Here is a 72,089-nt window from a genome sequence, read left to right on the forward strand (position 1 = left end):
AAATTATAATATTTCAAGCTTCCCAACTATTTATTAATTGAAAAACATTTTGAAATTATTGTACTATCAATATTTTTTTACTTGTTTATAATCTATTAGTCTTTTTATACATTTTTTTATTTAATATTACAGGAAGGCAGAGTGGCAATTAAGCAAGTTGCTAATATCTTATTGTGCTTATATGCAAATCGTTCTGTAGAATTTGGTTTACTCAAAGAAAAAATTACAGCCTTATCTACATATTTGGATGGTCCTCTCAGACAAATTGCTGCATCATAATATGTATATTTCTATAATTCATCGTTTATAGAATTTATGCTTTTATATAAACTATTGTTCTATGTTTTATAATAAATAATAAATAAAAATATAAATTTAATATAATATATTTTATTCTTAGAAAATTAATTTAAATAATTCTTATTTTTTCACAACTTGTATAACATCTTCATCATGCATAATATGCTGTAAACCCACTCTTTGAGGAGAATATTTTGTACTAGTACCCTAAAAAATTTTATATTCCATTATTTTTATGAAACATTTTTGATGTGAATACAAATACATACCCAAACCAAAGCATATTTAAATTGTTCTGTTAAAGTGCGATGAATTGAATGGCAAACATGTTCTACAGAAACACCTTTCCTTAAAATTAAACAATCATCAAAATCTGGAGGTTGTCCTGGTTTCTTAGTGTACACTCGGATCAATGATAAATATTGCCATAATACTTCCAATAAATAGTCAAGATTTAATTTCATATTACAACTAAAATAAAAATACACATTTGTTATCAGTATATTATAATATAATATAATCGGAAATCACTTTCAATACCTCACTACAACACTATTGGGCTGCCTAGCAATTCGATCTACCTCTTCAATAGATATTTGATCAATTTTGTTGTAAACATACATACATGGTAAGTAAACACGATTTGCAGATATAACATCAATAAGTTCATCAGGTGTACAATCTTCTCGAAATAGTACTTCTGCATTGAATATTTTGTATTCATGTAAAATTACTTGAACAAGTTTTTCATCAATTCTAGATAAAGGGCATGTAGCGTTGAATGCCAATCCGCCACCTTTTTTAATCTATGTAAAAAATAACAGATCTATAAGATATTAACAACTAAACATTATATAGATCTTACCTTGAAGTAAATATTCGGCTTTCGTTTGTTTAAACGAATTCCTACACTTTCAAGTTCTTTTTCTAATAATTGACGTTGAATGTCTTGCTTTGTAGCATCCAACATCATCAATACTAAATCTGCAGTCCTAGCAACTGCAATAACCTATGATAACAGATTAAGTTTATTTTCAAATTAAAAAATTAATATAAGTTTTTTTTTGCTTTAGTTAAAAACATTACAGCAAAGCAATTAAATAAACAAAAATAAAAGTAATAAAAAAATTTATAGAAGAAATTAAAATTAATTATATTAAGTAACCAGCAAAATAAATTAAATTAATAATGGAATGGAGCAAGAGTTATACCGGAACAGTGGTATCATTTCAGTTTTGATAGGGGAACAAAATTTTTGACCAGCCCATACTAGCGGAGGAAATTTGGAGTTCACTCACACGTTTTTATATATTATATTATTATACAGCTTAAATTTTTGCAAAATATAATTTTGTATTTTATAAACATTACCTAAACAAGGTTAACTTAACCTAACGTAATCCTAAATTAATCTAAGCTGTAAGCGGATACCTTCTATTTTTCATTTTTAAAAATATATCTACTGCATCATCTAAACTGATTTTTGCAGCAATATCACTTTTTAACCAACAAATCATTTCCCATTACTAAACGTATATAGGTTTTAATTAATTTAAGGGAAAAAAAATATTCATTGGAAGCAGTTGTTACAGGCAAAGTTAAAAAAATATTTATAATTTGATCAGTTTCAATAAAAGCTTCAGGAAGTTCATTTAAAATTTTAGAAATAGAAAAAAGATTATGTATTCCATCATCTCGTTCTTTATTAGAATAATTTAAGTTAATTATGTTAATTAATTTAAGTGTTCTGCAGATAAGGATTCAGTTTGAAGTATTATACTATCAATTTTAAAATTACTATAATGATTAAAGAAAAACAATAGATAGGGACTTTTGAAATTAAAATAATCAGGATTAGAAGATAAGAAGATATTACAAGTAAAAATGATTTCGTTATTGGAATTATTGAAATGATAGTTAAGTTCATTCAAAAATCTAATATTCTTGTAAAAAGCTCATGTGTCTATTTATAGTTTATACCAAATTGGCAATAAATAATTATCTAGTACGCAGTATTTTCAAAATTATAAAAATACGCTTGATTTTTTACAAATAACGGCTTATGGCTAAACGATAACGACCGGCCCTTTAGGATGCTTTTTAATCAGACAGGGGCAAATGCACACCTTGTCCCCCCAAGTTGAATAGGAGATTGGTATTAGGAGTTATATAAACAAAAGGAGATGTTGGCTAGGAAGGTGAGTATATAAGTAAGTTATTTTTAAATTGTTAGGAATTATCAACCTGTCTTCCTCGTCCTTTTCCTTGAGATGCACCTTCAATGATACCAGGTAAATCCAACAACTGAATATTAGCATCCTTGTATTCAATTACACCAGGGATACAAGTTAATGTTGTAAATTCATAAGAAGCTGCTTCACTTTCAGTATGTGTTAATGTACTCAAAAGTGTTGACTATAAAATAAAATATATACTTTAATTATTTTATGCCAGGAACATTTCAGAAGAAGTTCATAATATATAAAAATATTTACATTTATAATTTTTATTTTATAACTTTTTTTGGCTTCTCAATTAGACAATTAAATTATTTTGGTAGTTATTATTATTGAAATATGTAATCAGTTTTTACTTTTTTTTTTTTATTGAAATTTATTAATAATAAAATAATTAATTAATAAAAAATAATGAATGGTTAATACTCGTAAATAAATATATAAATAAATAAACAAGTTGCTTATTTATAGAAATAAATAAATAAAATCTTAGTCTGAAATATTATCTTTATAAAGTATTACCGATTTCAATGTAAAATTTGATAAACAGTAGCAATTTTATTTACTTTGTATAAACCTAATGATGAATTTTTAATTTGAAACCAGTCATACATTACAAATATAATAATACTCCAGGCTAAGCTTTAATTTATTTAAATACTTATTTATTAATACTGTATAAGGAGTTTAAATAAACAAAATCTTTTTTGACACAGAACTATTTCTATTATTATAATATATAGTAAATTATATATGTATGAAAAGTTAAATATTGTTTTAAATTTATAAATATACTTACATTATTCTTTGTAATAACTATTATTTACCTTAATGGTATAGTTTTGAAAAAATTCTAATTTATACATACTTTACCAACAGATGGAAAACCAATCAATGCTACCCTAGCATCACCAGACTTCAAAACATCAAATCCTTCTCCTTTTTCTTGTTTTTTAGATGGTTCCAATAGTGTAGCACGGTACTTAGCTAATTTGGCTTTTAACAAACCCAAGTGATACTCAGTAGCTAAAAATTAAATGGGAATTGTGTTATAATAAAAATTGAATATTTGATGAAATAAATAATTTCTTCAATAAATACAAATTTCGTCAAGGGAAAATAATATTATGGTTTACCTTTATTTTTTTGTGTTCTTGATATTTCTTTTTCGATTTCCGAGATTTTTTCGAGAATACCCATGGTTTAATAAACTCATCAACAGAGAGTATAACCAGAAATATCGACTATTCTCAACTGAATAAAAAAAAATTAATGTATATTTAATTATCGAACCCTAACCTCATCTGCTGTGAAGACTTCAAGACTGCAGACGTTTTTAAATAATCATATCAGAGCTTTCGATGATAAAACTACATTTTATCAATAGATAGTGTTAGATTCCTGATAATAAATATAATCTATAACTCAATAGGATATATATTTATAACATAGACATAATATAATATATTATGTCTATGATTTATAACGATTTAGAGTACTGAGTAGATCTTTACATCTTGGTGCTTATATATCCGAAGCATTGTTTATTGATGTATATATTTACAACTAATAGGCCCATTTTAATATGTTTTATCATAGCTATGAATCTGAAACCAATGAACCTGAGCAGTGTTAGGGACGTTGTGATACTACTGATACTAATAAAGTATCGATACTTTTATTTTGATACAAGTACTTTTTGTATCAATACCATAATTTCGATACTTTACTCATATCGATAAAAAAAATACTTGTATCGAATGAATATTATATTATGAATATTAATCATTTACTAACCAACATATTGGTTTAAAAATCAAAAGTACTCGAATGGTCGAATGGTATCGTACAACAATTTTTTTCTAGTAAAATAGTTTGCGCGCCTGGTGGGGGATTTGTTTACATAGATCAGTCATCGCACTATAGTCTATACTCTATACCAAGGGCCGGGAACCTTTTCGTGTTAAAGAGCAATATTTCAAAAAATTACAAAACTATGATATCCAGGGAGCCGCACAGGTTTGAACAACCTTTTTTTTTTTAATTGTGGCGTATAATTTATTACTTTATTAGTAAATATGATTAGAATAAAGATAATATTATTATTTCATTGAGAAATTGGTAGGCAATAAAAAGTAAACCTAGTAATTCTTCATGAACACCCGTAGACGAAACATACCGTCCCATTAAAGTGAGTTGCGCGGATGTTCTTAACGGCACATGATTCATCACAAGCTAAGGAAAATACAGGTGATGACTTCAGATTGGAAAACTGTTGTTCTGTGATATTTTCAGACATTCTAACAGCTCTATCACGAACAGTAATTGCCGACAACGGAATATCCTTTATTTTATTGATTATTTTTGTTTTATTTTTGAATTCAGAAAACAGATGTTCTGACATACCAGTAAAACATTTTTTAATATATTCCCCAACAATTAACGGTTTTCCAGATTTCATGATTTCGTGAGATACAACAAAACTAGCTGCAGTCAAATTAGACGCTGACTGCAACCAGTTATTAAATTTAGATGTCGATTGTTGAGATTTACGAATCAACTCGGCCATTGCTGTTTTTCTTTTATTTTCCGCTGGGTACGTCTTACCAAAAGAATCGTGTTTAGATAAAAAGTGACTTTCAATATTCGATTTTTTATCGTTTTTGAAGTTTTCGTCACAAATGAGACATTTTAGTTGTCCCATGGTGTTCTGGACAAATGCATAAGTATCAGTCCACTCACTTCTGAATCCTCTATTTTCCTCTTCAATTTTACGTTTTTTGTTTGTAGACATCTTGGAGTTTATAGAAATACCTCTATTGGAAAAATAGCACAAGAAAAAAATACCGAACAACGTCGCACTGATTGAATTGATCTAACGAGAACCGTGCTCACCAACGTCTAATATAATTTTGTATCTACTGCAGTGGTTCTCAAACTGTGGTACTTGTACCCCTTGGGGGTATTTGAGATTTTTAAAGGGCATGAGTTTGGCTAACAAACCTTTAAATTTAAATTATTTACGCGGAAAAGGTTGTTCAAGTTTAAAAGTAAATATAGAAACAAGTTAAATGTTGACGATAATTCAAGGTTGTATTTAACTGAATTAGAACCAAATATTGATCAACTGTGCCTACAGAAACTAGTTAACCCTTCTCAGTAATTTTGCAAGTAAGCTCTTTTTGTTTTTACCATTTTTTGTGTATAGGTTTTTAATAAAATTAAATTGTAATAAAGTTTTTGAATTTTTTTATATTTAATTTAGTTTTCCTAACTAAGAAAGGTACCCAAAAAAGTTTATTGAGAAATTCAGGATTAATATCACTATAATAACGCAGGTATAATATAATTTACATTTTACGGATCTCGATAGATTGATATATATCCAAAGAGCCGCAGGTTCCTGACCTATACCATTATATAGTTATTTCCACGGATCAGAAACCACAGTCCACAATACAATATCAATAGGTTTCCTCTTTGGAACGATTATTCATATTGGTCGTCTTTATATTTTACTTTTATCATTATTTTAATTCGATTCGATACGACGATACGACAAAGTAAAAAGATTAATACTTTTCTTCAGGGCTCGAATTGGGGGGGGGCGCAGGAGGGCGGAGCTCCTCTATTTTTTTTTTTTTTGCGTACCCTAACTATATTTTTTCACCGGAACGGGGGGACGCCACGTTCATCCTAATTGATGTCCAAAATAATTTTTATGTGAATTTCAATTTACGTCAATTTGAAAACGAATTTTACGATTTATAATATTAAAACTGTTTGCATAATTAAAGATTATATGGTGGTTATGATAAGGGACAACGTTATCATTTCTGATGAAATATAAATAGCAATGTCTGTGAATTTGGTGTATTATATTTACTTTTCTATGTACAGTTTGTTATTAATATTGACGATCGGCGATATCGTCATTTCGGAAAAAAATAAATGCCCACACCACATTTAATCTTCTAAGGCCGTAGCCTTCACTAAAGAGTAAAAATAAAAAAAATAAAAACCAAATATATGATTATATCATTCGATTCATGAGACTGCCTGATCGCCTACAATTATGTTAATTATTATTTTATTTTTATTTTCTATTGTATCCTACATGTAGGATGTTGGTATTGCTATCAAAATATATTATATTTGGAATTTAAATATTATGTTAGCTGAAAAGTGGCATTCAAAATATATGTAAGGTTGGCGGAGGGGGGGGGGGGGGTCAGAGACAAAACCCCCCATATGTCTGTGTTAAATAATTGCGCACATGGAACGCAGTTTTCAAATTGTTGGACTGAGCTCCTCTACTTAATTTTTCCCAATTCGAGCACTGCTTTTTTTTCGATACTTACTCATATCCACGGTATTGGAAGATATATTTTAAGACCATGCTCATATCGGTCCTTTTCTTTCGATACTTTATTCGTTTCGATATTTTACTCATATCGGTATTTTCATTTGATTTGATACCAAGTAAAAGTATCGATGCTTATCTTTCGATACCACGTCCCTAAGCAGTGTATTAAATTTATTCTGTGGGTGTACTATTTGATAAGAAAACCAGTGGATTCCAAAATATATTACTTAGAAGAACAGTTATTGCTTATCATAAATTTATGCATAGAGTTGCACAGGGGCGGACTGAGAGTACTTCGGCCCGGGTGAAAAAGATTTGAGCGGTCCACTTTTTTTTGTACGATCAAAAAATTTGCAGCTCGCTATGCTCGTTTATCATAGGCTAAAATCTCCTAAAAGGATGTTTAGCACGAATCTAGGACATTTGACACCCAATAATAGAACAATTGACACAGAATATAAATTCATATAATAAAATACAGTATAACAATTAATAATCATACTACATGTATAAATATATTTTACATTACATTTTACATTTATATTATAAATTATATTCAAATTTAACATTTAATTACATATGATAGGTACGTTTTTTAAAAAACTAATAATTTCAGTGTTTGTGTTGAAGCAAGAAGTTTTACCCATATTTTTAAGCCTTTCTTCATTCATCAAGTCCATCAACCACTTCTTTTGGAAAAACATAAATTTAATTTTTAATAATTAATTTATTATTAATTATTTCAATTTTATCTCATGAATCTGAGTTCATATTGAATGAATAGCTTTTAAATTAAACTAACAGACTATAGAGTACAGGCACTAAATAGTAACTAATAGCATTGATTATATAAATGTATATTTTATCAATGTTAGTAACTTAAAACTAATTTGTTTCTGTTTATTTTAATATTTGTTTTAAAGATTTGGCAAAGTATTTAAGATTTATGAGGAGTGTGAGTGTCAAAGCCCCCTACGGGTTACTGATAAGTTAATTTTGAAGGGATTTAAGTACACCCAGAATACTAAATGGATTTGTACTTATGTCGCTTATGATTGGCCAAGCCCGGATTATGATAATTTGGGGCCCGGGGCCAAACAATTTTAGAGACTCATAACCATAATCAAAATAGTGATGACCCACACATAAATATATTTCAGAGACAAAAAAAAATTTTATTCTAATTTATAAATTTATTTCTTGCTTTTATTAATACAAAAAATAAAAATGTTATTTATATAAATAATTTTTTCTTTCTTTTTGGGAAGCAAACCCTTTAATTATATCATCGGTATTAATTACCTCTAAAATATTACTTTCTGAACACAAAACCATAATACTATATACTATTTTATACTTGTTTTTTATACGACCTAAAAAAAGAGTTATAAAACTAAAAATCCACCATGCTCCTACTATTTTTTGATATTCGTTATAGACCCGGGACCATGACCCCCTCTGCCCCCCCTTAATATGGGCTCGTGATTGGTAAATTTAACAGCTTCTACGTATATTAATAACGACCCTAGATGGCTAGATTTAGTTTTTTTTTATGTCAAATATAATTGCAGTACAAACATTCATCATATACATTATTACCACAAAATAGTGAATTCATAATTTTCGCATAAATAGCTTATAATAATAATACAAGTATAATAGGTAACAAATGAATAAATGAAATATCAAATGCTTATTATTTAAATTTAAATTTATAAAATCAACATTTGATGCATAATGGTGGATGATTCTTTTAAATATTTGACGACTTCCGACACATTTATTTCATCCAACAGCTCTTTTTTTACCGACATTAAAAGCAGAGATTCCAAATTTTCTTCATTTAAATTGGATCTTAATCTAGTTTTAATGAGTTTCAGTTTACTAAATGTACGTTCACAGATAACTTCTATAACTGATAGTAAAAAAAAAAAAAATGCATACGCTTCGTATAATGTAGTATAAGTAAACAGACGTAAATTTAATTTATACATGAAACTTAGACACAATGCAAGCAATTTTTCTTGTGGTTACAGTAAACTGCATTACCTGAAACCATAAACAAAAATCTTATTGATCATGATTAAATAAACATTGTAAATAAAACGAATATTTACACTATCAATCTTACAAAGAAACGTATTTTTATAGATCCCATCAACTTCTTTGTTTTCTAATTCGATTTTCATGTCACTTTTCTCTTCGGTTTCGGAGTATATTAATTTTGTTTTTTTCTCTATTAGATTAGACATGTTTGGATAGACTTTTGAAAATTTTCGAATTTCCAGTTTTAATTGATCAAGATCTATACTTGCTAGAGATTACTAAGTATATTAGCAAAATGTAGGTATATCTTCGATATTAGAAGTAAATAATAATATTATGTAAAAGAATTCGTGCTCCAGGATAGTGTATTTGCATGTTATTATCTATTATTGTTATTTTAGTAACTATAGCATAATTTAATATTAATTATAATATAATATATTTTAAGTGCACCGCGATGAAGGGGCCTTTCAAGACAGCAGCCCCGGTGGATTTCTCCCACTCTCCACCTGGGCCAGACCGAAGTTACATATCCATAAAAATGTAATGCTAATGTTAAATTTTTTATAAATGTCTACTAAAATATATTACATATCTATATTATTATTATTCGTAAATTTTACTTAAAATGTTACAAATCAATAATTTTTTCTTAAATTTAATTTCAATTTACTGTGCAATAATGTAAAAAATGTTGAAAACCACTGCACGTTTTTATTTAATATTGCTATCAGAATTTCTTTACATTAGGTATGTTGCTGGTGCAAGACCAGATTATACTGATAACAGTTATTTTAATTATTTAAAGTTAACGTTCAATATTGACTGTGTTGTATGTTGTTGTATCAATTTTTAATTTAAATTATTTATTTATTTTAATTTAAGATAAAATCAGTGCTTTTTAAATGTAAATAAAAAAATTTAATTGAATGTTTCGAAGAAAAATTCAAATTCATTTGTCTAAAAATGTGTTAGATTTATATAAAAATGTGTATCAAATACATTTTTGTGAGTACTCAAATCAAAAAGTAAATGGTAGGATGAGAGTCTTGAATGTTGCTGAAAAAAATGATGCTGCAAAAAACATTGCTGGCCATTTGTCTGGTGGCAATCTTCAAAGAGTAATTTTACCATCTATTTTATTTAAAAAAGACTTGTACTTAATTGTTTCATTTTTGTTCAATTTCAGAGAGAAGGTTTTTCAAAATTTAATAAAATATACGAATTTAGTCATAGTTTTCAAGGGACACCCAGCACAATGATTATGACATCAGTGTCTGGTCACCTACTTGGATATGAATTTCAAGGATCATATCGTTCATGGAGTTCATGTTCTCCTCTTGAATTATTTGATCTTCCTGTAGTTAAAGAATGCCCTAAAGATTATTTAGATATCAAGGTTAGATTATTTTTCATATTATAAATTATTTTTATGCAAATGTATACAAATTAAGGACATATTATGTGTCTAATAATTTGGTTTAAATATGGCTAAATTGATCAAATGTTCTATTAATTATAAAATTGGTTTCTTAACATTTATTGATATAAGTAAAATAATGTTTGTTTACATTTTTTTTTCTCCTACATTGAAAATAAAGCTAGAAATTATTTGCTTGCTCTGCTTTTGAGGCTAAATGCCTAATTTTAATTAGTTCTTAATACTCTTAATATTTATTTTAATCTTCACTCCATTTTTACCACTAAATCAATAACTGCTATTAAAATTATAATCTTATTCATTTTGGAAGCTGGCTTTCTTATTTAATTCATTTATAGTATTTTTTTGTTTTTTCTGTATTCATTATTTTGTAAATGTTGAGTTATCATAGTTAACTTATAGCTAATAATAATAATATTAAAAAAATCCAGAAATGATGGTGATAATTATGATCTATAAGAAAAGGTTTTTAATAACAAATTCTAATTTCTTTATTATAATCACTTGAAAAACTAGTTATCATTTCAAAATAATTAAAAAGACTTACTGTAGATAGTTCAGATGCATTTACTCATTTGTAATGCAAAAATGTTAAGTTATTTTTAAATGTTGTGTGCAGTATTATGTATATAATATAACCTATAAGATTAATAGTATGAGTTTGTATAATATAATTTACAATTATTTTATATTTTGGTTTAATTATAGAAAACACTGGAACGTGAAGTTCGATCATGCAATGCCTTAGTAATATGGACTGATGCTGATAGAGAAGGAGAAAATATTGGGTTTGAAATAATTGATGTTTGTAGAGAAGTTAATCCAAGAATTGATGTTTACAGGTAAGTGTATTATTTATTTTATTCAACATACTATACTGCTACTTGAATTCTAATAATGTTTTTTGAAAGAATTAATTTTACTACTTGAAAAAATTGTGTATATCTGTTAATTTAAAATCATTTTTTTCAGAGCTATATTATCTGAAATAACTAGACCATCAGTACAAAGGGCTATTACTAACTTAGGACCTCCGAATAAAAATGTCAGCGATGCAGTTGATGTGAGAAGTGAATTAGATTTAAGAATTGGTTAGTCATACTACCTATTATTTCTTGTATTTTTTTTTAATTTGGTAATTTTTATTTATATCAGGTGCAGCATTTACTCGTTATCAAACAATGCGTTTACAAAAAGTGTTTCCTGATATATTAGCTAAAAGTTTGATAAGTTATGGAAGTTGTCAATTTCCTACATTAGGATTTGTTGTTGAACGGTATAAAGATATTCAAAACTTTATACCTGAACAATTTTGGAAAATAAAAGGTATTTAATATTTATAATTAGTTTTGTTAAATGTTTATTTAAAGTTAGTTGTTAAATGTTGATTCATTTCTTTATAAGTATATATCCTTAAATTTTAGTTAATCACAAAATTGAGAATTTAGATGTAGAATTTTCTTGGCAACGAGTAAGGTTATTTGATGAAACTTTTTGTAGAGTTCTTTTTGAACGCTGCCAGGAAAATCCAACTGCTATTGTATTAAAAGTAACTAAAAAGCCTAAATCTAAATGGCGACCAGTACCTCTAGATACTATTGTAAGTAATTACAATTATGAATATTATTTTATTACTTGGAAAAATGAATGATAATTAAGTTTTTTTTTAATATACAGGAGTTGGAAAAAGCTGCTAGTCGTAAACTTGGAATAAACGCTAAAGAAACTATGAAGATTGCTGAAAAACTGTATAGTCAAGGTTTTATAAGCTACCCTAGGACTGAAACAAATATATTTCCTAAAGAATTAAACTTATCAAATTTAGTTCAGTTGCAAACAGAGGATAACAATTGGGGTGGTAAGTATTTAATTTTTAAAAGTAAATATTAATGATAATAATAAAATTACTTCTATAATTTAATTTTCAAAACTGCGTATCTATATTTATGTATATATAATATTTTTTATTAAGAATAACTTTTTTTAAAATTTAATCAAATAGTTTGTGCTGTCTTTAAATTGTATTATTTATCTTAAAGTATAACTTTATCTATGTATAAAAAGGTATGGCTTGAGTTTAATAAAATATTTTATTAATTAAGTTTGGTTAGATATCCAAAATTATGGTTTGCTAAATTTACTATAAAAATAAATTTTTTCTAATACATGTACAATTAATTTTTTAGATTTTGCACAAACAGTTTTAAATGATGGGCCTTCTCCGAGACAAGGAAAAAAGACTGATCAAGCTCATCCTCCAATACATCCTACTAAATATACACAAGGACTTCAAGGTTTGATTTATTTTAAATGATTTTGTGTAAAAATAAGTATAAACATCAATAACTGTTTTAGGTACTTGTTTGTTATCGCCCCGCCAGTACACCGTATAAAATTTATCGCCCCGCCACTCTTGTTTGTTATCGCCCCTCCAGTATATCGCATAAAAATTATCGCTATTGCTAATCGTTTGTGATCTATTTTAGAAAATGAGAAAACTACATTTTATCATTTTTATGATACAGAATATTAGTTTGTTGCTGGCATTCGTTTACCATTTAATTTACTTATTACCTACTACTGAGAAATTCGAAAAAATTAATTTAATACGTTAAAATGAATTTTACTGAATTACTTACTATTGTTTCAAATAGTGATACTGGAATTAGCTTTTTACAACAACATAATATAATTAAAGTTAGTGAAGTGTGTGAAAATGGCCATATAATGTTTATCAAGGGATCGCGATGGCGATGTCAGAAAAGAAGTTGCCGAAAGGAAAAAGGATTAAGAATTAATAATTGGCTAACTGGTTCTAGACTACCAATACATACAATTGTCCATTTTATATACTACTGGGCCCGAGAAATGTCTTCAGTAACATTTTGTAAACGTGAACTAAATATGGGACAAAATGCTGTGGTTGATTGGAGTAATTATCTACGTGAGGTATGTGTATGGAAGCTTGAAATTAATCAAAATAAAGAAATTGGTGGTCCCGGTCTTTTTGTTGAAATAGATGAAAGTTTATTTGTGCGTAGAAAAAATAATGCTGGGCGTATTCTGCCACAACAATGGATTTTTGGTGGAATATGTCGGGAAAGTGTGTTTTATAATCAGTGTACCAGATCGGTCGGAGAAAACATTGTTACCTATAATACAAAGATATATAAGACCAGGCTCAATAATTTTGTCAGATTGTTGGAAAGCTTACAATAATTTGCAGCAAGTGGGATTCAAACATAATACTGTAAACCACACGTATAATTTTGTCGATCCGGACACAGGGGCTCACACTCAACATATTGAGAGATTGTGGGGTTCTGCTAAATGGGGCAATAAAAAGCGTCGAGGAACTAACAGAAATTTTCTTGAATCATATTTGGCAGAGTTTATGTGGAGAACACGTCTCGGAGAACAAGACGCATTTGAAACTATCCTCAAAGATATTTCCGAATTCTGGCCTCCATTATAACTATAGATTCATAATATATTTTCTACATATTTTATATTTTATACGTTTTTGAATTTAAATTTTATACTATACATTTATATATTTTATATGTTTTCTACATATTTTATATTTTATACATTTTTGAATTTAAATTTTATACTATACATTTATATATTTAAAACTATTAAAATAAAATAAAATAATATTATACATTGAAATTTTTTTTTATTTATGGAGGGGCGATAACAAACAAGAGTGGCGGGGCGATAAATTTTATACGGTGTACTGGCGGGGCGATAACAAACAAGTACCCTGTTTTATTTATTTACATGTTACAAAAGTTATTATAAATTATTCAAATATTGTCTATATTAAATTATTTTTACATTAATATCTGTTTTATGAGTTTCCCAATTATTAACTAAAATAGAATTTATTAATTTATTTTTAATTTATACACTTCTTCTTGAGTCCATCTTCCAAAAGCAGAAGCTAAGTGACTCTTTAATTGACGTTGGCAACAATCCCTTTTCAGCGCTCTTGATTTTCTCCCAATCTAATGGCATTTCCTAGAGGATAGCCAGTGAAGGTCTTGGTCTAGTCTATCCAGTGGTTTGGTGTTCTTCCACTCCTTTTATTCACAATCTTTCCTTTAGTTATCAGTTTCATCAGACTCGATCCCTCTTATAATATGGCTAAAAAACCATGTAATCCTTTGCTTGCATATCACTGCCAGACTTATTTCCACTTTTAGCATACGAGGATTGGGATATTAGTCCTACATATAGTATTATAAACTTAAAGATAAATATACATTAATATTTATAAACAATATATTAACCCTTGGGTTAATTATACTTACAAAAATACTTGTATATTTTATTTTTACATAATTTTTAAAAACATATCTAAGTATACTTATAATCTGTCTATGACATTTAAAACATAAAACTAATTTATTAGTAGAGTAATATCATTGAAGAGATTTAAATGATTAACTTGAATTAGACATTTCTCAAATGATTTACTTTTCCACTAATTACTTTAAATAATCTAAACTCATGAATAAAATAAAAATTAAGGAATATTTAGAAATTGTTGGGAAATGTTAATAGGTGTGTATGGTATATTAATATGTATACTTTTTTTTAGATAGAGAACGTAAAGTTTATGAATATGTAGTTAGACATTTCTTAGCTTGTTTATCTAAAGATGCAGAAGGAGAAGAAACTATTGTAAATATTGAAATAAATGATGAAAAGGTATTCATTTTATTTAGATTGTAATCTTAAATAGCTTATATTTAGCTCTGCAAATAATTTTTAAAATATTTTTGTGAACATTAATTATAAATTTTGAAAATTGTCATTATTTTTAGTTTTTAGCTAATGGACTTCGAATTATAGCCTTAAATTATTTGGAAGTCTATCCCTATGATAGATGGTCTAATAAACAGATCCATAATTACCATCAAGGTCAATCATTTATGCCCACTGGATTAGAAATGACCGATGGATATACTTGTGCCCCTAATCTTCTTACTGAAGCTGATCTAATTTCTCTAATGGATAAGCATGGCATTGGTAAAACAACTCTTTATTAAAAAAACATTGTACTTGACGAAACTGTAATTAGGCTAATTAAAAAATATAGTATGAATGTAGTACATTTTATTAATGTAAGCTTCATTAATTAAAATAATTGTACATAATTTATCATTAAGGATATAACCAATTTATTATGTCTTCATGACAATTATTCTAGTAATTATTTTAATTAGAGCTATTGTGATAGGTACTGATGCTACACATGCAGAACACATTGAAACTATTAAATCCCGTTTGTATGTTGGATTAGAAAATAATAAATACTTCATTCCTGGTGAACTGGGAATTGGTCTTGTTGAAGGATATGATAATATGGGTTTTGAAATGTCCAAACCACATTTAAGAGCTGAACTCGAAGCAGACTTGAAAAAGTAATGACTATTAACTAAATTATTAAGCATTTAGTTTTATATTAAAAAAATTACATGTTTCAATTTATAGAATATGTGAAGGAATTAAATCACCAGTAATGGTACTAAGAGAACAAATAGCTAAATATAAAGAAGTATTTATAAAAACAACAGAACAAGTATATAATTTATTTTATTTTCTAAAAAAATTTTAAATTGAAAAATATTAGAAATCTATTTCACTATATTTAAAATTAATATTTAATTTTAGGTAGAAAAATTAGACCAATCTTTGGGAAAATATTTAAGAGCTCAACCTGTTGCTTTCCAAAATAATGGTCAACATGAATCGATGTTTAGAAAAAATATTCGAAAGTGTCCTTCCTGTAATCAAGCTGTCCTAGCATTAAAACAAAAGCAAAATAATCAAGGATTTTATATCACATGTCTTGGATACCCAGCTTGTAGAACTACATTTTGGTTACCTCCTACTGTAGTTAATGCAGAAGTCACTGATAATGTTTGTAACCAGGTACTTCATTACATACAAATTAAGATCATTTTTTTTTTAACATGTAAATGTCGTACATTTTATTTGATTCATAAAATTTGTTTAGTGTCCTGGAGATATAAAATTAATTAAATTTCAATTCAGTGTTAGAAGTATGCGACCACATTATCAAGATATTCATGAAGGTTGTATTAACGGGTGCGATTCTACAATATGTGAGATACTTGGTGTTAATATATCTCGGCCTTCGCCTTCCTCTTCAAATACTCACTCTAGTAATAGAAATGTAACATCAAGTCAAAATAGAGGTAAATTTGTTTTTATTCATATGCTCGCACTTATTATTGATTTTACATATTAAATATTATTGATAATTGTAGGTCCTGTTCGAGAAAACAATATTCCTCGTCCAACAAATAATATTCAAAGGACTTCTATTATTCAACCACTTAATGGTATATATAAGAATCATACATACTATTTATTACATTAAGGTTGCTAAAAATTAGTAAAGATCTATAAATATATATGCATTTTGTAAACTAATATAATTTAATGACCAGTAATTGACATAATAAAATAACTACTTACTTTCGGTTTCTTTAATTAATTCTTTAAATTAATTAATTAATTTCATATTATGGTACATTATTAATAACAAATAAATAACTTCAAATGAATTTTTTTAATAACAGATTAATGTGTTATTATACATGGATATGTAAATACATGTATTTCATATGATATATATATATATTTCGATGTACTATTGTAATTTTAATGTTTGTATACATTAGTTTTTAAAGTTGAATTATTGTATGATCTTATATAATTGATTTAATCATTGTTATACTATTAAACAAGTATTATTTAAACAAATTGATTGTTTGATTCCTTATTTATAGATCAAGTTTGCTGCCAATGTGGTGATGGCGCCAAACTGTAAGTACTTATTCTGTATTAATATGTTTGATATACATAGTTAATGTCTTGATACTATGAGCTAGAAATATAATGCTAAAATAATAATTGTTCCTCAATTTCCTTTTTAAACAAATTATTTTAATTGTTTTAATTAACACTTTTTAAGTTCTATAGTTTCTTAATTATTGATGTATTATAAAATCAATTTGCATAATTATTGATTTATCATTATAGATTAACAGTTACCAGGGAAACACCTAATAAAGGACGTCAGTTTTACGGATGCTCTAAGCCAATTTCTGCACCTGATAGGTGTAATTTCTTCTTATGGGCAGATGATCAACCTGTGGCTACTGGTCATCAAGCTCAATTTAACAATAGATCTAATACTCAAAACAATAATAGACCTATGAATAATTCATACAGAGCTAGACCTGGAAACAGTAAATTTATTTTTAAGTTTATTATTTTAGATAATTTACATAAGTTATTTATGTTTGTAGATCAATCAAATTCTGGACAAAGAAAGTGTGGACTTTGTAAGCAAACAGGTAAATTAGAGAAATTCAGAAGTATATTTTATTGATTAAAGTTATTTTATATTATAGTATTAAACATATTATTAATTTTTTAAGGTCACACAAGAAGAAACTGTCCTAGAAATTAAAGCTATGATCAAGAATTTTTAATGCAATTTCAATTTCCACTTATGTGTTCTGTTCTTTATGTCTTTAATAATTTATATTTATTATAAATTATATATTTCAGTGTTTATGTATAAATACCATTTATAAAATACTAACATTCATTAAAAAGTCTAATTCAAAATATGTGATTTATATTTTGCTCATTATAATAAATGGACTATTCTAATTGGATTAGCTGATTGTGCTTTTCTATGGATAAGGACAGAATACTAATTGTGTCATGATGCGTCATTTTATTAAACACTATATGTTAATGTTAAAATATATGAAATATTTAATTGCCAGATGTAAGAAATTGCATAATTATGAATAGATGTTGTCCCTTCCTTCTATATTTCATAGTGATATTAGTATTTATAAAAAATAGATCTGAAAATATTATTTAATAAAACCTTACAAAATTGAAATTATCTTCCATCATTCTATTTAAATGTAAATTTCAATATATATATGAAAAATATTCTTAACTCATTATAGTATTAATGATTAAAGAAAAATATTATTTCCAGAGGCGGACAGGCCCGCCAGGATTTTCCCGGTGGACTGCTGCTTATATTGACGAAAATGGGCCAATGAAAAATATTACTACTAATACTATTCATGTACAAAGTGGCGGATTATACATTTTTTTTGCCACGGGGCAGTTTTTTCCAGAGCTGGTCAGATTATGCCTATCCACCCTTGATTACTTTATACTTGCAATATTTATCATTATTTTCATTAATAATTTCAAATGAAAACTTTCAGTTTTTAAAAAAATAAAAAATAATTTATTGGCATAATAAAATATACAATATATGGATTTGATATTCTTTTTGGTACAATAAAAACAATTTATAAAATACAACTTATACATAATTTAGTAATAGTTTTGGTAGTTGATCCCTTAACCGGAAAAATCAACAACCATACTTTTAACAAATTAGATAAATAAAAGTGATGTACAAACCAATAGTGAATGCTAAAGTTCTGTTGTTATTTCATCTTGTGGTCTGAAACCAAGAGTGAAGAAATCATCCTCATCAGTAGTAGTTGAGTAACAATTATAAGGTGGCATTTCAGCATTCCATTCAGCAACTAACATACTTTTAGATGCATTTGCTTCTAACAAGGAAAGAGAAGCGGGACTAGTGGATCGACCAAAACTTGATACAGTCTTATCTCGTAACATGATCACCTCGTCATTCTCATCTGGATGTCTGTTTATAAAATTAATATATTTTATATAAAAAACAGATAACATAATATGTATGATAGTATATCAATGTTAATATTAATTTACCTGTTGTGATCATTATAGTTATCATCAAAAACTGAGATTGCAAGTTGTTTAAAACGAGACGGTGATGATGAAGAAGCTGATAATGGCCTGTGTCTTTTACTATTTGTAAATGTAGTTAACTGAATTGGTTTGTCATTAAAATGCTCAGTATTAGTTTGAGTAATCTGTAAATATTAATAATTTATACAACATGTAGAGATGAAAACAAAAATATTACACTTAAATAAAATGTATACCATAATAGGATGTTGCTTTTTGTATCTTCGTAGAACTCTATCACCCCAAGCCAATAAAATTTCCCAGTCAGTAGGAGGATTTAAAAAACAATCTTCTTTGTTAAGTAATATTAAAATTCTAGATAAGTCTTTTAAAACAGGTCTGAAATTAAAAAAAAAGTTTTTTAAATAAATTATGCAGTTATAATAACAATAAGATACATACCGATATGCTTGTATTGCAGAATGTTGTCGGGTAGGCCCTCGAAGTTCTCGTACCTGTTTTCTAGTTTCATTTAACATTGACAAAAACACTGGTGCTTCAGGTCTTAACTTTTCCAACTGTTTGAAAAACTCTAATCGATCACAGTCATCACTTTCTACATACCATAATAATTAATTCATAGTAGTAAAATAAAAACTTAATATTTAAAATAAAAAAAAAAGTGACAAACCTTGACTTCGGTGAGAACCACTATTCAAAGGTCCTAAACTTGGCGACATACGAGATTTTGATCTAAGATTAGAACATTTTTTAAATTTGACCACCATTCCTACAATTATTAAAATAGTTGTAACTATAAGAACTCCGATGACAACACCAATAGCGATTGCAACAACTTGACCTGATAGTCTAATACTACCAAAGAAGATATTATCTAAAAACCACAATTGTAATAATAAATATTAAAAGAAATGTTTGAATAATTATGTGTATGCAAACCAGTTAATGAGCACACACGGCCCATTTGATGATCATTTGTAGACCATGAGTGTTCGTAGCCTGACGGACAAGTTTCAGCGCATTGACCTGTAGCTACAATCAATACCTTTCTGCATTTCTTACAAATGCCATCGACATCACATTTCAGACAATCTGAACGCGATTCATTACACTTTTCTGGTGCACCGGTACTGTCTGGAAAAATAATGATTCGTACTGTTAGCGAAAACGAATAAGGTAAAAGAAATGGTACAACAATCGACCTGTCTGCGTAAGAATACACCGTCTCGGCTATGATCAGAATCGAAACGATTACCAGTTGTATTTTTCTCGGAATCCAACTCATAATTTCCTCTCATGGTCATTTCCCGAAATCTGGATGGTGAGCGCTCATAGTCGGTGACGCGAAAACGTTTCACGCCGTCATCCGAATGCTGTGTTTGCGAGGAAACAACAATATCCGGACGAATTCCGTTGCCCACAACGTTCAAAAAAAAAAAAAAAAAGAAAAAAGTAAAACGAAATCTGACAAACGGATCCGAGCGTAGCAGCAGCAGTAGTAGTAATTAGTATGTAGTAGATGGGCACAGCGCACTGTTCGTCGGTTGTCGTGAATATTATTATATAAAAATATTATTCGTAATGCGGAAAAAAAAATATAACGTAGGCACGGGCACAACAATCAACACATCCTACATACTAGTATTCATCTCTCGCTATCTACCGCTCCGCTCGCATTCTACATATTGTCGACGGGGACCGTCTCTTTCATACGCACACGCACATAATGTATCGCGTATATACGTATGTTGTGTATATGTACATGACACATGCAATGCGATTTATCATTTATCATTCGTACGTATGCACACCACGGACGTATATATATACATAATAATACACACAGATCCCGCGAGAGATGTTTTTGTTTTCTTCTCACCCCGCATCTGTGCTCGACCCGTGCAGTTTCACAGCCGCTCGGTGTTGGTCACACTGGACCATCACCGCCGGACGGGCACAAACGGCGGTGGCGGCAGCCCAATGAAACCCGCGAACATCGCGCGAGCGGTTCAAATCTTTTTCCTACGCCCGCGCACTTCCTGCTTCACCGTTCGCGGCTCGGCTCGTCCGCCCAACCAAAGAATTGTTATCAATCCGATTGTAATAATCGAATCCACGGGCTGATAACAGGATGCGATGTCCATCGGTGATAGCGAATGAAGTCCGTTGTTCGTACTCATTACCCCTTCGGTTTGTTGTGCGCGACGGCCGTCCCGTTTTACCTTTTTCCCGGTCCGGAGCACACGTAACCGATTTTTTGCACTTATAACTGTAGTACGTTTTTCCATTAGAGTCCGCAGTTTTCTTTCAATCTTTTTGACTATGGAGTGATCTGTAGGCATATCATACCTGTGTGGATAATACGTGTACGATATTAATTTCTGTAGAACTGTGATCATGACGTCCACAGAGCCAATGAGTCTGAGCAAAACTTGGGAACTGTCGTTGTATGAACTTCACAGAACGCCGCAAGAGGCGATCACGGATAGCACGGAAATCGCCGTGTCCCCTCGGAGCTTGCACAGCGAGTTAATGTGTCCTATTTGTCTAGATATGCTCAAGAAGACCATGACTACTAAAGAATGTCTTCATAGGTCGGTAATTGGTATTTACTATTATAAACTGCGTGCAGTCGGTTAGAAATCAATTTAAATCGCTGTGATATGTTTGTTTTAGATTTTGTTCAGACTGTATTATTACTGCTCTTCGTTCTGGTAATAAAGAGTGTCCTACTTGTCGCAAAAAATTAGTGTCTAAACGTTCATTGCGCCCAGATCCGAATTTTGATCTGTTGATCTCAAAAATCTACCCTAGTCGTGATGAATATGAAGCACACCAAACCAGAGTATTAGAAAAATTAAATAAAAGTCACAGTCAAGCAAATTTAGTGCAATCTATTAATGAAGGCATTAAAATTCAAACACAAAATAGATTGCAACGTACTAATAAAAAGAATCAACAAGATGAACAAAACGAGAGTGGTTCTTCGTCTACACCTAAAACATCTTCAAATAATATAGGACCCAGTAAAGATAATGTCACGAGAACTGTGGTTCAAGCAAAGGTAGCTAAAAAGCTTAAAACTGTAATGATTTCTGAAAATGATGGTCCGGTATCGTCATCAGCTGATAGATCAGATATCACTGAGTGTGATGGTTCATCTAGAGGAGTAACTTTAGATGAAATTGAATTGGTATTTAAACCTCATCCAACTGAAATGGGTAGTGATAATCAATTGATTAGAGTTTTGAAAGAGAATTCTATTCGATATATTAAAACTACAGGCAATGCTACAGGTGATTATATATATATATATATATATTTTTAAATTTACTGATAATATAGTCATTTAAATGTTGATGTCTCCATAAATCTATAAAAAAATTTAAATTAATAAGAAAAATAAATAATCATACTTAAAAAACTAATTTTAATTTTTTAAAGTAGAAAAATTAAAATTCTTGTTTTATTTTTCTACAATTTAATCTAATTCTTATATTATTTGTTATTTTAATGTGAAATATATTTAAAATATTTCACTTGTATTTTTCTTGATATAAAATTTCCAGTTTAAAGTATGTAATCCATTTTTATAAAATATTTTGTGTCCCTACATAAAATTGGTAATTTATTTGAGAATAACTAATTTATTTAAAATTTGTTTTTCTAGTTGATCATTTAAGCAAATATTTAGCAATGCGACTTACATTGGACCTTGGTTCAAAGATTCCAGAACGATCGTTAAGTTTTTTAATATATGTTGCTCCAACTACGGATCAATTTGTTCCATTAAGTGGAAATCAAACTTTACGACAAGTCCATGATAAATATTGGAAAGTGAACAAACCATTAGAAATGTTTTACTCATTTACCTAAATCAGTTAAGTATATCTAATATAATTTGTAATTAAAATATATTTTACTAATTATTTTGAATTTGACCAAAATAAGAAAGTGGTTAATTTAATTTTAACTCAAAGTTATAACCTACAAATTTGTATAATTTATAATATTTAAAATTTTGTGTGTCAAAAAAGTTTCAGATTTATGAAGATAGAAAAGTATGATTTAATAGTAGAATAGATCTTTAGTAGTTAAGCTTAAGATCTTTTGAACCCTTAATCTTGTCTTGTGTGTAGTTATGGTTATAATTTATTTAATATAACTTTCAAACCTCTTTTCTTCTATTCGCAGATAGTCCAATTTTATTAATCTTGAGCAATTTAGTTATTTTTCCATCTAGGCTTTTGTCTTAATATTAATAAGTGCAGAGTAATTTTTTCTTCAGCTCCAGAATTTTTTTTAAAAATCTGTACATACTTAATATTGTCCAACTATAACGCATTTCCATTATCAAAGACTGATATTAATTACTGATATTACACTCTCTTATTAGCTATCATATTGATGTTTGTACATTGAAGCTGTGAAGGTTTAGATTTTATCAAGCGTTGTACAATAGTCCTAAATTCTTTAAATCAGTGAATTATTCTTTATTTTTTGTTCTTGTTCTTTTTATTTTAGACTGTTATTTGGCATCTTTACCTTGTTCATCATAAATTATTATCCTCTGTCACTTTCGAGTTTACCTTACCTTCATAACATTAAAAGTACTAAATTTTGAATATACCTTCTTGCTGTTTGAACAGTGCTGTCTTTGAGTTTTTATCATTTTTCTAAATAATTTAATTGATGCTCCAGACATTCTCTTCCATGTTTTAATTTATTGTATTTATCTATCAATACTTTATTTCCAAGTGGCCTTGTAGAACTTAATAAAGCTATTTTAGATGTTATTAAATAGCTGGATGATGTAGATATAATAAAACTTACCTATTATAAATTTTACCAAATATTTATATTACCCACTTGAAGTTCAATTTTATTACATAATTTTTTTGTTAGTTTTTATATATTTTACTTTTATCATTGATATGATTATTCTGACCTTTCAAATAAATTATTGAATAACTTTATCGATTGTATTTGAAAATGCCATTTAACTTTAAAATATAAATAATGCATCTAAGGATCTTTTTCTGACAAAGCTTATACTACATTTTGCTTTCTATCTTTACAATTTAATGTCTTTAAACTCCCCACTCACTTTTTCAATTAGATCTTTTACACATAAATTTAATTTTTTAAACAAACCATTGAGTTATTTTGGGTGCTGAATCATGCTGGTATTGTAGGGATTGAAATGACTTACTGACTGGTTATTTCTATAATAAATATAGTTATTCCCTGATTTCATATTTTCAATTCTTTCCAATTCTCCATTAAAATCTAAAAAAAGGCAAGGTGTGGCCTAATTCCAGCATTTTGCTTTCTAGTATATATCCATTTCTTCTTACATTTCAAATTTCCACTAATTTAGTTACCTTATTGCTTTGACCATAATCTTCTTTTTTCTTAATCATTATGTCTTCTTAATCTCTCTGCCTTCTCAATCTCTTTTTATCGGTCTCTCCTATACAATATCATTTGTTTCTTAGTACATAAATGTAATAAAATTTTAATAATGTAATGGATTTTCTAATTTGTCAAAAGAAGAAATTAAATTAAAATAGAAAAAAATATTAATGTATTATTATTATTTATTGAGTTATAAATGTTTTAGTTATATATTTGTTTCTATTTATAATATTGTATTAAATATATTTACTAACTAGATGTTTCTTTTTCTAAAATTGTAATAAGCTTGAATCAATTAATTAATATATTTATTTATTATTGGTTTTCTAAAAAACTTGTATTATATAATAAGTAACAACAATACACAGCATTAAAAAATCTGTGAATTTTTATGTAATATATATCAATATGTCAATATAAAATAATGGTGTTTATGAGTTATTTGCATTTTTTTAGTATATATAATTTGCTATTGTAGTTATAGTCCATTATATTATATTGTATTTAATACAATAATAATAGTGTTTCCATCAAACAAATTGTTTAATATTGCATTAACAAATCTTTAATATTGAACATATAAGCACAGGTTATTGATTCTTTTTTGTTTATATTATGATGTATGTGGTTTCATATATTTTATTTTTATTTATTATAATTTATTCACAGAAAATAATTTTAAGCAAATAAAAAACCTACTCGGAAATAAATGTACTGAAAAAAACCAATAAAACACTTTTTAGTGATTTTATCAGCATCAAGCATATTCTACCCTTTTTGTATTGTTTTAAAATGCTATATTGATTTAAATTATATATTTTATTACTAAAATACCTATAATTTGAACTGGTTCATTTTTTATATTGACTACGTTTTTATGAAGACATTTTTAAATATACTCTTCTGACATTGTCAGAACTAGAATGTCAAGGTCTAACATTGTCATGAAATTTAAATATTAATAAAAAAAAAATAATAATAATAACACAAGCAAAATGCTATTTTATTTTAAAATATGCATATTTATGTAAAAAATCTCAAATTGTACAAAATCATGAAAACCAAATTTTAATTTTTGAACTCGTTAGGTTGTGATTGATATTTGTAGCTCAACTTTTTGATGCGCTCAGTAAAAACATGCAAATGCATGAACGTTTGGGTTCTATACATAAACATGCCTGTTACCATGTAATATAATGCATAATTCATATAATGTAATATATAATCTAAATCGGCCTTGCGAAAATGTTACGTCGTCCAAATAAAATTGGAATGTATGTTGACAGAAAACATTTTAGGTAAGCATCAATGAAAAATCAAGTGTAACTGATTTTAAGTTAATATTGTTATTGGTACTTACATTGGAAGAAAATGGACAGGTTAAAATATTTTTGCTTAACGTGTAAGAGCTAGAAAAAGCTTATCATTTAAACATATTTAAATTATTTGATTAGTCAATGAATATTTTATAGACTAATGGTGTTTTAAACATGATGTTTTGTTATACTTGTTTAGTGTTGCCACTTATGATTCACACCGCATGTCTTGATCATGAACCACAGTGTGGCTGAAACTTTATATTTTTTTATAACTTGTGTGGAATATGTCCCGTATCTTAATAATACATATATACTATATATATGTAACAGATATATAAATAAATTTTTGTTTGTATAATGTTTAATTTTTTTCTGTTGCTGAAGCGATATAAATGGATAATGTCTTCATCATGCCTACTTCCATCCACCTCACATATCCCATCTTCTTATTGTAATATATTATGTAACATATTGTTGATTACCAAATAAAATACAAAAAAAAAATTCTTTTGTTGGAGCTTACAAATTAACTTTTTAAAAAAAAGTATTACATTGGCATAATTAGTTTCCCATTTCATCCTCAATGTTCTTTAATTTTGTATGAAAACAACCAACAAAAAATTAAAAACTTTCAAAGTTATAAATATATATATATATATATATTCATAAAAACATTAATTTTTATAATAGTATATTACATTTTGACTCTGGCCTTTTCTTCTTTTAATTTAAGTTTAAAACATTTAGCTTCCATTTCTTCAAAATGTTCTGCAAATATCATCTTAAGAGCAGGGTACATTAACGGCAATTTATGTAATACACTTGGTGTTATCTGTGAAAATCCATTTTTTTTAATTAAATATAATAGAATATATAATAAAAAGTATATATAGACATCAGAAAAGATAAAAAAAACATCCAAGCCACTAAGTGGAACCATGACCTTTTACTATGTGAACGATTGCTTTTTTACAGAGTTATCATTATTTTCTAAACTCCTTAATTAGTTACCATCACTAATAAATTATATTATAAATATTATATATTATATATAAAAAGTTATATTAATATAAATATTTAAAATAAAATAATTATATAAAACTTTGTTAGTGAACAGGTTATACTCCAGATTTTAATTTGCTTATTTTTATGAATTAGTCAATAAAATTTTACATTATTATATTACAGTATAGAAATTATATAATATGTATATACAGAATAAACATTGTTTTGTTATGCAACCTAACAAATTATGGTTTATCAATATGTAAGTAAATTGCTATAGGTATAGCTAACATAAATTTAGGAAAATTACCAAAATAACCATTGATCATCCTAAGATTGTTAATTATTGAAAATTGTTTGCAATAATTTCCTTACACTCTATGAAACATAATTTAGTGCAATAGTTATTTTATAATAAAGTATATTGGGTTAAATTTTACATCAATTATGAAGAAATGTTTTTAGTAAATCTTCAATTAATAAGAGGTTTGAAAAATGGTTTGTTATGTGTATGTCATATGAAATTGTTAGGTACTGATTAAAGTTGTTATCTTATATAAATTATAATTTAAATTGTTAGCTCCGTATCTGTCGATAAATTTAATCTTAAATTGTTATCGTCATCAGAGAACTATTGCTATAGGAACATCAAGAAAACAGTATATATAAAACTCTTATATTCTGTTATTTAACTGAATTCCATCAAGATAGAATACAATAAATGTTTACAATACCTCCATATTATCAAATGCTATTCCAACATTACTAGGAAGATCATTATTTGGCATGTATGGTATTTTTGCATAGCGTTGACTAAAATGAGTTAAAATAGTAAATTTAGCATTCATCTTTTTTCCAATGTTAATTGCTTGCGACATAGTTGAATGCATTTTACGTCTAGCTTCAGACACTAATTGATCTTCCATTGTCGCTTCATGAATAAGAAGATTACTATTCTTTCCTACAAATAACAAAAACAATATTAATAAACTTTCATTAATTAAAAATTAATATACAAACCTAATTTTACTAATGAATCGCAAGGCATTGTATCACCAGAATATGTTACTTTCCAACCATTTGTATGAGTAAATGATACACCAAATGCATTAGGACAGTGTTTTACTAATGTAGTTTCTATGTCTGACATATTGGTTTGTTTTAGTAAATCTTTATTTCTAATTTTCGTAGAAGATTCAAAGTCCTTAAAAATTATCCATGTTGATTATTATTGAAACAAATTATAATAATATTTTTTTTTAACAATGATCAAAATGTTATAATTACCAAATCTAAGTTAGACACAATTTGAAATTCTTCATTTAGTTCTGTAAATCTTCGGTGATAAAAATTTAACCAAGTCATAATTTGTATGGGTGCTAGTAAATAAATTGGTTGATCCTGTTTGAGCAAACCATTTTTTCGCATTCTTTGACGTACACTTAAAATACCAATCAAACCAATATGATGATCTGCATGTAAATGAGAAACATAAATGGCTTTTAAGTCATTTAAGACTTTTTCAGCACCCAATACATTAAAATGCCGTACTAATTGTCCGTATGTTCCTTCTCCAACGTCTAATAATATACATTCGTTCTCACTAGATGAAATTAAAATTATATATTTTTACAAATAATATGAAAAACAATTTCTTACCCAGTACACATTAATATACCACTAGTATTTCTTGTTTTACTTGGTATACATGATCCAGTACCCAGAAATGTAATTTTAGGGTATATATTACTATCTGAAGAAGTAGCATTTACAATTTCTTCTTTCACTTGAGCCAATTTTTCTTTGAAACCATCAACCCTAAATGTTTCTGCAATAAACTCATCAATATCTAAGCTTAATGTACTTGTTCTGGAAATTATTCAACAATTGGATGTAATACTTGGTAATAAACAAAAATATTATTGTTGTTTATGGCATACCTGTCAATATCTTTTTTTGGCCTTAAGTTAAATGTTAAATTTGTTTCTCCATTTATCAACAGTGAATTAATATTTGTATTATCATCTTTAAATATTACTTCTTTATCATTTTTAAGAACTATATACAAATGTATGCAATTAATAGTTATTCTTATAAAATTTTAAATATAATAATATTTAAACATAAGTACACTAAATTAAATTATAACTAAATAACTAAAAATAAAATTAGCAATAATAGTATTAAGTATATGAATTTAAATTATTAATGTATTCTTACAAGGAATTCCTGTATCTTTTAATAACGGATAAATATCTTCATCCAACATATTTAGTTTATATTGTATTCTGTGTATTGCAGTACTACCTAGGCATTTGTTTTCATTGTTTAATAATAAATGATAAGTTTCAGGAGGAAATAATTTCATCCATGATTGATATCTAAAAAAATAAAATTTATTATTTATTTCATATTTTAATAAAATAATGGGATACAAAATGAAAACTATGTTAATTAATTTTTTTATTTAACATCTTATAATACCTAGGATCATTTCGTACTTCTTGAGGAGTGAAATGAACAACCATAAATGCAATATCATCTTTATTAATTACATTTTGTTGGTGTTTTGAAAAAATTGACTCATTCAACAATGAGTCAATATAATCTTCACTTGGACATTCAACCACTAAAACAAATTAAATTATATTTTAAATAAATTCATCAAATTTAATGATAATATAAATTAAAATATTTATATTAATAGGCTTTTAATAATTATTATAATTAGATTTAAAATATTAATAATAAAAATAATTTTGTATCATATATAAAATAAATATAAAAAATAATTTATGTCTTACCAATAAAAACTGGCCCTGGATCATCAGGTGATGTTACATCACTTGATCTTACTATTGTCCCATCTAGTAAAGTTATATCTTTACCAGATTTTAGTTGACCTAATAATGGCCCTGGAGGAACATTATGTTTAACACATTTATCCAAATCTAGTAATCCTGGCTTTGGTTTGAGACGACATACATATGACATGGCAACATTATTAACTTTATTCAAAGAATTATCAGTAATAAATTTCTTTTCATCTAAAGACAATGGAAAGTAAGGGAATTTCATAATGAAATTAGTTATATAACAACAACGGTATATAGCTAACCAGTTCTAGGTTCAGAATTGCTTCTTTTACGTTTATTTTTTTCTTTTATATTACATTCAGATATATTTTCATAGTCATAATAGTTTGTATCATCATCTTCTGATAAAATGTCCATGTTTTGTTGAGTTTGTGACATATTAGTAACAATTGAGCTACAAATAAACAACAAATTTACTTAATTATAATGTTTTTAGTTATTAATATATATATATATTACTTTTCAGACATTGATCGACATTCATTACTACGTTTATTCGATATCAATGGCACATAGTAGACAATTATGGCGTTGTCTTCAAATGGTTTAAAAGGATCACTTTTACTGGCCGTAATCTTAAGATCACGTAATACTACAAACCGTTTTGTAGCAATAAATAATTCTTCCTAAAAAAAAAATAAATTTCAATCATCATACTTACATTTAAATATATGAATCTTGATAACTTTTAAATTTAAGCAGAAAAATGTAATTCTTAAAAGGGATAGTTATTATGATAACTGAATAGATTAAAAGAGTATTTTTAATATCTCAAAACTAAACTATGATATTTATTTTAAATTAATATAGAAAGCAAATTAAAAATAACCTTTTAAGGAAAAAATTTAATCCAAATTATTGCTTTAAGAAAATAATTATTATAATCTAAATAGTATAAACAAAAGCTTACTATTCCTTGAGGTCCATGCAGTTCGATTTTTGGTACACCAACATCCTGAACTGTTAATGCTAATCCTGGTAAACCACCAATATTTAACCAATTTGAATGTGTGATAAACACATGTTCTAATTTAGATAGTTTCATTTTGTGCTCGTGAGCCAACCTTTGTGTCCCTTCTCCACAATTAAAAAGATATCTAAGATAAAAATATATTACTAAGTTAAATATTAAAAATGTATAGCAGTGATTTTTAACCTTTAGTAGCATTAACTCATGTAAAAATTATCTTTGAAATCACGTAGTTGGGAACTTATGAGCAAACAAATATAATTTAACTAATTCATGTTTTTTATCTTATGTTTTAATAAAATTCGGCCATAATGTTTGTGTTTATGGTCAAGAATATCAAGGGCTATACGTTGTAGTATAAATTGCTGATGGAGCCTTTGATTAATATTATTATATATTAAATAACAAAGGACGTTACCTTGAATGATCAGTAAACAAGTATAAGCATCTTGGAGCGCCATTAGCCCCACTACCAAGAACTTGAAATTTCACAATACCCGGAGGAAATTTTGATTTTCCTTTCATTTTTGTTCGGTTTTGTTTACCTAATGTTGCTGATTGTGATACGTTTTTTGACATTTTCCTTAGTAATGTAACTTTAGCGTTGAAATAAAATAACTGGCAACCACAATCAACGAATTTGAAAAATAATCTATGATACAACTTAGACGTCATGAATCACAAAATTAAATTTTTAATTAAAATGCACGACAAAATTTACACACGTTTCCAACGCCACTAGCTAGCCAAGAGACGAGCTTATCATTTTATCAAATTGGGGCGTGTGTAGCACGTGATGAGTGATAAGTCTTAACTGATAAAAAAATGGAATACGTTCAGTCTGGTGATGGGCACTACCAACTAGTTTTGACTATCGATAGTTTTAGAAAACAATCGAGTCGTTCGAATCTATGAAATATTATTTTATACATGATACATTTTAGAAAATTGTCGAGAATTATTTTATGCATGAATAGATAGTTCTATCGAGTTTTTGATTGCATGTGTATTGAATAGATATTTGGTGAAAAATGGATTAAGCCATTCAATAGTTTTCAAATATATAGATAGTTACTAAATAAAACAATAAAATTAGCACTTAAAATGATTAATTCAAAAGACAATCTTAGTTCAATTTTGTTCCAGAAAATATGTTGAATTTTAAATTCAGACCAATATAAAAAATCTAGTGGACAGAAAAGGAACACTATATTACGAGTATATATATAAGTATATATATTATATAGTATATAAATTTTCTTCCTCCACTAGTAATAAAAAAAATTGTATGTAGTAATGATTAATAAAAAATATTAATAAGAACAGTGATCTGCAGAGTTAAAATTCAAGCCAGTTGAATATTGTTTAAGGTAAAATAACAAAAAAGTATTTAAAACATCGAAACTTTTAGTAAATTACTAGACCTATTAAAAAATAAGCATTAAAACAGGGATTATTCTAAGGATTTTTATCAACTATGCATTTTGTTTAAATAAGCCTATCAAAATAGAACTATGATCTCAAAACATACCGTTAAAAATATATAGTTAAAAATGATAAAATGTGTAACTTCTATGTGAAGTAATTTAAAATGTAATGTATTTAAAAGATATAAAACAATTTACATTCGTGTTCAAATTATTTTTTTTTTAATATTTTTAAATAAATTTCCTTTTTTCTTTGTTTATAAATCATAATGTAGTGTATAAAATAACACAAAACAACATTGAATTAAAAATCAATGACGCAAAAGTTTATTATCAAGTGCATATCTACCTTTTCCAAATATGCAAAATAAGCCCAACTGCACTTTAGAATAAGCCCTGCATTCAAAACTATCAAATGTCAACGGTTTTTATACTTAGTATTACTTAGATACAACGATAACGGTTGATTATTTCGAATCAATAGTCGATTGTTTAGATAGTTTAAAACAATCGACTTAATCGGTTATACAACCAAGTGAATAAGATAGTTTAAACTACCGAATAGTTCGATAGTTTTCACTCGGTAGTGCCCATCACTAGTTCGGTCATATAATATATTCTATGGTTCGATGGACGTTATTGTTGTCTACAAAATTTAAAAATTTTATTTCACTCCCTCGTTGTCGGAATAATTAGGTATATACAAAGTCGAAATAGAAGCTATGTATTTGTTTTATATAAGTTATAAGGGCTGGGCCAAGTACCCGAAACGCTCTTGGAAAAATTAAAATGTTGTGCCTCCATCTCGAATTTCGGAATAATATTTCATGTATTATATTACATATATAATATTTATATATATATAACCTTTTTGTAGCTTCTATTCGAAAAATTGTTACCGTTTTATTGGTTTAACAATAATTTGAAATTTGACTTAAATTTGCTTTTTTTGCGTTATTTGAAATATTATACTTGGACATACTTAACTTCAAGCATTTTACACTGAAATTTGATTTTTATTTTACTGAAATACGTTCAATTACCAAAAATATTTTTAACTGCAGGATACATTTTTATACAGATTTTATGCATCAGTATAAAAACTAATTTATAACTTTTATTGTAGTTGCTTAGGTGATTGTTTTCGCTTAGGTGTAATACACGTGTAATCTTTCAACCTTAATGTAGTTGTAGACGCAGGAAAACATTTTTGTGTAAGGGAGGATTTTAGAAAAATTTAAAATGTTCATGTAGTACCATGCACGTGCATTTACAAAGTAAAGATTACTTATCAGCTATTTTTCCTGATGTATTTACAGCTACAATAATATTTATAACTATACTAGTCGTTTTTGCTTCTGCCTAGCAGTCATTTTCAAAATTAAAACTAATAAACAACCATCTTTGTAGTACACATGGGCATATTTTAGGGGGGCGAAGAGGGCGATCGCCTCCGCTGAATCCGTATTTAAGGAATCGATCATATGTAAAATACACATTTCAAATTTGTTTAATGTGGGTCATTTTATAAGGATACTTAGTGAAAAATCAAATAAAACAAAAGCGTAACTTTCAAAATACAGACAGGTGTTAAAAAATAACTACACAAAAGTCGATCCTAAGTGAATCCGGCTTTAGATTAAAAAAAAAAAACCACAAATATTAAGGATTCACTTGATTTTAATATTACCAAAAATATTATTTGTAAATTTTGAGCTTGAATTAAAGAAATAATTTGAGTCCCCCTAGAAGTAAGTTAAAATACGCTTATGGTAGTACAATATCATAATATGGATTATCAAGCTTAGTTATATTAAATATTGAAAGGCTAAAGACTGCTGTAATAGACGTAGCAAGTACAATCAGTGATGTACATACGGGGAGAAGGAGTTCCGGGTTCAAACCTCCCCCAGGGCCAAAAAAAAAGAAGAAAATTGTGATATTATTGATGACGTGTAATATATTCTTAGTTTCATTATTACGTTTTGAACTTAAAATATGCAACTGTACAAATATTATGATAATTAAATAATTATATTGATAGGTGTTTGAAAAGTTATGTTAACTATGCTGTTTTTATATTCCAATAGCTATTAATTTACTGTAATGTAAAAGTAAACTGTAAATTGGTAAAAAGTTGTATAAAATAATATCTGTTTATAGCAATTATTTATCTTATTTATCTATGCAACGAAAAAAAAAAGATAACGATTATTTTTGTTAACCCCTCCCCCCCAGAGCAAGATTGAATGTACGCCACTAAGTACAATAAATATTTTTGCAGGCGGTAAAGAAAGAAAAAATAATTTTTTACATTAAAACATATATATTCTTAAATTTAGCTATGCATGGTAGGTAATTTTGAATATTATATTTTTAAAAGTTATTTTTGATTAAATAATTGTGTATTTTTAATAATTATAATATTTTATAGTAAAATCATATTTTTTTTTAATCAGACAGGGAGATAATAGTACTAGTATATTATAAAAAAAAAGTATTTATTTAAATAATTAATATTGAGTAGGTATATTATAACATAGCATAAGTATTTCATAAATATGTAATGTAAAATACACAAAAATTGGCGAGTCCATGATACCTAATTGGAGGAAAATGTTTATGAATACAAAAATTGTTGTATAATTTTATAAATAGTTAGATATATAGTTATATGTAGTCGTATGTATATATGTATAATATATTGAATTAACAGAAGAAAAACGAGTTTAAAAACCTAAAAATTTTGGTATGTGTATAAAAATGAATTTAGGAAAAGGCCTAATATAATAACTGCATACGGGACTGTATACATCTAAAGATATAAATAATTTCATATTTTACAATGTTTAGGAATCCAGACACACAAGTATTGATATTTAACCTATAACAATGTTTTTAATTCATCAACACATGATATACGTCCTATTTTTATTTTCATTTTCTTAATTACAGTTGTATTAATAAAAACAAAAACGAAAAAAAAAAACACAAGAACCATGTGCCAGACATAATATCTTTCCCCTAGCTGTGTGTTTTAATCTCCAACAGTCCAGCATCATAATATTGGTAATGAGTACGTACGAGTGTCGAGTTTATGACACGTGTTACAAAATGTATAGAATAAAAAAATTGAGTGTTTTATTAAATATTGAAATAATGTTTAAGTTATAAAATGTATTGATTGTATGTTTAAATTTTAATGCATAGGTAATGTAGTATTATATATGTTATGTATAACCACTGATTATAGAATAATTTATTCTTACATTAATTTTTTTATTCTATTATTAATGATATATACACAGTATTTAGACTAATAATTTAATTTAGCTGTATCTGACTTAGTAACTCGTACGAAACGTTGAACTTAATAGATTATTTTTGGACATCAATTCAACATTAAGTACCCAACAGCATTGCTCATAAAAAAAAAAAAAAAAATAATAATAATAATAATAAAAAGCATTTGCGAAAATTAAATAAAAATACAGTTCTAATAAATGTGCAATACATTTATAATCAAATTGTATAATTGTAAAAGTTTGAGTCCAATTATCATAATTGTTATTATTCGAACTGGTTCATAGTCCAGAGAGACTAATCAATACGATTCATAATGTCACTACTACACTTGACTAATGTATCAGAGAACAAGTATCACAACTGTGCCATTTGTGATAAGTAAGATAATAATAATTGTATTAAATTAAATTTATACATTATTGTGTTTGTAAATGAGATACACAAAAAAAAGTAATTACATAATGACAAATATCAATGACAATTAAACAATTGATCCTTTTTTTTATTATTATGTATTAATTATAATATTTTAGTATTCAATATTCTTTACCATTAAAATAAATATCATTAAGTTGCTTATTCAATTTTAGAAGTCCTATATATACTATATTTTAAAATTATTTATTAATATAATTACAGATAGTTGTGTTCATAAAAAAATGTATATGATTATTACTAATTTTATTCTTATTAGTTATTGGTCTTACTTAAACAATTAAATGTATTAAACGACAATATGTTCACCATTCATTTTTTCATACGTTATATTCAACTATTATATATTGTAATATTCATATTTTGATTAGTAATTTTTTTTATAAAAGTAATCCTTTCAAAAAAACAATAATTTACTAAGATAAGATATTATGTAAGTCCAAATATCAATTTTCTGTAACGAGATTGTTTTAGACTATTTGAAGGATAATCAGACACCATCTAAAATTGATTTGTGAAACGCACCAATACATTTAAATACTTATAATATAATAAATAAATAAATCTAAACATAATTATTATAAACAAATAATTGGATAACAATATAAAAATATATTATTTTATGTATCTTTTTCTTCTTCTTGTGGGTTACGGCCTTCAAGACCATCCCTGCAAACTAATTTGCCGCCATCTTTTCCTATCCTCTGCAACTTCTCTCCACTGTATATTAAATATACACACAAATTGTCCTCACATAAATTTCGAAAAGGACTCATCTCGGAAAACTTAATGAATCACTTTTGCAATAAAATTTCACTTCTAGAATATTATATTACAAAAGCTTAACATTAGATAATAGTCTGTAGTTTTAGAAAAAAAAAATGGTACAATAAAAAAAAAAATTAAAAATTAAATCAGTTTTTTAAGTTTCCTGAAAAATTTTAATTTTCAGATATGATCCCTTTTCGAAATTCCCAATTCATTTGGTTCTACTGTCTTAACATCCTTTTTGATACGAATTTTATGTATTTATAAACATATTTTTAGAACTATATAATAATAGATAACTTATTTACTGCATACATGTATTTAATTTAAATATCGATGTATTTATTACTACTAAATATTCTTAGTTTAAACTGTATTTTCAGTTTATCCATTGGTTCTCGAAAGTAAAATTAAACATTGTTAAGATCCTTGTGCATGTGGCATGTGCGTTAAGCGGATCTAATGGAATTTCATCAATCATCATTTTTAATTATACTTTGGTTTTTTTTTTTTTAATACTAAAATGAATAAACCAATTCAAGCGTGTATAAATGAAAATAATGTGTTTAGTAATTATTACAGTTTATTTTCCATTTATAAGCCTTGTTTGAGAAAGGAAAATGTATACAACAGTTATAAAACCATAAATACATAAATTTTTTATTTTCCATAAACATCTGATGGATTGTTAATTATAATTATTATTACTATATTTATATACAATAATATATTTATTCACATTGAACGTACGTATATAAAATTAAATTTACTATTTAGTATGTACATAGTATGTAGTATTTTACATTACTATTACTCATATCTCTCATTTCTTATGTAAAGTCACACGATGCTCGTTACTTTATTTTTTATGTTTCATACTTAACCGAAAAGAATCACCCATTCTAATTATTCATGCAGTGTCACTTACAAAAAAAAAAAAGTTATCATTTCTAAATCATATCATCGTTGTAACGATACTACAATTCAATTATAATTTATTATCAAACGAGGTTACAAGTAACATTAACTATTTTTTGATTTGTTGAGTACCTAATCGAAATTAAATAATATTAAAATCAATAATTTACTTTATTAGAATTTTTGTATGTTTTATTGTTTTATTAGTTTTATTATTATTGTGTGGTTACCTATTCTTATTACTCGTTATTTTATGTATAGAAATCAATATCATTATTATGCATGTGTCCTTTTTTACGACTATCATATGTATTCACTTGGTATGAATTTACTGGTACGAATTTTTTTGGATTTACTATAGTTTTAATCAATTATACATTTCAGATCATAATCTATACATGCACAAATAAAATATGGTTGGTAATCAGTGGATAATATTAAATATCTATGGCTTACTAAAAATTAAAAATATTTGATATTTCAATGAAAAAATGTGTTTTTAAATAAAAAATTTAAATTTAAATAAAAAAATTTAAAAATAAAATAAATTTTAATACATTGAATTGTGTATTTTTCAAATTGTATACCTAATATAATTAATTTTAACATATTTTTATTTTCAACAACTAACAATGAACTAAGCATATAAATTACATTTATTATATGACTCTACTTACCAAGCGTTTTATTTTATACAAAAAAAAATAAAAAATAAATGTTTTTGCATAAAATAAATATGAAAAAGGTATGTTTTAAAAATGTTCAAGTAATTTATAAATTATAAGATTCCATTATACTGAAATTACCGGATGTTTCGTGTTACACCAAATAACGCTTTCATAATATAAACAATTTTTTTATAGTATTTCATGTCAGTGTACCAATAAAAATATTACGTGTGAAAAAAATGAAATTATATTAAAAAATTATATTTAATGAAAGTTGACTAAATCTAGTTGAAAGAGAATACGAAGAATGAGAACAAAAATATTATTGATTAATGTTTAACTATAGGGTATTTTACATTTTAGATTGAAAATATTTTAAGAGTTATATCTCATTATATTACACTAAACGACTTAATAACTTAAATAGTTTATAACGCAAGAAATCTGGAACTCAATACAATTGGTACCAGAAAATAAAATGATTATACTTAATACATTTAATATAATAGATTTTAATATACGCTTGTATAATTAATGATAATTCACCATCATAAGGAAAACTGTGGCCCTGATCAACTAAACAAGGGGTGGGCAACTGGCGGCCCGCGAGACATTTTTATCTGGCCCGTGCTATATTTTCATATTATATCATACAATTTTAAAGTTTATCGTCTATACTCTATCTTATAAATATAATAATTGTTATCTGGTATTAAACATCGTTAAATGTCTAAATGTCATATGTATTTACGCGCATGTAGCTTACAACCATAGCTGTTCGTACCGCACTAAATAGTATAATACAGTATAGTTAACTATATTAGTTTCTTCGTATCGTTCGTGTCATCATGCTGTCGTGCGTGTTGAATTTATTATTTCTGTATATATAAATGCTAACTAAAATTCACATTTTAAATGACTTTTTTTTTGTTTTCTACTTTATGGTCCGCTAGATTTTAATTTTCTAAAAATTGGCTTTCTAGTAACTTTGAGTTGCCCATCCCTGAAATAAACAATGGCCTAGTATAATGTTAGAAATTAAATCTACTCAAATGCTACATTTTACGTAACTCACACATTTTATCGTTATTCGTATTAAATTCACCGTTTATATCATTAAGTTATGGATTAAGCCGTTTAAAGTAAGAAACTTCTTACAATGTTAGGTTTAGCCAATCCTGAAATAATAATATCGTGTTGCGGCAACAATTTAAACGGTTATACTGCTCCTTAGCTGTTGATCAAAGAGTTAAAAAAAATTAGCTCAATTGTAACAAGTTTTCATCCCAGTTTTTATTTTCGAAAATGTGACTAGACAGTGTTATCAAAAATATAGTCGCTGGCTCTCGATATAGTTTCTGATATAGGTAGGTTTGTTGAGAGTTTCCACACCAACGTGCTAGGTGCTTTCGGTCAATGCATTGAAGTACACACGTATCAGGTATCCGGAAGTCTTTGGTCGTCCAAAGCGTCAGTTGGCCTGTGTAGGTTTTACCATCGTGGAGACGAAAGAGAGACTGATATCCGTTCATTATTTGGTAGACAACACTGATAAAACATTTTTTCGGAACCCTTTTTTCTGTGACTATATCATTCAAAAGACAGTTTCGTCTTTTGTTCCGAACCACAAAACTTCAACAATTTATTATACATTATACATAATAAAATCAACTACTTATATTTTATAGCCGAAATCATAGTAATAAATAAGAAAATTATTATTTTTCAATTTAAAATTTTTTGTGAAGGTAGTTAAAATAAATAAATAATAAATGTATTATAATAATAATAATAAATAATTAAAATTAAAAAATGTGAAAAGTTGGGGTGATCTGAGGAGCTTTAGAATTTAATTCAAAATTAATTTTAGGACCTCGATAACTTCATAAGAAAACCCTTAATTCATCATTATGAAAAACTAATATACTCGTATAAAAATATAATTAATTATAATACAACGCAATAATATATTATTCCCATTTTTTCCATTATTTTTTAATACCCAAGGAACCATAATTCGACAAATGCAAAATATTCAGAATCGTATATTTGCACTTCCCTAAATCTTAACAATCTTTAATGCATCTTTACAACAATTAATCAACACTAAAAGATGCTCTCAATCAATAAAATACCATAAATATATTAAAAATTTTCAAATAATTATTATTAGAAAAAAACTGTAATTAAATCTATAAGTATGTAACTTTATTATCAGCTGATAATCGTTGTCATTAATTCCTTAATAATAATAATAATAATAATAATAATAAAAAAAATTAAATAATTATAACGTATTAAGCACAAATAATTATACAGAATTTTTATGATCACTTAAATCATACGTCTATGATTTAAATTCATGACACAAGTTGATGTAAAATCCATGGTAATAATTAAAATATTTTGTTTTTAAATACGAATACGAATACATTTAATCTATGTGTATTATTTATACATAAATACAATTACTCATGTAAACATAGATAAATGTATTACCTATGTTTTATAATTATAATGTTATTTTTATATTTATATAAAACATTTTTCTTTAAGTTATAAATGTCATTTTTAAGAAATATATCAACTAGAAATACCTATTCAAAAATTAAAGGTCAGTTAATTTAATTATAAGCTGTTTCTCTTCTGTAGAATATACATTAAATTATAAACGAAAATACATAAAACATTAAAAAATAACGAGTTAAATTGATATATTATTAAGACCTATAAAAATATCTTGTGTGATTCTTTTTTTTTTTTATATTCACGAGGTAATAAAATAAATAATGAAATCTTATTAATAATTGTATTACTTGGTGTGACAGATGAAAAATGTCCAAAAGTTACATATAATATATGAATGACGACAGGTTATTTCCGATACAATAACACAATAAAAACGTCTAAATGTTGTCTATTTTAATTACAAACCACTTATATTAAATATAACTGATATTATAAATAATTTAATTACTTAATTTTATTTACTAAAATCATTTTCGAAAAATATTCTAAATATTTATATAAATTTATAATATATTAAAATAGTTCAGTTATAATTTTTATCGAATCTTATTCGTTTACTATTTTAAGTAAATTATTACAATAATAAAAATAATAAAATTTTTTTTATGGTTTTATTAAAAGTTATTTTATTTTTAATATAAGCATTATACATACAGCCACGAGATTCTGTAAATGTAATTTATTTAGTTGAATGTTTGTACCGGTTCAAAAGAAATAATCATAATTATTGTAGTGCCGGATTTAAGTCTTTAGAAGCCGGGCAAATATCAATTAGAGGTTCATTTAAAACAATTTTTTTTTTTAAAGTAACTTTTTTTTCGTTTTTGTGTATCATTTTCAAATATATGTTTGGAAATTTCGATTTATTAATTCACTAATAAAAGGTGTTGAATGCAATACAATGAATAAATATAAAAAAAACACGAAAAAAGAAAAAAGAAATGAAACAGATAATTAAAATTTTAGATTTTGTTTTAGAGGCCTTTTTTTTAGAGTTTGGCACTGGGAACACCTTGCAAAATTAAATTATACATTTATCAAGCGGTTAAGATAATTCATTCATCACAATTAGTTATTCATATAAGGTTTAATATTATACCTGCTTGAAAAAGTACTTACTTTTACATTTTAATATTTAGCTATAGGTACTTACTACCATAGAAACTTCTTCGGCTATTCACACCATTGTATATGGAAATGAAAGTCTAATAAGATTATTCTCATTTATTTAATGATGATAAAAACAAAATAGTTTGGGTAATAAAATTACCTATAGTATTGATATTTTCAGAAATGGAGAAAGTATGGACAAAAAAAAGTATTTTTTTATAACGTGCAGTATTTAATTTAAACAGTCATAATTTATTAACGTCTTAATAAAAAGTAGTAATACCATCTCACCTGTAATTAAATTTATGTACTAATACTATTTAGATATAAAGGTTAACATTTATTATAATAATCTACGGTCGGATTTAGATAGATTTAGGTGATTCAGGCGAATTATGTTTCTGTGCGAAAATTTTGATGCGTCATCAAGGAAATAAACAAGGCTTTTAATTGTTTATATAATCATCGTGAAGACCTCCGGAATACGTCCTAATTTGCCCTCTTTTGAATTCGTTACAACAATTTATGTACCATACGCAATGGCAGCGAGAAATTCCATTATTTGCGAAATAACGTAGTTTGTTTACTACGCTTACTACTACTTATCTACTTATTTAACCCAAAAAACCTTTAAAAAATAAGTTAGACGACGATCCACGCCACTTATAACTAATCAAACATAAAGATTATATCATTTACTTAATTACAATTAATTAACTACATTTACTGTTAAGGTATTTTATTTGTGCATTAAGATATTTTAGTTTTTCGTTTTATTATAATGTCTTACTCGTTCAATCATGAGTAAGGCTCAGATATTTATGCACTTAAAATTATTATATCATGTATGTATAGATGCATTAAAAAAATACCAAATATGCTCAGAACATGGATCTTAGATCAAAAAACACACTAAAATATGCAGAGTAAGATTTATTTTATCTTTAGTACTAAAAATTAAAAATTAATTATAATTTATAAGTATTTAATTTTTATTAGTTGTTATTTTTATATTTAATACCAATTTAAAATATAAAAATTACATTATATCAATATTTTTTTTTATTTTGATCAAAATATATGAAACAAACATAATTATACTGGTCAATAATTTGTCATTTATTTGCCCGTTAATTTAAAAAATATCAAAAATGTTCTGAAATATGTACCTATGTATATTCTTAAAACTCCAAAAATATGCATTTTAAAATATAAATTTGTAAAATATGTAAAAATATGCAAAAATTAAGATAGTATTATTTGATTCAGTAGAACATGAATCAAATTTGTATTCAGTTCCGCATTAAACTGGACCAATAAAAAAAAAAAAATGCAATTTTATAAACATCGGAGCTTTAGTTATAAGATTCTACCAATTTCTATTAATACAGTTGTGCTCATTCAGAATCAGTGTAACAAAATATTTTTAAGCTCTCAAAAATATTGAAGATATTATTTGTTGTTTTATTTTATAATTGGTTAATTATCGGTAATCGAATATCGATTATAAATAATAAGTTATAATATTTTAACCAAATGTAAATTATAAATGCGATGATAAATATTTGTTTGAAGACATTATTATCTAGGGAGCGAAATCAAATTATTTTTACTTCTTACTTAATTTGAATGAATATACTATACAAAAAAAAAAAAAAAAAAAAATAAATAACTTAGATTCTGATCGTAGTGAGGAATTTATTTATTTCTGGTGTTTTGTGAATTACCTGTAACAATCACATATTTTGAATAACAGTTTTTCCACAAAAGTTAGATATTTTTCTTATTACTATGTATATTTCACATTTCCGATGTAATAGTGCTTGATTTACATACACATTGAAAAAAAGATACCCATCATGAAATTTTCCATAATGACACCGTTGTACACTACTAATTATTACTTATTATCATTGTGTAAGAATACAACCATTTGAAGATTAACTTTAAAATATATAGGTGATATAGAATTTCGATTATTGAAGCGGGCGTTTTACAACTAGAAAGCAATGATATTCACCTAAAAACGAGTTTTAATGTAGTTCAATTTTCTATAGACTATATTAAATAGGTTATGTACATTAAATTAGAAGTACTAAATGTCACGAGTAGCAAAAAAAAAAAAAATCATTAATTTTACGTGTGTTACTCCTTATAATTTGTTTACTACTCTTTTACTATTTACTAAAACGTTATGAAAAACCAAGTATCTATATGGCTAGATAGTATTCAGTTAAAGTCTATTTTTATTAAATACTACCATGAATTTTTTGATAATAGTATATTAAATAAAACAAAAAATTTTTCACAAACATTTATAATCTAAGTATGATATTTTTATCTTCAAAATATTATACGTTTTGTCTTCAAATGTTGTCATCGTATAATACACAGTGAAAAAAACAATTAATATTAGTGCACGATTGAAAAATTATTATTCATAAGTTTCTACTTAGTGGAATACGTAAATTAACATCAATACAAAATAATCCAGTTTTTAAATTTAGAACAATTTCGAATATAGATATATGATGTATCTATAATTTCGTATTACCCAGTTTAATGTGATTTTTAATAATAAATCATTGTTTTATATTTTATGTATTGTGAAATCTTGTTATTGAAAAAAGAGTAAAATACTACTTACAACTATGGTCGTAACTAGCATAGGCGTAACTTGGAAATTTATTAGGGAGGGGGGGGGAAATAATATAATTATATATCTAACGAAAAGGGTGTCCGAGGCTAAACGCCGCTTTACTACCTAAATATTATTATATAAAATTATTCATTTTCTAACATTATGTTAAGTGAAAATTTAAAATTAAGGTTTTAAAAAAAAATGCTATAGTAATAGTTATAACTAGCTGTTTTGTACTTATTTTAAAACAAGGTATATTAAATATCAGAGGGGTACTGTCCCTCCTAATTCATTCTAGGGGGCAATTGCTGCCCCCCCCCCAGTTTACACCTATGACAACTAGAGACAAAATATTGGGATTGCTGAAATTGCTGAAAATAAAATTGAATGATACTTCACTGTAATTATTATAGGCTATATAAATCTGAAACCAGTGGTAGCTTGTGTTATGGTGCACGTAAACCATTCAAAAATATTATATAAAAAATTATTAGATTCCAATAGTAAATTATAATTGGTTGATATGCATACAGTCTTAACAAAAATTTATATAATAAAAAAAGAAAAGATTTTGCAGCTTTTCGCATTGAGAAGTGTGTCCATTGGTGATTAAATAATTAACGGAGCACACGTTCCAGGCGGCCGTACAAAAGTTAGCTACATGCAAGTCCGTATTTATGGTGGGGGGGCACGGGTAGGCACATTCTCGGGGCGTTAAGTTTCACGGGCGGCAAAATATTTTAGCAAAATTAATTTTAAAAATGATGTACCTAATGAAAAAAAAATAAAACAATAAAAAAGAGAAAATATGTTTTACTATGTTATAATTTGTAAATTAAAAAAAAAAATTATATTTTTATTTTATTATAATTTGTTAATTAAAAAAAAGGAAATTGTTTGTCTTATTATGTTATAATTTGTTTAATTTGTTAATTAAAAAAGGTATTAAACGATTTTCATTTATAAGTATATATATATATATTATGGTCGAAATAATATGTGATGTATTATTATTATTTAATTTTTTGGGAGGGGGGGGGTTATAAATTATATGCCTGGGGGCGCCAAATTTTTAAATACAGGCCTAAACATGTCGGTTAGTATACATGGTCGTTTGGAGCACAATCGATGTGTGCACCGAACCGCGTATCGCGTCGATCATAGAAACAAGATTTTGTGTTTATTTTGTCTCATACTTGATAAGTTATTTTTTTTCAATTTATTTTCATCTTACCATGACTAAGAGCTTAGATAACTTGAGAAAATTATATGTTGATAAGTACGTTGTATGTACCAATAATAAAATTATTATTTTTTTTTTACTCATTTACATAGGTATCTTATAAATTATTTGTGTACCACTTTATGTGAACCTAACGAGCCGCCACTGCTTACGACTGTTGTAAAAATTATCCATTAATTAGGGTGTCATTTTTATAAATGATGTAGATCTTCTACAAGATCTAATCATATTCGACTATTAATATGTATACATTTTACACTAGAATAATTCATTTTTTTTTTTTTTAATGGCTTAATCACCGAAATACATTTGAATACTTCGTAGATTAAGTACTTATTGTTAAAATATATGTTGCTGACGGTCTTGTATTTTTTTTTTTTTTACTAGTAATGACATGCAATTCTTACCTAATCACCAATTAATTTGTATTTTTAATGATTAATATTTTACACAGTTTTTCTTTGTCATCTGTCTATATCTATCTAGGTTATTTTATCTACAATTAAAAAAATTAACGGTATTTTATACATTGAAGTGTACGTAGGTATGTTATTTTTTTTGTATCGTCGTTAATAGTTTACTAGAAATTACATCTTAGATGCATACACCAAACGACATTTGGATTAATGCCTTTGGAGTGAAACGTATTTAACTGTTTTGTTGAGAACTTGATCAGTTATACAAATTTTTATATAGTACATAAGATCAGTGATGCATAAATAGGGAAACTGATGAAAAATTGCCTTCCTAAATTTTGTAGGTGGGTGAGAAATGTATAATTACTCAATGGTAAATTTTCAGAAATAACAATAAGCAAACATCAATACATTTATATTACGTAATTTATGGGAGTAATTATTGCGAGCGTAGTGACCAATTACTTTTTCGTTAAGAGGTATTATTCAATGTTTCACTTTTTCCATAATTCCAACTAGTTTGGCCTTCTGTATAAGATCACAAACAGGCGTAAGCTGGGGTCAGCAAAAAGGGGTCATTCACACCCTAGGATAAATTAGGATCCATTGCTCGACGAATCACATCGGTTGCTCGCGGTAAGGATCTTACTCGATTAACGTAGGTAGTCACGACGAGCACGTACGTCACAGCACCAGGGCTAGGGCTGGAAAACAGAGGCGCTATTTACTATTGTATCCGAACCGTACGGACGTCGTATCACGACGTGCACCAGTAGTGCGCGATAATCATACGCAAGCAGGACCGTGGAGAGAGAAACCCGGGCCCGGGAGGTATATCCTAATTTTTTCCGTAGTTTTTATTCTTATCATTAATCGAATTGAATTTTTAATAATTCGTTGTCTCCCTAATTTCCGGGCCCGGAGAGGTCCGGGAGGATCACCCTTTTCTTCCCCCCCTCCTCTTCTCGGCGGGCCTGCATGCGAGTGCAGGGGCGAACAGTGACGGCGCTGATACAATAGACATGGGCATAACGGAGAGGTATGCGCGCGGCGAGCGAAACGTATCGTCACGCGAACGGTACACGACAACGCCGACGTAGCGATACGCGAAACATCGTCGTCGTTCCGCGGACGCAGTAGCACTTATATACGAGAACCCGACGACGACACGGGTCAACCGCGCGCGCGGAGTCAGTACCGCTACATCGCGATGTGCACGCGAGAACACGCACGCGTGGCGCACTGGGGACCGGCAGTGCGCACGGCCAGATCGCAACGGTGCGGAAACCGCGGCGAGACGGCGGACACTCGCGAATCGCAGTGCCGATGGGCACCAGCGCAGGAAGCGGTGGCGGTTAGTACCGGTGGCCGGTGCACGTAGCTCGTACAGAACCGCAGCGGTAGAACACGTCTTCTGCGCGCACATCCGCACCACCGCCGTCACGTCCGCACCACCTACCGACCGCGACGGCACCGGTGGCGGTAGCAGCCGTAGTAGTGGTAGTGGTATCTGGCAGCGGCGGTAGTGTACTCCGGGTACACGGTTCAGCGACAGTGCACTACTCGGTGTACACACACACACACACACACACACACACACACACACACACACACACGGGCGCGCGCACGAACCAACGCATACACACGCGGTGCGTCGCGGAATCCTGTGCGATAGGTGTCGGCGGCGGGGCGATACCTCCCCTCGCTTCTCTCCGCCGTTACGGTTCGTAATAAATAAAACAAAATCGTCCGGGCGGCCGTTCAGTTCCGCTGTTGCACTACGCGCGCGCGCTCCCGTGTCTCACTCCGTCCGCTTCACCGTCACCGCCGCCGACGCAGTCAGTCCGTCCGTGTCCGTCCGTCAGTTCGCGTGCCGTGTCCGGCGCGTACCCCGCAACATTCGCCGCCGTTGTTCCACGCACCGTGTCCGTCGCAGCTCCACCACCGGGTACGTATACGTGTTTGTGCGCAACGCACACCCCTTCTGTTTGTTTTCCCGGTCTACTGTTTACTGTTTTTTTCCCCGTCCCACCGACGGGGTCTCCGGTGTACGTACACCGCGAGAGACGTCGCGACCGCCCGCTCGGCCGAGCTCCCGCGTGTACCGTTATGCCGTCGCTTAACCGGCACGCACGTCGTCGTTCCCCGGCACGGTGTTCACGGACGTGTGCGCTAACGTCTGAACCATCATTTCGACGCGCACTATCGTTGTCGGCACCGTCCCGCATGGAAACGCGTCCGCGACGTGTGCGACCGCGGTTAGGGTTTTTCAAAAACTCCACCTTCCGTAAACGGCGGAGTGCTGGTGCGCATTGAAAATTAGATCGCCCGGTGTCCCCGGGCGGGTCCGGGGCGAGACCGAGGGGTTCGTGTCGGCGTTTTTCCGGTCCCTAGCCGGCTTTCGCGCACCCCGTAGCAGCCGCGTGCTCCCGTGAAAATCGATTTCCGACGCGGCAACGCGCGCGCTCTCGTCACACCGGCGGTTTATGATACCATTGCACACTGCTACGGTAAAATATGGTATTACGCCGAAAACACGTCGTCGGCCTTGCGCGCACGCACCGCGGCTCTACGGGAGGAGAAAAAAAAACAAAAATTACTCTACCTATCGGGGTGCGCGCGTGGGCGGCATGTCAGCTGCTGCGACCCTAAAAACCGTGGACCCGTCCGAAGTGTAATAATACTCCGTCGTGATCACGTCCTATTATGTTTAGACGTTTCCACCCCTCCGGACAATAATTTTCTCGTCCGTGCATCGTAAAACGTTCAACTTCCTAATGTTTTGTCGTGTGTTACGTATTAATATGTACCTACGCGATTTGTACGACAGTATTTTTGCGCTATGAGCAATAACTGTCATCCGAGAACACATTATTGTCCAATCGTTTCGAGGGGTGTTCGATCGATCGACCCTTCTGTCGGCCCCTCATTGTGAGTACACGCCACTGCGAATCGGTCAACAATTCCGGTGTTACGTACGTTTTAAATTTCGATCGATACGGAATGTAGCGGAGTAGTGTTGTCAAACACTCCGACCACTTTTAATGGAAAAATGGTATTAACGAACGTCTTACTGCGCACCGAGTCCATTGGATAAATATAACAGTACCTAATGCTTACATTTCCCTGTACGAGTGCACACATAAAATATCTCCCCTTACGCTTCCGAAAAACCATATGTTGTTTTTACGATTATTATAAGCACATATAATTCAGTATACTTGTACATGAACAGTGGAGTAATAAAGTGCAGTTCAAGTATATAGTGTACATTTAGACTCGATTATCATATAGAGCTATCAACGAAGTTCGAATTTGACTTAAGACCTCTAGTCTTTGAATGTATATAACTTACATATACTATTGTAGTTATATTTATTTAAATGTCGTTGAACTGCGATAGCAAAACTGAATCGATTAATTTAAATAATTTAAAGGTGGTTTTATATCTTTATTTTTTAAATCTAATATTTTATAACTATAATAATGCCAGACTTTGGGATTATTACATGTTTTTGAGAGTAAATGGCCACCCTCCAATCATGCCATTGGTCACAGGAGTAACTACTATGCGGTGCACATAGGTTACCTATTATAAATGTCAAATTCGATATCTCGTAATGAGTATCATATTAATACTAGAACGTATAATACCAAGGTAGCATATTTTATTATTATTTGTGGTGTAAACAATGCGATTCGCAAGTTTTATGATTTTTTTATTATTCTTTTTTTTATCATGTGAACTTTACAATCGATTTTATTTTGCTTATAAATATAGCTATTTAATATTATTGTGTACGCGTACCGTTCCTATATACAATATTCTTTAAAAATAACATATTATATATATACATATATATATGTAACATTTATCAAATCCCAAAGGTTAATAGTTTATTAAAATCGACTTACAGGTTCGGACTTCCCAACTAATCATATTGTTTTATTATCGTACTTTTTATACTTTAATTATGTTATATTACTTCATAAAAGTATAAAACTATGACCTTTGATGGTTGATAATGTACATTTCTCCAAATATCATTCTAATTAATTTTATATATACCTTTATTATATTTATGGATTAATTTTTTATTAATTAGCAAGGTATACGTTTCAATTGTAACGCGTTGGAATTTTATAGTGTTGAACTTTGAATGTTAAAATTTTTTTTTTAAATATTATATTTGTTTTCTTACCGGGAATACAGTTGAATAGTACCACATTTAATAAATCATACATTACGTATACGTTTAGCCGATTTAGGAATAATTAGTATGATAGTATTTTAAAATTAATCTACAATTAACATCGATAATCTTTATATAAATGTTACCGAAAAACTAAATTGTCAACAGTCGTATGGTTACATAACAAGTTATATTTTTCGTTAGAGGTACTTACTTACCTTATAGGTACTATAGTACCTATAATATATTGTCGATGAAAATTTTAATTACAAACTATATTTATTCAATCCATTATCTTACTAGATGCACTTATATTATTTGTGTTCAGTTCAATAGTGATTAATAATTCATAATGGTCGCCTGTTGGTACACTATTATGGTGTACTCGTTATCCATAATAAAAGAATACCTATACCTAAACATGCATTGAATAGATCACTGGCTGCATGAAGGCTTTATTATAGGTGACAGAAAGTAATGGAAATGATGTGCTTGTTAAAAGTGTTACGGTTTATGTCATTGTTTTGCGCAAGGTTAAACACAATCAATTTGATTTTTCAGTTTGATACTATAAAGGAAAACACATGAAGACAAAATATATAATATATTTAATAATAATAAATATTCATTTAGTAACAAAAAAAAATAATGAAAAACCAATTTGAAGTATTAATCTACTTTACATTAAATAAAATAAAAATGTATTATTTATATTCGGAAAACGTTCATTGATGCATATTAAAAGTCTTGGAATGAGCACTTTGCAAAATTCAGTCGTCAATTTTTTATTATTATTCTTTTTTATATGAATTAAAAATTAAATGACTGAATACAATTATTATTTAAAAAAAACAAACAAAAATGTATACATTTTATGATAAAATAAACATTAAAAATATGACACATGCATTTATGGTAGGTTATATGAGTAATGATTTAATGATTATTGATTATACGTGGTCAATAGTTTTAGTTTCATGGTAGACCTTAAAATTATCGTATTCATGCATTCATCCATATCTCTATAATAAATAATAAATGCTAGTTATGGCATAACTAATGATATTAACTTAAAAAGTTATTAAAAATCCGTTTGCATAAAATTTTTATTAAAATAAAAATATCTACTTCTATTTAAATAGTTAATAAACTTGGTTTGAATCTCAATTAATGCGTTTGTGAAGGAAGCATGGGTCCATACAACCTTTTATGTCTTATATTTTATTAATACTATGGTAGACTTCAATATTTTCTCGGATGATTTAAACTTTTTGTGCTATTGCGTACGTATTTAATACGCGTGTATCAATATGTATATTTTATATTGTTATTTATAAAAATACAATATCATCAAAAAAATATGGATTTTTCAGAGTGAATTGTAATCATGAACGGATTTAACAACCATGACAACAATGAGGGAGGTAACAAGTTTTCGGTTTCACCTTGCAGTTGCTGGACTATTGGTTTGGTCAACGTCAACTCTAAACGTTATCTGACAGCTGAGACATTTGGGTTCAAGATCAATGCTAATGGTGCATCTTTGAAAAAGAAACAACTGTGGACATTGGAGCCGAGCACTAATAATTCACTGTTAAGCGATGGTCCCACTACAACGATCAGATTGCGGTCGCATTTGGACAAGTACTTGGCAGTAGACTCTTTCGGAAATGTGACTTGCGAGAGCGATGATCCTACTGATCCCGGGACCGTGTTCCAAGTTTCCGTAACTGACGGAACCTCTGGTAGCTGGGCATTGAAAAACGTAGTTCGTGGTTACTACTTGGGCGCTTCTTCGGACAATCTGAAATGTACAGCAAAAGCAGCGGGGTCCAGTGAACTATGGTTGGTTCATTTAGCCGCTAGACCTCAAGTAAGTCAACACGAATTCTGATCATATTTTATCATGTTGATATGTGTACATTTTTTCGCATTACAACAATATTTCTTTTATAAAATGTGTACAACTATTTGTATAGGTGAATCTGAGATCTGTTGGACGAAAACGTTTTGCTCATTTGTCCGAAAACTTGGATGAAATCCATGTCGACGCAAATATACCGTGGGGCGAAGATACGCTTTTCACATTAGAACTGAGACCTGATGACGATTTCAAATATGCCATACACACGTGCAACAACAAATATCTATCCAGGGATGGGAAATTAGTAGACACGTGCACGACTAACTGTTTGTTCTCCCTAGAATACCATTCTGGTGGATCATTAGCTTTGAGGGACAAAGCTGGTGGTTATTTATCTCCAATTGGTTCCAAAGCACTTCTTAAGACGCGTTCTCAATCGGTTACCAAAGACGAGTTGTTCACCCTTGAAGACTCTTTGCCACAAGCAAGTTTTATTGCTGCTCTCAATTCAAAATACGTATCAGTCAAACAAGGTCAGTAATAATCGATTTCTGTGATAAAATAATTTAAATCTTAACGACACTTTGATGAAAACTAGGATGTGAAAGTTTTTTCATTTTTCGTGTCTAACAATTAGCTCTTATTTATCCAGTACAAATCTGATGGATCACATTATTACCAAGTCGTCTTTAAGATTCGACTTTAAAGATAAAAAATTAAATCATAAAATTTTTATTCTTTAAATATATAAATGAATTTGATATATACTTACCGTAAACGACTTTTAGAAACTGTTAGATCATCTTAGTTTTGGGAATTATTAATAGTAAAATGACAATATGCAGTTATTCATTGATATATACTTTAGATATATATTTACTAAACAGTTATCCTGTCATTATTTTTTTGTTTCGACATTGTTGTTTCTAAAGAATCGTTTCACTGTTCCCATTATGCTATTATGTTTAGCCTGTAAATCGTTAGATATAACCTACTAGATACTTATAAAAACAATATATGTACAATGAGTAACGCGTTGAAGTATTGTAATATGAAAGTAACTTGAATAAAAATATTTTAATGTTACCGCAAATTAAAAAAAAACTAAGTTAATTTTTTCAATAAATATATGCCGAAGTAAATCATGTGTTTAGCTTAAATTATCTATACTTGCTACTATTTGATAATCTAACCGAGTGTATATCAATGCACCCATGTGTACGTGTAATGACAACTACAATGCATTTTACAAAATCAGAATAACAGTCGAAGATCAAGCTATTTTTACAATACTGTTACATAAAAATTATTTTAAGTATTTTGAAAACGTGTTTTGTTCAAAATCCATGAGCAGTAATGTGCATATTGTGCATAACGTTAGTGTCCTAAATTCAATACCTTATAATTTGTTTGGAATTCAATCCGTAACATCCAAAACCTGTTTGCTTTCCTGTTGCTTTTTTTTTTTTAAGATATCTTCTGACAAATTATCTGGACATCTTCTACATATATTTATTCAAAATAAGTTATATCAAAGGTAAATTTTGTGATGCTTACTATTTATAGATATTTTATTCAATTTTATTTATTATAAATGTGCTATTAGGCATAATTAATGTTTTAAATTATATTTTGCATTGAACTCGAAGGGTATTTTTTTAACAATTTTAAAGTTTGATTTTCTTCGGGTTTTCACTTATTTATTTTATCTAGAAATTATTATAGATATATAATTATATATGCCCTATAATATGTAATTTTCTACCAGCGGCGCAACTAGCGGGTAAGTTGGTAAAGTGAAACTTTGGGGCCCCTGATTTATTGGGAGCCCTCTAATAATGTAAAGGACTCCTTGGTAGATAAATAATAAAAAAATTTTTTCTATATTTTATTGTAAACATTCATTTATAACTTAAAATGTAATAATTATATATATTAAATAGTTATATAGTTTTATATAGTTATTATTTTTAATATCCTATGGAGTATATTATACTATGAATTACTGATTTAATAATGTTATAAAATCATTACTATGACTAAATAATAAATGGGAGACAAGAATAGGGTTTTAGAAATCCAATTTTCTTCCTATTTATAGAAATTCGTAATAGCACCTTAACGGTTACTATTAATAGTAATTAAGCTTAAGTTAAGCATTTTGTAGATGATTTTTTACAAAGAGCTATAGATATAATATGGGTTTAACTTATAATATTAAAATAATTAAAAAAAATTAGTTTATAGAATTATTTTTAATTTTATGAAATTATTAACGATTCTATGGTTTTAATTACCTTATGGGAGGGACGGAAGTTGGGTACTTTTGGTTTTTAGGACCATTTAAATTTTTAGTTAGGAAGCTTCATTTTATATTTGACTTATAAGACTTATAAGTATCTAGTTGTACCAGGGATGTCTACTCATACATTATTTATGAAAACCTATCGACTAAAAATTCTATGCAGCTTATAAATAATAATATTAATAATATATTTTCATACAATTTAAAAATCTATAGAGTGCTAATACACGTACAAATTTTGTTTAAGCACCCTTGCAGGTGAATCATACTTTAATAAATTTATGTTGCTACAACTGTTTTTATTTTTAATAATTATTTTTGATAGATTCGTTGTGCTTCAAAGGAAATTTGTATAATGTACTGGTGTAACGCTTAACCTACATGGATAGAATAATTAAACACATTTTAATGCAGGTCGCGGTAAGAATCAACAATGCGTCACATTCGTTTTGATTGTTTTTTCCTTCCAAAATCATCAAAACCGATAATAATAAAAATGTCCACTCGGCTGTAAATGAAATTTACTAGAACTAAGCGTGAATAAGAACTGTTCAATTTTTATAGTGGATAAAACACAGTAGTGTATTCTAATTAATAATTGTTGTTCGCTGTCCAACTGTCTACTTGTCTTGTTAAACATCGTATAGCTGGAGGATTAAAACCAATTATAACACAGGTGAATAAACCTGGTTTTTCTCCTTTATAATTGTTGTTTTAATTTGTCACGGTCTGAAGGAGACGCATTTTCGTAGCTCTTCAAAACACATTCTTGTATAGTTGTGTATTGAATTTATGTTGACCACGTGTAAATCTTTGAACATCTTGGTCGTATTTAAAGTGCTCTGCCACGTAATACGGACGTGTGATTAGTATTTACACTTGGTATTTAAAAAAAATTACCATAACTCAAATACGAGACTCGTTAACACGATATTCTTTGAGAAGTCGAGCACACACATTTCTAGTTCACAAAATGTTTCTTTTATTGTTCCAATATAAATGTATTATATTGTTTCATTTATTACGAGTTTATCGAAGAACATTATCGTAACAGCAGGTTTAGAGTTCGTAAATTCGTTATAAATAATAAGCGAGACGCAATTATTCACCTTGTTTATAAAAATTTAATTATTTTTAATAAGCCATTTTATTACATTTATATTATTATTCGTTGCACAATTAAACTTTTATGAATCATCTTACCTCAGTAGTTTTATAGCATTTCGTTTTTATTTAAATATATTTATTATATTATCCTAAGCGAGAGAGCTTTTTTTGTGACGTGTAAATTATCTAGCAAAGAAAAAACTAGTTGCATATTAATAAATCATAATTACAGTTTCCGACTCATTCCAAATTGGTAATAACAAAAAACAAGTTGTATCAATACATAAACATCAAATGAATGAAAATATATAAATATTCTCGTGCTTGTAATACATCGATTTGACGATTTCTATACTTTTAATGGATGTAATGTACACGATAACTGCTGTGTAAACACGATATAGGTTTACAGTTTATACTACTGTCTTAGTGTAGTACTCGTATGGTGGATACACCCTTATTTTATTTGAAAGGTGTACGCAAATAGCAAGCTAACAACAGCTGCGGTAGTTATATCCGGAATTGGAAAAGTAAATGCACATTATTTCAATTCCATTTTGCATTTTTTAACAACATTTATTTATATATGTAATTTTTGATGAATAGAATTATTTAAAATTTGTATTATAATTAAGTCAATACTATAATACTGGCTATAAAATATTTTAAATATTGATTTGATTTTAATTCTTATGACAGAATATAGTCTATAAATGTATATTTTATTAAATTTAGCTTGTGTGGCATTATTTATTCCTTCTATATATTATACAGAATATATAATTACATAATTAGGATTCGGATTTCAATTTTTTTTTAAGGCTTAACATGATACTCACCAATCTACACGTTTAATTTATAGGTATTACAGAATTCAAATAATTAAATACTTACCGGGAATCATTTGTACTAAAATTTTACCGTTTTATTAGGTATAATAATTATATAATTATTGTCAAACTGTATATTTTTAAAATCTACAATAAAAAAATCACCTCTAAAACTAATAATAACCTCAAAGTTAATAATAAGAAAAATGTGTTTAAAAAATAATATTGGAAGAAATTAAGCGGTAAAATTATGTTTAAAGATAGAAATATGTAAGAATATGTAGTATAAGATTTTTCATGTGTAATTACATAAAAGACATATGACCCGAAGTCTTTTATTTGAAGTATATAATAGTTTTCATTTAATTAATAACTTTTATTTAGGTAAGTAATCATAATTAGTTTATTTAGTTAATCCGAAAACTAAATAAAATCGTAGTCGTAAAAATGGTATGACTATAATTGCAGTAAAATACCATTATCTTTTCTATAAACATAATTAATTAGATAGGTAATGATTAAAATTAATAATATATGCCGTTTTCTTAAATTAATAGACCCATCTAGAAGTTTGTTTTTAAATAAAATACTTTAATAATAATGCGTGTTAGATTTGCATACATTTATGACAGTTAAAAATATTGTTTTAATGCTTAAAATACATGATTAAATTACATTTGCATCGCTTCAGAAATTAACTTTCCGTTGTAATAATTTCTTAAAATATACAGTGTTTAATTAAAAAATATCTGTTTTTTTACTAGATATTAATATAAAATAAGTGCGTTTCATATGAATAATGAATATTACGATGTTCATGATATAATAAATCATTAGTTTTTAACCTAAACATTTATAATCGACTATAATTAGTCCAAAATACTAAGTACTAAATAGGCAGAGAAAATGCATTTAAAACATTTTTTCAACTTCGTAAAACATATTACACAGTATAACAATTTTATATAAAAGGCATTAGGTATTTTTGGTTGATAACATATTCTGAAAGAGTATATGTCATAGGTATAGTAAATAGTATACGTGTTACGGGTAATGTCCAAAAATAAGTAATGTAAACCTTATCCGCATGTAATCAGTATAATGTATATATGTAATGTACATTTATGATCCAGCAAATATATACGTTAGTTAGTGCTGTGAGGGTATAATATTATTATTTGAACAATTTCATTATTTAATTAATATATAAAAATGAAATTTAACTATCTATTAATACAGTTTGAGTTCAGGAGACGTTCAGAGTTTCAAAGTATTTTTTCGGTTTTATATTTACACATATTTGACAAGCATTTACTTTAATACAGACATTTTGTAAAAGCTGTAATATCAAATTGAGATTGTTCGAGTACAGCAATTTCACGCAAAGAAGGTAGTTAAAATAAATCGCCATGAACGTAATATTATTGTAAATTGATTTCTTTAAAAGTTTTGAAGTTGAAGACTGGAATTTTTATTTGATTTTCAATATTTAATTTCTTGAACTATGTTGTTATTCTCATCAGACATTAAATGTACTGAATTATTATTCATGTCATAGATTAATTAATAATAATAATAATATTTATAATAACAGCCGCACAATTGTTCGTGTGCCGTCATTTTAAAATTAATATGGACGACGTGTGACTTGGACTAAACTAAAATGATTATTTAATATTAAAACGCAATACCGATGGATCGTTGTACCGAAGTCTTTTTGTATTAAATATCATTGACGAGTTATCACTGCAGTTATTGTTCAGTCAAAAATGATTGTTGTCATAAATGTATCGTACATTTTATCAAACTATACCTCAACCTTAGATAATTTATAAATTACTAGTATAATTAACAAAATAGACATTTTATAAATTATATTTATACTTTGTTTAACAACGTTCACATTACTCATATAATAGCCGTCTATCGTACTCTACTCAGAACATCGTATAAATAATGTAAATAATGTTTTAAAATATTCAAATGTTTTACCGTATTTAAGTACTTAAAATTCTTTAGGTAATTATAGTATATTTTTTTTTATAATTTTTTAAATTAGTGGAAGTTATATAGAGTTTATACTATTGTATAGGTTGAAACATTGAAAATCATTTAAACAGACAAACGTTGCATACAGTGGTGTACGTACGGTGGTGGGGGGGGGGGTTCAAACCCCCTGGGCCAAAAAAAAAAAAAGAAGAAAATTGTGATATTATTGATGACGTGTAATATATTCGTAGTTTCATTGTTACGCTTTAAACGTAAAATATACAACTATACAAATACTATAATAATTAAATAATTGCTAGGTGTTTGAAAAGTTTTGTCAACTATCCTTTTTTATATTCCTATAGTTACTAATTTACTGTAACGTAAAAGTAAACTGTAAATTGTTAAAAAAGTTTATAAAATAATATCTATTTATAGCAGTTATTTATCTGTGCAATGAAAAAAAAAAGATAACGACGATTATTTTTGTTAAACTCCCTCCCCAGAGCAAGATTGAATGTACGCCACTGGTTGCATACATACTATAAATTGCCTATATAAAAATTATACTATGTACATTGTTATAAGAGTAAACCAATTTGTATACATTACAATATTGGTATAATGTTTAAAAAATAAGAATTTAATTTAATTAAATTGTATATTATTTAATAAATTAAGAATAATTTATTAAAATGAATTTTTATTTTAATTTTATTTTCATTATTTACATTATTTTATTTATTTACATCGACATTACATCTTAAGTATACTTAAATAGTTACCTATATTATCATCACCTATAGAATATTGTTTACAAATATTTTCGGAAAAAAATCAAAGAATTTTTACGTAAATACTATTGTATTTGTCTATAGCATTTAAGCTAGGTATGCAACACGCAGAGTTTGTGTTGAGTTGGTTAAGCGTGAAAAAAACTTACAAAATTCTCTTTAGTTCTTCGCTATTGTTAATGAAGCTAATTATAGTTAAACCACAGTCTACTGAACACGTTGAAATAGTTGATGTTGTTTTAAGAATAGAAAATTCTGTATTTTGCTCCACGTTCCTTATCCGCGTAACAATTAAGTCTTTAGAGATACATTTCAAATAAATAGTCCGTGGTAAAATTAATTTAATTATCGTTATAATCGGTTTGGTTGTATGAGTTAACATTAATAGACGGAATAATTAATACAACCCGGGCACCGTGATAAGCGCGAAAACCTAAAAAAAAAAAATTTCATACGTGTGTAACGCAACAATATTTATGGCCTCTTCGCTTCGCTTAGAACTATTCGAGTTACGTTGTGTTCCGGAACTACCGTAGTGGGTAAATTATTGTAAAAGTGGGCACGGATTACGTTTTAAATTGTATCGCACATTAAATGTAATCTGCGGTAGTACAGCTATAGTAAGTGGGTATATACCGTTGAACGTTGGTCATTACAATAATTACAACTTGTAATTTCTTGTAGTAGACTTCTCGTTGGAATGCGTAAATACATTTATCGTAGGTGCACTGCCATGGATCAAAAATTATATTTTTTCGTGTATTGCGGACGAGGATCAGAAATAAACGAAATAATAATCATAAGATAATCCGGAACACTGTCTAGAACATAGGCGGTGGCTCCGTTTTATAACAACAATTAGTAACAAAAGCTTTTAAGATTTGGAACGCCTACTAATTTGGAATAGTTATGTGTAAACATAGATTTGGCCACGAGAATATTTTCTCGTATGAAAACTAAGTAAATTTAAGTAAAGATCCACTTCACATACAATTTACCAAAGTATGTATATAAGGCGGAATTTATTACTTATGTGTGTTGTACGTGGGGAGGAAATTAGTCCTGGTCCATTGTTTATCATTCTGTTGTAACAGGTGGGTAGTCTTAGGGGCATTGTCTTGGGCGTAAGAACACTCTTATCCTTTCCGTATTTAAATAAAACAATCAATGATGTATGTTAAATTCTTCGAGTTCCTTTATAAAAGAACAAAATGTGTAGTTAGATGATTCTATTTCATATAATTTTTGAAAGTTATACGTGTATAAGATTTATTAATTTGTTTTCGTGATTCCATAATGAATGTGTAACACATTTAATATATAATTAAAATTTTTATATTTAAAAATCCTGGTTATGCATCTGTACTGAAAGACTATATATAGGTACCTTTGAGTATTAAATTTTTTATATTTTTTATTATAATTTGTTTGTTCGTAGATATACCTAAGTATACAATATTTTCAATTTTTTGACTTATTTTTTGTTTTCATATTTTAAGTTTTGAAATTTAGTTACGACTTAGAATAAAATTACGATAATGTTGTATTTTTCAAGACATGCAACTGTAGCTGTTTATTCAGGAATACATTTCAAACAAATAAAAAAATTGTGTTAACGCATTTCAATAGAATATTATTGAATATTTTTCAGTGATTTCTCTGAATGACTTTTTTTTTGTTTTACATAATATCTGTATAAATTATTCATACACATAATCCGATTTGCAGGGGTGGATGTCACTGCTAACCAAGACGAAATATCCGATCACGAGACTTTCCAATTGGAATTCGATCCTTCTACGAAAAGATGGTATATACGCACAATGCAGGATAAATACTGGACTCTCGAAACAGGTGGTGGAATACAAGCCGTGGCCGATAAAAAGTAAACACATCGTTTTCGTATTATAAGCTTACCTGAAAATGTGAAATCATAAGCCTGTTTATTTAACTAATTTTTGAAAACGATTTTGTCCGCTAAAATAGATCGTCGAACGCTTTGTTCGAGTTGGCATGGCAAGGGGATGGTTCGGTTTGCTTCCGTGCAAACAATGGAAAGTACGTTGCTACTAAACGATCCGGTCATCTATATGCAAATGTCGATGCTATCGATGACGCTTGCAAATATTTCTTCTACCTTATCAACAGGTATACAACTTTAAATTTTGGTTTTATCATTATCAGAGTTGAAAATATTACGAATGACATATTTGTGTTTATACTTGTTTCAGGCCTATATTGGTATTGAAATCAGATCAAGGATTCGTCGGTTACAAATCGTCGTCAAGCTTACGTCTTGAATGTAATAAGGCATCCTATGAAACAATCCAAGTGGAACGATCTGATCGTGGAATTGTGTTTTTCAAAGGTATTTTCGCAACGGATATAAAAAAAAAGTAATTGTTAAACGCTTATATTATCATTTCAGGTCAAACTAACAAATATTGGCATGCAAATGATGAAGGGGTTTCTGTAGAATCCGATGTACCTGAAGGATTTTTCATCGAGTTAAGAGAACCAACGAGGATATGCATTAAAAGTGTTTCCGGTTACTATCTTACTGCTGGTAAAAATGGGATGTTTAGACTTGGTGATGGAGATTATAACAATGCTACAAAATGGGAATACTAATGAGTAATATATTATTTTCATTTCCTCGTATACTTGTGCACTAAAATAGGGCAAACAAACTAAAATAAAAAAACAGTAGGTGTGATTAAATTGAATAGTAAAAATTTTTTTTTTATTTATAATTATAATAAATTAAACGTTTAATCAAATAGTATTAAATACATAATCTACGAGTTCGTTTTTTTTTTAAATTAAATAAACTATTTATTCCATTATGAAAAATTTTTATATATATAATATACAGTGAAAGATCGTAAGTACTCATATGTATGACTAATGAATTTCAGAATATATCCCTACAATTCATAATGATATCAATATTTAAATAAAATATTTACTAAAAACAATATTTTTGACTGGATCTAAATAATTTAACCAAATATTTAAATACAATGAATCCATTAGATATTTTTAAAATTGTTTTACAAACAAGGTATTACAAATTTATACAAACAAAATTTGATCAAATTGAATTTTGTTGTACAAATTTATATTGCTCAATATTTGTATAATCTTGCTTGAAAAAAATTGTATACAATTATATTTATAAACATGTATACACATTTTGTTTATAATACTTTTTAAATTTTTTGTACAGGATACAATAGTCATTAGTCATTATTCATACTATGTAGTAGTCTAAAAATAATATCAAATAACATGACTGTTAATAAAAAAAAATATATAAAAAAAAATTATTTTAATATTTTTCCTGTTGTATTGAGCTTAATACGAGTAATTTGTAAAAAATATAATACAGCATTTTTATTTCACATGGATAACAGAAAAGAGGTATCTGAATTTTAATAAAATAGTTACTTTCTTTTTTTTTTATCTATTTAATGTTATGAAAATATTAAAAGTGCAATACTTAAAATAATGAAAAAATATTAAGAATAGTATTTATTTATAAAATAATAATACAAAAACAATTTATGTGTACAATGATCCAAAAAAATATTTTTTATATATTAAATATAGTACTTAAAATATTTAACAAAATAAATGTCATTGCCCTAGAATCCAAAAAATAATTTATAGCATTGGTTACTAGTCTTCCAAAGAAATATAATACTCATTAACATAATATTTATTAACTTTTATACAATTTTTTTACGCATTTATGGAGACTGTTTGGTATTTATTATAATAATATATGTTTTATGAAACTATTTTTGTGTTAAAATTACATTTACAATTTTATACTCGTATTTTTATTTTATGTTTATTTATAATATATATTTACATATATATATATTTTTTAAATTTATGTATACTTTATAATTTATATTTAGTAATATACTTTTACTATATCCCAAAAATTTGTATTGATATGAAAATTAAAAAACATTTGAAGAATATTATTAAATAAACATTGTATACTTCATTGCTTTATTATTGAACATGCAAAAATATAGTTTTTCATTGGAAATATATTCATATGTAATACTTCTATTTTACAACTGTGTATTTCAGAAGTTATGGTCTAGTCACATTATTTTTAGTTTTTGTTTTTTTGTTTACAATTTAAAAGTAAGTGAAACCACTAACAAAAATTGAAATTAAATATAGTAGCAGGTGATACAAGAAAAATTTCAAATATCAAAGTGAATAATATCATTGTCAGAAAACAATAATGTATTATTTCTTTAATAAATAATAAAATTAATGTTTTAATAATTAAAATTTTAATAAATCTTGCAATTTGGATTAGACTGGATTCTGAAGTGCATCCCATGTAATATTTAGATTTTAATTATTTTATCTAGCACCCTAATAAATAATAATATTAGAACATCATTATATAAATATATACATAAAAGTATAAGTATTTAACATACCTTCATGTAATTTATTTTGTAGAAATGTGTGCAACATTTTTTTTTTTATATATATTTATAAATAAATAGCTATATTCACTAAAAATAAAAATATTATACTACAACAGAAACTAATGATATATTATAATTTTATTATAATTTATAATTAATAATCATTGTAATATGGTTCAAAAATAAATATACATTTCAAGTTTTCTTTTAAAACTATTTTTAAACAAAGAAGATAAAATGGTATTAGTTTATTAATAAATAACAATTTATTTTAGTTTGTGAACACAATTTTGTTATCTATTTTATCTTGCATAGTAACATATCATACCTACACACCATATTGTAAATCTACTATAATACAATCCAATTATGTGAATTACTCATTGTTTAAACACAGTTACATCTGTAATGTGTAAGCGGTTCACAATATTATTGAAAATGAAAGCAAAATTAGTGTTTAATAATGAACAAAATATTACAAATATTATTCATTTATTTATCATAAACAAACATTTTAAGAATTGTTTTTGTGTTTTTCAAAAGCAAAACAATAATAAATAAAAAATAAAATGTATTAAATCCTTTTACCACTTTTAGTAATAATAAATTATATTATTCACAAAATATGCTTAGGTAAAGAATAAAACATTAAAATATCACATTTTTTGAGATTTTTTTTTACAACAGATACCACAATAGTGGTCTTAGCTTGTTTTGGTTGAACTTGTCAAATTTCCAAACCATATAGTTTAAACGAGTACAATTTTTCATTTTTTTATTACATACCCTTTTAGTTCCATTGGTTCCATTATTTGTGGTTTATTAACGTTTACTTTTGATCCAATGTGCACAAAAGATAGTGAAGATTCGTAAACAGTAATATTTTCAGTTGTTGATGAAATAATTGGTTTTAAATCAATCTATAAGTTATCACCAAAATATTATATACATAATAAATATGTACCTATGTAAAAACCTCTAACTCCTAAACAACAATCACTTACTGTATTTGAATCATTCTGATTAATTTTTTTGAAACCATAGCACTGAGTTGTCTGGGTTTTATGAAAAATCAAACCTACAGCTGATTTTGATTGTTGAATAATTAGTGATGCTGTAACTAAGTGGACATCATTTGGCAGTGTTGTCAACTTTTTGGTAATGTATGTATCTTCAAGATGATCAAATTTTGATGTTTCTAATAATGTTGTCAGAGGATACAGCATTGTCGACATAGATGTCATCCCGAGTTCCGTTAAATGCGGTAAATCCATCTGCGTTATTTGCATTTAGTTGATAATGAGTTGAAAAACTTAAAACATTAATATAATGAGAAAAATATTGCATTTACCTGACAGTTACCAATGTTTTCTTCAACAAGTATCCTGAACAATGTCCGAGTAGGTACATTATCCATAACTCCTTGGCCTAATCCACGATTATCGTCTTGCCTCAATCGGCGATCCTGTATAACCTACATAACAGTTGTAGAATTTTATAAATATTTCCAACTTGTTATTAATGCATTAACTTACAGATTGACTATTGTGATAGGAAAATAAAAATATATTTGTATCACATATAATTTAAATTAAGGCTAAGGAAAATTGTGTAAAATGTTCATAAAAATAATATTTAGATATTATTACCTCCATTTGACCATTATGCAATGATGAAGCACCCAAAGGTTGTACTGATAATAATGATATTCTAGTAGTGTCATCTTCTATATACATTGCACTAGACATTGGGTAAAAGTTTCCTTGGATAGGTAGTTTTTTATAATATTTTCTCCGAGTCATCTAATAACCAAACCAATAAAAATTAATAAAAGCAAGGGCATGACTAGGGGAGGTTTGGGTGTTAAAATTCCCTCTCGAAATTTTAAAGAATTTAGAAAAATATTATTGCCTAATATTATTATACAATTTAAGTTTAATATTATTAACACTTGCCAGGGTTATTTATATAATCCAAAGTCAATCTACATAGTACTATAAATTAATTTTTATCAAAATTGTTATCTTGTGAAATAAATACATTTGAAATACATGGTAATCAAAATAATGAGCCCCTCCCCCGAGAAAAATTTTAAAGCACACTCCTGAATGAAAGCATAGAGTGGTACAACTAGGAAGGTAGGAGGCTATGACCATACCAAAATATGCAGTAAACTTGTTCCATTCTTCCCACCAAAAATCTTCAAATATTAAAATGTTTTAAAATTTATAACTTTCCCCCCACCCCCTCAAATAAAACCTAATTACACTACTAAAAATAAACAGTGTATAAATGTATTGTTATTACTTGGAATCCATTTAAATCTGTATAGAAAATATTATTATTTTTCACTTCTGTGGTAACTCTCATTGATAATTCATAATTCATTTCTTTTCTAATGTCTACTAAATTTTGTATTTCAACATCATTGCAATCTATACATAACAATATATTATTATTAAAGTACATAACTATGAAATTATAAAGAATACATTTGAACAATTTTATTTATAGATTCTTAAAAAAAAATACCTTTTGTATGACGAATAATCACGGAGTGTTTCACGTTACTAAACTGAATTATAACTTGTGATAAAACATGTCCATTAATCACATAAATTGTAGGCTGCTGTTCTGAGACATGAGCATCAATAGCTTCTCCTGATGGCATAAATAAATAAGCTCCACTCATATCTGGACCATGGGCAGCATCATATCTAAAAAATATGGTTAATTTAATAACCATATTGTAAAATGATATAAGTAATTTAGGTTGACCTTACTTCACAAATTTCAAAAGCACTTGATATTGTTTTCCAGAAGATTTAAGAGTAATGTTTTTTAATAAACCATTACGACCAAATGATGCCACAATTTTTTCATTTTCTAATGAAAATTCTGTAAGTCCATTACTTATAATATTTATCCTAGGATCCAAGATTGCATCAGTTTTAGGGTTATAGGCACTAATTTTTGACATATACTTTCTAATAGAAACAATTATAAATATATAAATGTATTAATAGTATTTTAAAATAAACTAACATTTTTTAATAATTATTTAATTATAATTTCACTAATTCATCATAAATATAATATTTAATATTTTTTTTTTATATTAAAAATATTAATGAATTTAAAATTACTAAATTCGACATTACAAAATTACTTATCAAATTACTTGGTACTGATATCCGTAGGCATGTTGATGATGATATATTTTTTTATTTCTAATGGACCAAGTTCAACAATAAAATGTAATTGGAAACATGGAGTTGGTAATAGTGAATCCAGAAGATTACAAGTAGCATCTATTTGAAATGAAACATCTGCACCCTCTGAATTAACTACCTATTTAATTTAACATAAAAATAGAAAAAGAGGATTCCAAATATAAAACGGGTATTATAGTAGGTACAGATGAATAATTTGACAAATCAATGACAAAATGACATTTGTTGTATATGTCAACAAACTGTAACATTGGCTTAAACAATTTATTTAAAGATTTTTAACAATAAGTTTTAGCATAATTGTACAACAGAAAATTTGAATAAACTATAGATTGAAAGTTTCAAGTCACTTATAATATGAACTATTCTGTTGTATAGTTAAAATAATTTATATTTACAGTTTATACAACAAATTGTTGAACATTCAAGAAAAATATATGTTTTACAAATTGTGATCCAATATGTCAGTATAAAAAAATTTGGATAGTTTTTCTTACAAAAATTTAAAAAAAAAAAACCAAAATAAGTAAGTAAAGTAAAATAAGTAAAAAGTAAGTTCAATTATTTAATTTCTGTACATTTTGTTCATAATTATTACTAAGACAGTTGTAATGAACTAAGAAATGTAAACTTAGATACACACAGATATATTGAACCAAACTAACCTTAACATTTTCATTTGCTACAACTAAAGTAATGATTTCTTGTCTTATGATAGATGTCAGAGGATTGAACACAATTACACTTTGAGAATCTTGATTATTAGCAAATGCTGTTACTCGACATTGCGCTACACTATTAGTGTACACTCTTGAACAATCTGCCTCAAAATATTTGATACTAGCATCAAATATGTATTGCTCCTAGAAAAAAAGTATTCATTTTTTAAAAGTGATATTATCAATAAGTCAATTAAATCCTACAGTATCAGGACAATATGAAAAAATGATGAATCAATTTAAGTAGATATAAGTAAATTGAAATATTAGGATTTTTAAATTTAAATTTTTATCTTTAAAAATAAATCTATTTTAAGAAATGAATGTTATAAATATAATTTTTTTTAGTTGAAAAAGTCTATATTCAAACCAGAAATGGTTTTATAGTAAAAATAAACCTAGTTAAAACTTAAAATTTAAACTTATTTAACATTTGATGAAAATCATAGTAAAATTTAATGTAATAAAATTGGCTATGAGAAGCTTATTTTTAATTTTGGGTTTTCTCTAATTTAGATTACATTAGATTCTTTGGTTGAACTGGGAAGAATATAAATTCAGTCCTGATAAGTATAATTATGAAAATAAAAAAACCTTTTCTTGATATAACAGGAAATAAATACAATGTTGAATAATATGATTTAGATTAGTTAATGAATCCAACATCCTGAAATCATAAAAGTTTAACATAATTTATTCACATAAAAAAAAAAATATTATGTACTTTTGTGCATAGTCATTAACTACTGCATTTTTTGCTGTTCCTGTTATGCCATCATGATGTTGAAATAAACTATGAGCATCTCTTGCAGCTTGTAAATAATTATACAATTCTGAATCTGGTTTCCATAACCAGGTAGTCAAATTCAAAGGTGTACTAAGCCATACTAAGGAATAAAGAATTTCTGCTGATCTAAACATTTATTAAAAATAAGTAATAATTAATAATATTAATTTAAATTTCAAAAATGTTTTATTTTCAATTAAGTAACGGATTTTCATATATTTTCAGATTTATTAACAAGAATTTATATCTTACCTCAATTTAGCAACAAGTTCTCGGTCCATACATTTGTAAAAAGGTCTAGAAGTGAAATATCCACTCCAATAATTGTCATCTTTATCTGCATAAGTAAAGAAGTCACCAGTTAGTGATGGAAAATTTTTAAAACTAGAAGACTCTTCAACTGCTTCGAAATAATCTCTTAGCGTACCAAATGATGCCTAATAAATGGAAAAATTATAAAATAATAATATATTGATATAAAAATGACATGAAAACTATTTATGTGTTATAATATAATAACTTCTACAAATAATGATTCACTGTTGCTGTTCAAATAGTCGAATAATTTTTGATAATTATTCATCTGGGAATCCCATTCTTTAGCAGATGTATACCGAAAGTCATCCCCTAAAGGAACAAGTAGCACATTTGTTTTATATAGTTCAGCTTTTTTTCTATATTGATCCAGTAACAATAGTGCTCTATTATTATAACAAGGGTATTATTGAATTAATTTTAATAAAATAAAAAATAGTTCATTTATTTTTGATAATTTACCTTTTTTTTACATTTGATAAAGTAATTGGTATGGGAGATACTTTCCAAGGGCAAAAAAGTCCAAACATTGATAACATTTTAAAATCAAATTGACAACAAATACTTGGATCTGGCCCACAAGTATGAGGTATATCATAACTATAAAATGGCATCATATGAGTGAAAAGTTCGTTTTTGTTACTATTGCATTCTGTATCTAAATGTGAAAGAAACTAATAAATGTATATAACTTTACACAGATAAAATTAAGCTAACAGGCTATGATAATAAATTATTTAATTTTTGTTTACCCCAATGTTGTCTCCATCGAAATTCCAATTGTTTTTGTTTAGCTAAATATTTTTTTATATTATAATGAGTTCGTTGAATGACCAAACTAGAAAATTGCATTTTATTCAATATATAAGGCATAGTTGGTGATACACCAAAAGGATCAATACACCAACTATAACTGTAAAACAATAAAAAACCTGATTATTTTTTATTCAAAATTTAAGAATTCAATTATTATAGAAAAGTTTTTAAAATCACTTAATTGAAATAAACTCCATCGACATTTAAAATAAAATAATTTATTTTCTAATTATTCAATAGAAATTTCAAATCATACTTGGCAGTTATATTTAAATTTTTCATCAACCATTGATGACCATTAGTAAGCTGAGTTATCATTGATGAATAATGGGAGTTAGCTTCATCTGTCATTACCCAACCGCCAGTGACTATTTCCAACTGTCTGTTGTCAATTAATCTATACATAAAATACATTTTATTATTTTAAGTGTATACTTAAATAATTTTTAGTTAAAATTTATACTTTTTCACTTTAATTTTTGTATTTTGGTCGATATCATTCCACCACAGTGATAAATAAGATATTTCTGCCCAAATAAACTTGCGCCTATGATCTTCTGATAGCTTAATAACCATATTATCTAATATACTTTTAGTATCACTTTGATAGTATTCTTCAAATGTTCGTTTCCATCCAGGATCATTATGAGAATGAGGCACCACAAACACCCTTAATTTATTATTAACATTCCATCGTCCTTTAGTTACTTGAATATCCCAACCTTGTTTCCATGCACCTCCATCAATATTATCAAATTTTAGTTTATCATATAAATCCCATGTCTAAATATTAAAAACATTATAATTAATAACAATAATTGTTTTCAATAAAAAATTATTTGTTTATTTAGAATTATAATATAAACATAACAATTCAATGAATAGGATAAGTTCCTAGTATTGAAATATATACAGCAATAATAATTTGAAAATAAAATAATTATCATTTTTTATATAAGTATATTTTTGTTGGAAATTTAAACTCGTAAAATTAAACCACTATAATTTACCACTTTACATTAAATATTACAAAAATCTTGCTATAATACTTAACTTTTATTTTCATATAAAATTATAAGCAGGTAGTCTCTCAATAATAGTAATTACAATTAAAACTAATAAACAAAATTACTATTTTCCATAATATGGTAATTTTATACATAATTTAATATATTGCTATATTTAAAATTACAATTTATTTATCATTTAATAAGAGGTTATTCCTATTTTCTGTTTACTGTCTAAATATTCTATTTGCTGTTTATGCTAGTCAACTAATATAACTCATAGGTAAACTACATTAATATTATACACCAGCGGTTCCTAAAATTTTTTGGTTCACGAATCCCCCAAAAAAAAAAAATTAAATTAATCGTGCCACCCTTGAATAAATAAAACAATTTTTTTTATTATTTTAATAAAAGCAAATTACTGTTGATTTAAAAATAAATATATGATAGTGTAATATACAATATAAATATCTGCCTTGTGCCTCATCCAATAAGTGCTTGCACCTTCCTAGGGAGGCGCACCTAATAGTTTGTGAAACACAATTATATACCATGATGTAAATATGATTAATATTAACTGTATTAGTTTATTAACATATTAAAATATACTTACATTAATATTTGGATCACAAATTCCACTGGACAAAAATGTATCTTCTAAGTTATTTTGCAAGACAGGCTGAAATAAAAATGTTTAAATCATTTCAAGATAATTTTTTAAATTTAATTCTTAAGAGTTTGTAGAGAAGTACAATAATTATTATTTGACAATAATTATATGCAATGATCAACAATAATACTCAATGTATTAGATGTTTTTCATATATTAATATAAATAAATAATTATTAAAATGTACCACGAGTGAACTAGATGTTTCAGGCACGTTTTTTCTAAGAACATTATCTATGTTTTGTACAAAAGACTCAAAATTTTCATCCCTTGTTTGGAATTGTAGTTTTTCCACACGAGAAATTGATGTTTTAACTGTTTCATAAGCCTAAAAATTAATCAAAATAAGCACAATACAATAACCAAAAATTATTAATTACATAATTCGAAACTTACACTGTGAACATTTTGGTTTTCTAACAGAGAATACAACAGAAAGCATATTATTAGCACTACAAATAGAAGTAATAAAATAAATCTTTGCTTGAAGTTCATTTTTATGCCCGCACGTGCTCATTAAACCATCTTGTTTGCGATAATAGTTCAACAGTTTTTTTTTTTAAATAAAAAATAACTATAATTAGGTACCTATCAATTATGTTTGGTAATAATATCACTTAACATTTATGAGGCTCTTCACACTTGTGTAAACAACAACAAAAAAACTCGTCACTAGAATACAAATAAAGTACAATCAGTAATTAACGTTTAGTTGCATAT

General features: G+C 27.4%; 9 protein-coding genes across 12 annotated transcripts in view; 4 read left to right on the forward strand and 5 right to left on the reverse strand.

The window, feature by feature from the left end:
* The window catches only part of LOC112689373 (ragulator complex protein LAMTOR2), a 1,141-nt gene extending 814 nt beyond the window's left edge, over positions 1–327 (forward strand). Inside the window, exon 3 of the mRNA XM_025563063.1 lies at positions 133–327. Coding sequence (XP_025418848.1) covers positions 133–279 — 147 coding nt within the window. The 3' untranslated portion in view covers positions 280–327. The remainder of the gene's footprint in view (positions 1–132) is intronic.
* A 43-nt stretch (positions 328–370) lies between these two features.
* Positions 371–3,913, reverse strand: LOC112689374 (developmentally-regulated GTP-binding protein 2). The gene is made up of 7 exons (XM_025563064.1): positions 3,674–3,913; positions 3,406–3,563; positions 2,545–2,715; positions 1,166–1,309; positions 841–1,106; positions 570–771; positions 371–507 (listed from the first exon to the last, which is right to left on the reverse strand). The coding sequence occupies exons 1-7, from the start codon at positions 3,735–3,737 to the stop codon at positions 421–423; spliced, it is 1,092 nt and encodes a 363-aa protein (XP_025418849.1). The 5' UTR covers positions 3,738–3,913; the 3' UTR covers positions 371–420.
* A 776-nt stretch (positions 3,914–4,689) lies between these two features.
* Positions 4,690–5,331, reverse strand: LOC112689396. The gene has a single exon (XM_025563089.1). The coding sequence runs from the start codon at positions 5,329–5,331 to the stop codon at positions 4,690–4,692; it is 642 nt and encodes a 213-aa protein (XP_025418874.1).
* Positions 5,332–9,878: 4,547 nt separating this feature from the next.
* Positions 9,879–18,243, forward strand: LOC112689368 (DNA topoisomerase 3-alpha). The gene is made up of 19 exons (XM_025563057.1): positions 9,879–10,070; positions 10,139–10,348; positions 11,099–11,232; positions 11,363–11,481; positions 11,546–11,716; positions 11,815–11,990; positions 12,068–12,248; positions 12,577–12,684; positions 14,997–15,106; positions 15,223–15,427; positions 15,639–15,822; positions 15,893–15,980; positions 16,073–16,333; positions 16,419–16,620; positions 16,693–16,767; positions 17,218–17,254; positions 17,471–17,679; positions 17,740–17,787; positions 17,872–18,243. The coding sequence occupies exons 1-19, from the start codon at positions 9,879–9,881 to the stop codon at positions 17,901–17,903; spliced, it is 2,742 nt and encodes a 913-aa protein (XP_025418842.1). The 3' UTR covers positions 17,904–18,243.
* A 489-nt stretch (positions 18,244–18,732) lies between these two features.
* LOC112689319 lies at positions 18,733–20,948 on the reverse strand. The gene is made up of 7 exons (XM_025562964.1): positions 20,428–20,948; positions 20,165–20,355; positions 19,896–20,099; positions 19,667–19,820; positions 19,462–19,603; positions 19,226–19,389; positions 18,733–19,142 (listed from the first exon to the last, which is right to left on the reverse strand). The coding sequence occupies exons 1-7, from the start codon at positions 20,508–20,510 to the stop codon at positions 18,905–18,907; spliced, it is 1,176 nt and encodes a 391-aa protein (XP_025418749.1). The 5' UTR covers positions 20,511–20,948; the 3' UTR covers positions 18,733–18,904.
* Positions 20,949–21,180: 232 nt separating this feature from the next.
* On the forward strand, positions 21,181–23,701 carry LOC112689320 (E3 ubiquitin-protein ligase RING1-like). 2 transcript variants are annotated; one of them, XM_025562967.1, is made up of 4 exons: positions 21,181–21,499; positions 21,613–21,819; positions 21,902–22,521; positions 22,896–23,101. In XM_025562967.1, the coding sequence occupies exons 2-4, from the start codon at positions 21,623–21,625 to the stop codon at positions 23,099–23,101; spliced, it is 1,023 nt and encodes a 340-aa protein (XP_025418752.1). In that variant the 5' UTR covers positions 21,181–21,499; positions 21,613–21,622. The 2 variants fall into 2 exon arrangements, with proteins under 2 accessions (XP_025418752.1, XP_025418750.1); XM_025562965.1 differs by having other exon boundaries at positions 21,181–21,819; positions 22,896–23,701.
* A 2,931-nt stretch (positions 23,702–26,632) lies between these two features.
* LOC112689375 (ribonuclease Z, mitochondrial) lies at positions 26,633–31,581 on the reverse strand. The gene is made up of 13 exons (XM_025563065.1): positions 31,232–31,581; positions 30,754–30,940; positions 30,303–30,469; positions 30,086–30,237; positions 29,772–30,014; positions 29,452–29,596; positions 29,188–29,348; positions 28,908–29,025; positions 28,627–28,836; positions 28,255–28,570; positions 27,988–28,171; positions 27,702–27,928; positions 26,633–26,794 (listed from the first exon to the last, which is right to left on the reverse strand). The coding sequence occupies exons 1-13, from the start codon at positions 31,486–31,488 to the stop codon at positions 26,657–26,659; spliced, it is 2,505 nt and encodes an 834-aa protein (XP_025418850.1). The 5' UTR covers positions 31,489–31,581; the 3' UTR covers positions 26,633–26,656.
* Positions 31,582–47,977: 16,396 nt separating this feature from the next.
* Positions 47,978–62,101, forward strand: LOC112689339 (protein singed). The gene is made up of 7 exons (XM_025563001.1): positions 47,978–48,222; positions 51,841–52,340; positions 52,447–52,864; positions 61,085–61,241; positions 61,343–61,504; positions 61,588–61,724; positions 61,785–62,101. The coding sequence occupies exons 2-7, from the start codon at positions 51,855–51,857 to the stop codon at positions 61,985–61,987; spliced, it is 1,563 nt and encodes a 520-aa protein (XP_025418786.1). The 5' UTR covers positions 47,978–48,222; positions 51,841–51,854; the 3' UTR covers positions 61,988–62,101.
* A 2,333-nt stretch (positions 62,102–64,434) lies between these two features.
* The window catches only part of LOC112689355 (alpha-mannosidase 2), a 9,316-nt gene continuing 1,661 nt past the window's right edge, over positions 64,435–72,089 (reverse strand). For all 3 annotated transcript variants that reach the window (XM_025563030.1, XM_025563027.1, XM_025563029.1), the window contains 20 exons: positions 71,766–72,041; positions 71,557–71,697; positions 71,313–71,378; positions 70,153–70,472; positions 69,946–70,086; positions 69,626–69,786; positions 69,336–69,531; positions 69,079–69,259; positions 68,811–68,995; positions 68,496–68,684; positions 68,366–68,438; positions 67,718–67,915; positions 67,001–67,170; positions 66,603–66,806; positions 66,352–66,536; positions 66,127–66,254; positions 65,469–65,621; positions 65,171–65,293; positions 64,824–65,093; positions 64,435–64,739 (listed from right to left, as the gene is read on the reverse strand). In XM_025563030.1, coding sequence (XP_025418815.1) covers positions 64,587–64,739; positions 64,824–65,093; positions 65,171–65,293; positions 65,469–65,621; positions 66,127–66,254; positions 66,352–66,536; positions 66,603–66,806; positions 67,001–67,170; positions 67,718–67,915; positions 68,366–68,438; positions 68,496–68,684; positions 68,811–68,995; positions 69,079–69,259; positions 69,336–69,531; positions 69,626–69,786; positions 69,946–70,086; positions 70,153–70,472; positions 71,313–71,378; positions 71,557–71,697; positions 71,766–71,864 — 3,336 coding nt within the window. In that variant the 5' untranslated portion in view covers positions 71,865–72,041 and the 3' untranslated portion in view covers positions 64,435–64,586. The remainder of the gene's footprint in view (positions 64,740–64,823; positions 65,094–65,170; positions 65,294–65,468; positions 65,622–66,126; positions 66,255–66,351; positions 66,537–66,602; positions 66,807–67,000; positions 67,171–67,717; positions 67,916–68,365; positions 68,439–68,495; positions 68,685–68,810; positions 68,996–69,078; positions 69,260–69,335; positions 69,532–69,625; positions 69,787–69,945; positions 70,087–70,152; positions 70,473–71,312; positions 71,379–71,556; positions 71,698–71,765; positions 72,042–72,089) is intronic.

This window comes from Sipha flava, unplaced genomic scaffold (genome assembly GCF_003268045.1).
Source record: "Sipha flava isolate LNK unplaced genomic scaffold, YSA_version1 43_pilon_pilon, whole genome shotgun sequence".
Classification (NCBI taxonomy): Eukaryota; Metazoa; Arthropoda; class Insecta; order Hemiptera; family Aphididae; genus Sipha; species Sipha flava.

What these genes read in the sequence shown, in the direction of transcription:
- LOC112689374 (XM_025563064.1), bottom strand. Translation starts at nt 3,737, where the DNA reads ATGGGTATTCTCGAAAAAATCTCGGAAATCGAAAAAGAAATATCAAGA. An exon ending in GAAAAGGACGAGGAAGACAG is followed by an intron (nt 1,310 to 2,544) that starts GTTGATAATTCC and finishes CTGTTATCATAG; the next exon opens with GTTATTGCAGTTGCTAGGAC. An exon ending in CCCAATAGTGTTGTAGTGAG is followed by an intron (nt 772 to 840) that starts GTATTGAAAGTG and finishes TTTTTATTTTAG; the next exon opens with TTGTAATATGAAATTAAATC.
- LOC112689320 (XM_025562965.1), top strand. Translation starts at nt 21,623, where the DNA reads ATGACGTCCACAGAGCCAATGAGTCTGAGCAAAACTTGGGAACTGTCG. An exon ending in ACTAAAGAATGTCTTCATAG is followed by an intron (nt 21,820 to 21,901) that starts GTCGGTAATTGG and finishes TGTTTGTTTTAG; the next exon opens with ATTTTGTTCAGACTGTATTA. An exon ending in AACTACAGGCAATGCTACAG is followed by an intron (nt 22,522 to 22,895) that starts GTGATTATATAT and finishes TTGTTTTTCTAG; the next exon opens with TTGATCATTTAAGCAAATAT.
- LOC112689319 (XM_025562964.1), bottom strand. Translation starts at nt 20,510, where the DNA reads ATGAGTTGGATTCCGAGAAAAATACAACTGGTAATCGTTTCGATTCTG. An exon ending in TGGTTCTCACCGAAGTCAAG is followed by an intron (nt 19,821 to 19,895) that starts GTTTGTCACTTT and finishes TATGGTATGTAG; the next exon opens with AAAGTGATGACTGTGATCGA. An exon ending in AAAAGCAACATCCTATTATG is followed by an intron (nt 19,390 to 19,461) that starts GTATACATTTTA and finishes TAATATTTACAG; the next exon opens with ATTACTCAAACTAATACTGA.
- LOC112689396 (XM_025563089.1), bottom strand. Translation starts at nt 5,331, where the DNA reads ATGTCTACAAACAAAAAACGTAAAATTGAAGAGGAAAATAGAGGATTC.
- LOC112689375 (XM_025563065.1), bottom strand. Translation starts at nt 31,488, where the DNA reads ATGACGTCTAAGTTGTATCATAGATTATTTTTCAAATTCGTTGATTGT. An exon ending in CAATTCTGAACCTAGAACTG is followed by an intron (nt 30,015 to 30,085) that starts GTTAGCTATATA and finishes CATTGTCTTTAG; the next exon opens with ATGAAAAGAAATTTATTACT. An exon ending in GGTATATTAATGTGTACTGG is followed by an intron (nt 28,571 to 28,626) that starts GTAAGAAATTGT and finishes AATTTCATCTAG; the next exon opens with TGAGAACGAATGTATATTAT.
- LOC112689339 (XM_025563001.1), top strand. Translation starts at nt 51,855, where the DNA reads ATGAACGGATTTAACAACCATGACAACAATGAGGGAGGTAACAAGTTT. An exon ending in ATACGTATCAGTCAAACAAG is followed by an intron (nt 52,865 to 61,084) that starts GTCAGTAATAAT and finishes TCCGATTTGCAG; the next exon opens with GGGTGGATGTCACTGCTAAC. An exon ending in CAAGCCGTGGCCGATAAAAA is followed by an intron (nt 61,242 to 61,342) that starts GTAAACACATCG and finishes CCGCTAAAATAG; the next exon opens with ATCGTCGAACGCTTTGTTCG.
- LOC112689368 (XM_025563057.1), top strand. Translation starts at nt 9,879, where the DNA reads ATGTTTCGAAGAAAAATTCAAATTCATTTGTCTAAAAATGTGTTAGAT. An exon ending in CAGTACCTCTAGATACTATT is followed by an intron (nt 11,991 to 12,067) that starts GTAAGTAATTAC and finishes TTTAATATACAG; the next exon opens with GAGTTGGAAAAAGCTGCTAG. An exon ending in TATTATTCAACCACTTAATG is followed by an intron (nt 16,768 to 17,217) that starts GTATATATAAGA and finishes CCTTATTTATAG; the next exon opens with ATCAAGTTTGCTGCCAATGT.